Source organism: Erithacus rubecula (genome assembly GCF_903797595.1).
Source record: "Erithacus rubecula genome assembly, chromosome: 2".
In the NCBI taxonomy this organism is placed as follows: domain Eukaryota; kingdom Metazoa; phylum Chordata; class Aves; order Passeriformes; family Muscicapidae; genus Erithacus; species Erithacus rubecula.
The window spans coordinates 83,388,782-83,456,556 of NC_136685.1; the positions used below are offsets into that span (position 1 = coordinate 83,388,782).

The 67,775-nt window shown below is 39.2% G+C and overlaps 1 protein-coding gene across 4 annotated transcripts; it reads right to left on the bottom strand.

Moving 5' to 3' along the window:
• Window positions 1–3,069: 3,069 nt before the first annotated feature.
• SOCS5 (suppressor of cytokine signaling 5) lies at window positions 3,070–56,090 on the bottom strand. Of its 4 annotated transcripts, none has more exons than XM_079298006.1 (3): window positions 55,926–56,090; window positions 13,188–13,275; window positions 3,070–10,760 (listed from the first exon to the last, which is right to left on the bottom strand). In XM_079298006.1, the coding sequence occupies exon 3, from the start codon at window positions 10,746–10,748 to the stop codon at window positions 9,138–9,140; it is 1,611 nt and encodes a 536-aa protein (XP_079154132.1). In that variant the 5' UTR covers window positions 10,749–10,760; window positions 13,188–13,275; window positions 55,926–56,090; the 3' UTR covers window positions 3,070–9,137. The 4 variants fall into 4 exon arrangements, with proteins under 4 accessions (XP_079154132.1, XP_079154133.1, XP_079154134.1 ...); XM_079298007.1 differs by lacking the exon at window positions 55,926–56,090 and adding an exon at window positions 36,471–36,689; XM_079298008.1 differs by lacking the exon at window positions 55,926–56,090 and adding an exon at window positions 36,174–36,336.
• Between the last annotated feature and the right edge of the window lie 11,685 nt (window positions 56,091–67,775).

Here is a 67,775-nt window from a genome sequence, read left to right on the forward strand (position 1 = left end):
CTGGAAAGTGACTTCCAAGGCATCCACCAAGGGCTGCAGCCAAGTAGTGCTTCAGGGCAGTGCTCAACCTCTCTGGGCAACTGTATCTCTGGAGCTGGTGCCAGTCCTAAATTCCAGCCAGGGATACCAGACACCTGAGAATTTAAGGAGGTCTTAAAGTGACACAGATACCAGTCTTGGAAATAGCTCTTTCGAAGTTTGTGCTGGAACTATTTACAAGCCCTTTCCCCCTTCTTTTTCTTTAGCCTCCAACATAACAAGACAAACAAACAAGCAAACAAAAAATGTAGTCGAGGTGACCCAGAATATAGATTAAGGCTCCTTGAAGTATGGAGTCAAATTGGAGCTAAAAAAAAAAAAAAAAAAAAAAGAAAAAAAAAGAAAAAAAAAAAGCTGTTGCTGTTTCTTGGAAACACTCGAGTTAAAACCCTCCTCTCAGAATGTCTCCTGCTGGCTTTCTCCTGAACAGCACAAACACTGGCAGCACTTATCTGATGGTCAGCATTGACTCCACCACATCTGGAACAGTTTAAGCCACGGCCATTATGCAAAGCCATGCCCACAAAGTCAGGAGAGCAAACCTGCAGTTTAAAAGTCAGATAGCTCAGGCTCAAATGGACATTTAGAAGAACAAGGTTGAAAGCACCCTCCAACCCTGAGTACACAACATGCATGCCAGGCTGGGGGTGGAGGGAAGGAGAATATCGTCACGAGCACAGCTAGGGCAGAAAAATATTTGGCTGAAGTATCAAGGCATCCACACACCCATAGTATGAATGGTTATACAAGCAACCACTTGAAGGGAAAGTCTGTCTTTATTCCTCTTGGCACATAATGAAACTGAAGACAAATGGTGTATAAATAAAACAGGGTGCTTCTTTAGTACAGAATGATAACAATCTCAGCAATTCCTCTGCTCATGCCAGGAAATTCTCCTCGCACAATGCTTGCAGGTTTATCAGCCTTATCAGATTGGACACAAAAAATAAAATTACAAGAGCAAGGAAGCAAAAGCCAGTGTCTCCACAATGGAGCTCCTAAGCAGCAAACACCACTTTATGTGGAAAAACCCAAACTATGGCTTAATAAAGGCTGGGTTAGGCCATAAAGGGCATATGGCACTCAGTGCCACACCAGTGCATACCTGTGTATTGTGTACATCGTGTCACTCATCCCTGAGCAAAACCACCAAAGTGCAAATACACACACCTACCTCAGGTCTACTGCTCACTGAAGGGACAGTGTCACAGACGATGCTCCTCACTAGAGTACAAAGTGTTTCACAGATTAATCAAGTATCATTGTTCTTCCACAAAAGGGAAACCTAAGAAGCAACACATCCCACTTACCCCACGTCCAAGCAGCCTGATTCCAAGAAGTTCTTTGTGGCCTTGTCCCACTCTTGAAATCAAGATGAATTTACATATTCCTACTAAAGTAACAGGTGAGAGCTACAACTAATGCTATTCTGAAAATCAGAAATCCTATAAATTTTTATTGATTCGGTAACTTTTTAGGAGAAGCTGTGAAACCCCTACTGAAGGTTTACAACCTCGACTTCCCAGATAACCCACAACACCTGATGGGAGAGTGAAGTGAACACAGTCTCACAAGCAGGTCATGCCAACATTATTTCATCCACACCCAAGCTATCAGATGTTGGGAAGCTCAGATGTGAAAACACAATGCTCCACCACCAGCTTCTACAGAGGTGAAATGACACAAACCTTTCTTATGGATTAATTTCTCCAGGTCCTCTGTGTTTGGTGGCAGCAATGTCACTTCAGCAGTCTCTAGTGCTTAGACCTCTTGCATTCAATCTAGGTAACCAAATAAATGTTTACTGAACAATTAGAAGCCCAAGAAAAACCCTACAGGAATGTATTCTCCTCTGCACAACTTCTGCTACTGTAACAGACACGTTCTTTGCAGGGCCCCTCCTACATTTATTCTACATACTGACATGCTCTCTTTCTAGATACCTGCCAAGTCACAGCACAACAGCTTTCTAAGAGACTGCTAAAATTCCCTTCCCTGGGAAAGCACTGCAGAAGATACTGATTTTAGGAACTTTAGCTTCAGAACACCTGGTGTTTTGCAATCCTTTTGAAATATTATTGTGTCTGAATTTTCTTCAGCTAAATACATCAAATACTTAATATAATATTAGAGTATCTTGTCATAAGTTTTACAGAATTAGAGCTTAATATTTCAAACCTACCACTACAACAGGTGAATCAATTTCCCTAACCTTCATTTCTTAATCAATTACAGATTTATTTCAGGTGAGTTTAAGACATGTAGGCTTCTCCATGTACCAATGAAGCTAAAATTACAAAGGCAATCTCTATATAAAACAGCCAAAACTACATGGTTTGTTTTGAGGGTCTCATTTTTCTATTAGTTCACCAGTGATGAGATATAAATACTCCAATGGAGCCTAGACTAAATGTATTTTTAGGAACAGTGGTCTAGAAAATATATAATTAACAAATTAGGAAGCCCAAAATAGCTCCACAGAGCAGCCCACACTTCTTCAGCTTGTCACATGGTTGTTGCTGTGCCCAGCTATAACTGCTCACCAGCAGCATTTTGCTCAGTTTTCATAATTAGATATAGGGTTTGCACTAATTGGCTTTCAGAGCAGTTCCTATCAGGCACAGAGGAGAAACACTCTCAGTTTACAGGATGACATCTACATCTGCTCCTTAGTCTGTGCTCGTGGGGGCTGTGCTCTAAAAGACATGTTTATTTCACAAAAACATGTCCTTAGTCCACAGCTGGAGAGAAAAACACTATGTGATTTAAGTGAAAACTTGCTAAAATAACTGATGAATTTTAGAGTGTGATAAAACTTCTGAAGACAAAAAATATCACTCTTTAGACCTCCTAAGTATTTTAGATAAACAGAAAAGGACTCAAATGAGAGTTACTGATTACTTTGAATACTTACATTCTTGACATGTGCAACTAAATATTTTAAAACTATGCATTTACAGCATGGACTTAACACAAACTCATTAAACCCACAACTTTTTGCTCCCAAACAAATATAAAAAGAAAACAATATGGCAGTTTATACCCCGTTTATTAAGACAGAGCCATCTATTACTTAATACACTGGTTGGGTAGCCATAAATCACATTATTTTCTTACTCTATTAAGATGCAAGACAGTTTGGCAACCAAAATAACAGAGACAAATTAGGCAGGGTGGAGAAACGTTTAAGCTGTAGTGAGTTAAAACCCATCTAAGCTGGGGAGACCTAAACCAGCACAGTTATCCTAGGTGCTGGCATGGGGTGACACTCAGCATGGCGTGCTTGCCAGTCAACTCCTCGAGTGCCCAGCGGGCCTGCCAGCCCTCAACTGGAATGTCAGAAAAGGTCCAGGGACCGTCTGGGTGCCGCTTTTTTGGACACCTACCAAAGAGCGCACTAGCAAAGCTACAGTTTCCGTGTAGGGATCGCATAGTTCTCGGTAAGAATGAAGGCTTCTGGTAACAAAGTTTATAGTGCAATCTGAATTAATTTGTGCCCACAGTGTCATTATTCATTTTCCCAAAACAGTTTAAATATAATTGTGTAGGAATTTGATATCTCTGTAAAGATATTACAAAGCAGTGCTTACACAGTTGGTGACTACATAGATTCAATTTAATAAATATATCTCTTCAAGCTTTTGCAAAACCACAAGTATGAAAGCAAGAAGTGACAAAGCAGCCGAGTGCTTCTGTATCTGCTGAACACTATTAAAATTCTCAGGACTCTAAGGAGTTCAGATACCCTATTGCACAGGAAACACCCCCTGTTCAGTTAACAGCTGCTCAGGGAAGAGCAAAACCTATTTCTGCTTCCTCTTTGCCAACGTGCCACCAAGATACAGCTCCTGCTGAGAAGTCACAGAGGTTGCTTTACTCCAGACAAGCAAGTTCAGATATGTTTCTGCTTGTCAGCGTAGCTGTGTGCTTAACATGGAAATTTGTAACACGAGCTGTATCGTGCAGAGTTAGACACTTTTTTTCCTACTGAAGACAAAAAAGGGTCAAGCACCAGGAGCTTCAGCTCATAAATTCATTGTGTTGGCCCTAGGGAACCCCGCTGGTAACAGCTGTAGCCTTAATGCAAATTTGCAAAGTGAACACTTACTCAGCTCAAAAAGCATACACACAATAGTTACCCTGGTAACAACAAATACAGTATCAGGTTAACATCCTGGTGGCAGACAATTTTTGTAACTGGAATATTTTATAAAATCATAAATGGCAATGCTTCATTGAAATAACAGATTTAATTTGCTTCTTGAAACAACTATTCTTAAATCAGTCTGGCAACATGCAAGCAAATTAAGCAAAAGCACCAGATTTCTTTTCAGTTTTTAAATGATTGTAAGGTTTAAGTCATCAAGAGATTGTTTGGGTTTTATTTTTTCTTTTTTAAAGAGTCTCAATTTAAGACAGTGAAAGGGAAAACTTCTATAAAGCATCTTCAAGAGATCCTTATCTCACTGCAAAATATTCACTTTATGTATCTTGACATAGAAACATCAAACCTTTTTCTTTTCAAAGCCTTCATCAAGAGCATTTCCAATTAAAAAAAAAATTCAGACATTGAAAGTCAACTACATTCAGAAGATACAACTCATGGCCAAGCTAAATGATTCTCTGTACATCAATACTGCAAAAAGGGAGAGCAATTAGCAGTGTTACACTGTGCTCCATAGGAATTAATACTTTAAAAACCAACTGATTTGATTTCTACTTAAAAATAAACAGAGTGAAATATCTCCTTTGGTCACAATCCATAGACAACTGTTTAAGTAAGTGTGACAACAGCAGGAAAAAACACACCAATCTACTGGTCATAAATATAAGTGCAAGTGAAGATACAAATAAATTAGTCCTTTAATTGCAAAGCATGCCATACACAGACAGAGATAATTTTTAGAATTCCAATATCTTAATGCTCACCATATTGGTGCACTTCAGAAGCTTTAAAAAAGACCATGAATGTAAACATGCTTGGAGGCATCTTTTAAACATATAAAGATAACATGTGCCAAACACTTGCGGACTAAGGTTTGGCACATACGTGCTTACTTCACAACAAAACTTACAGAAAATAAGGCTCAAAAAGCACTTTCATAATTTTAAATATGAGTTTTAAATGTCTTAAATGGAGAAATGCTATTTTAGAAAGAATCAGCTACGATTCAGTTCATATTTTTCCTTTAAATACTGCCTGCCAAGATAACTTTGAAAAAAAAAATAACCATGATGCTTGCAGATACATCTCTCTAGTACTCAGCAACTTCTGACAATGACAACTTCAGTCTTACATGCAATTCTGCAGCAGAGAAAAGCTTTAAAGCATTCTGCAAATATTTTGGCTTGCACATGGAGACAGGAGCAAACAGGTTTTTTATCATAGAAATTCAGTGTCTTTTCTTGTTGCTAACCTTGAAGTTAAATATGGACTTAAGGATTTGAGTGACATCTGTAAGGCTTGACTTCATATTGTCAAAGACTGCAGATAAACAGACATCTTTTCACAACTCTATGCTTCTGATTTAAGGACTATCATTTTGTAAGCACCAAGTCTTCTAATTTAAAAGTACATAAATGCAAAACATTAATTTGTAACTTATTTTCTTCAGAAGTTCCATTCTGACAAATAAATTATCTGGACAAGTGTTTACTTGCCTTATAAGTATTTTCAAAAGTTATGCATTTAAAACTGATAAACACCATAGACATGATAAAACTGGTAAAAGATTCTGAAGTCATAGTCCCTCTGTATACTCAAAATACAGTATATTTTCATTTCTCCAATTCCACAGGCATATAAAATACCTTTGTAAGATTCCTCCAAAACCCTCCTATGGAGTGAGCCCTTTCTATACCTCTTTCTGCAGAAATGAGAATCACCTCAAAAACAACACTTGACAAGACTGAGGCTCAAAAACTCATCTGTCATGTAACCAAATTAGATTGGAATAATACAGGTGTGCCTTTTTACACTGCATCCTACTGTTAAATTAAAAAAAAAAAAAAGCTGTGGTTTATGCACATGTTGAAGATTTTAAGACATGTTGAAGATTTTCTAAATTAAACCAGAATGAAAAACACAAATGAGGAATCAACTATTTGCATTCTCCACCTACTAGAATTTTAATGCTTTTAGAACTGAAAATGTATTAATTAAGAAATACACTGCAACTGGAATAGTCAACACTCAAGTCCATCAAAATTTAAACATTGATTCCTTTTAACATAACCACAACTAGCAAATTATTCTGCATATTTCAGTGAAGCAGAGCTTTTAAAAAGTTGTAGAGAAATATATCATTCCTTTTTTGTGTGTTTTAGGGGAGCAAATCTCTCCATAAAAGTTATTTATACAAATGCAAGAGCAAACTTTCTGAGATAAGGGTTTGGGGTTTTTATTTTTTTTTTTTTCCCAAAGATTCCACCACATGATTAAAAATTAGATTACTGTGTATTCCTGACCACATTGACAATGTCACAGCTAGTTCATGACAAGCAACTGCAACAGGTGTAAATGAAAAACAGGTCCCTATACTGGGACAAAGCTTGGTTGCAGGCTGACTGTATGACACTAATATTGAAAGCAAGAATTTAAGTAAACTCATCTGGCATTCAGATTTGACTGAGGGAACAGTGAGAACGACACAGTGAAGGTACACTTAGGTGCAATTTCATGCTGGTGAATTTTTCCTCTTTTTATGCTTAGAACAGATTTTAAACCAAGAGTTGCATATCCAATGACACACACACAATTCAAAACTTAAGAGACCATTAGCACAGTTGTACACATAATTACATAAACTTAGTATTTACATATTCTAAACAAAGTTCCATTTTAACAGTTGAAGTCCTTTAACACATGAAAGAAGATAATCTACTACAAAGAATGCATAACGGGATCACAAAGTTTCCACAAGCATATAAACACATGTTTTAAAGTGCTTTCTGGGTGCTTCAGATTAACCCCTTGCAGTATGAGCTTTTATGTAGTGCTGTTCCAGTCATTACAAAATTATTGAAATCATTCCTCTTCAGGTGCATTGTGAGTTCAGGAATAATGACGACACCATTGATGTAAAAGCTTTAGGCTCTACCAACATAAATGTATACATTACTTATGTTCAGTTGAAGTTGTCAAATACTTTGGTTTATCATAGCTTGGGATAAATATTTGATAGAACAAAAATTGCACCTCTCCACTCTTGAGTTCGTTTTTTTTTTTTTTTTTTTTAACTAAAAAAATATCCCAACATAAATTGACAGTATTCTTTGGTAAAAACAGGACATTTGGCCAGCTTGTGTGTACATCTATTTATTAAAACAGCCTAAAAGTGAACAAATGCCGCTGCTGTACTGTCAATTTACAGGAATAAGCATTCCTCAGTGGGGAGTATCAAAATATTAGCCTTAGCAGTTGTCTATACAACAAGCTGAAACACCTTCAGCAGCTATTACAGGGGATCAATAATGTTTTAGAACACTTTTTGCTTAACATATTTCCTTTGCATTACAAAAACCTGTAAAATGTTCTATGCCTGCAGACAAGTCCATTACCTTGCAGTGACTACAGAAATGTTTATTCAATGGCATACACTGTCAAGTTGCTGGAAGAAAAAACAGGGATATGGTGTGCTGACCAACTAATACTCAACTGCACAGTACTTGTGCATTACCTATCCTAAATACTAAGAAAAGCCTATTTTTAAAAAATTCATTTAACTGCTACAAGTTACGTGAATATATAAAAACAGAGCAGATATACAAGTATAACACTGAACATACTTTATTAGCACAAAAAGCCAGAACAAGGCACAGCAAGCAGAAAAATACATCAATAGAAGGGTTAGTGTAGCATACAAGAATAACGTTTATTGTACTTGCAGCCAAAATGTTTCCTACCTCACACAGGTCACTGCTGTAGAGAAGTAAGAAATAAAATACTGTAGCAGCTGGTAAAGAAACTAGGGAGCACTCAGAATTGGTACAAAACATTAAACAGGTGTCAGGGCATTCCAACAAAATTTTAGTGCAAAATATCTAAGACAGAACTACTTTAAGTTCCATCTCCAATTAAATAAGCAAACAGAAGTCAGAATCTTGATTCTGTTGAAACTATCATCAGTGCATATTACTTTAAAAGATTTTTCAAAAGCGCAAATGGAAAAATATTTACAAATAAAGTGTACCAGTACCTTTGAAACCTGACATTTGTTTCAGATATGTCAGATTTTGTACTCTGATTATAATAATTCTACCACTTGTCATGTTCCACATAAAAATATCAAATGACTTTAAATAATTAAACATTTTTTTTCTTGTCATGATTACCTTCCATTGTACATTGCTAGCAGTCAGGCCATTAAAATCTGTTTTGGAAAAAAACCCAAAACCTTGTGTTTCACACTAATAATCTAATTCAGTGTCCTGCCATAAAAGCAGCAATTCACACTGGAAGGTATTTTTAACTGTCTGAGACAGTATTACTTTTGCTAAAATACCACTTAAATCTCCAAGTGTTTGTAACAGAATTACAGTACAGAGCAGGCATATTCAAGTCTTAATGATTAGGAAACCTTATACACTGTGAAAAGCATGATTCATCTGTTAGCATCAAAGCACCATTAACTCTTAATGGACTGCTTCTTGTTTGTGAGCTAAATTATTACTTCGAGTAGAGGAAAGTTTTCAAAAAGAGAATTTTAAGAAAATACTTCAAATATTAGCAAAAATGCCCCTCCGATAAAGCCTTTCTTTAACAGCATTACATGAATGCCCCATGGGAAATGCCTCATAGTTTCTTCATCCAATTACTACAGCTATAAAAGGGAAACAAAATATTTAGAAATTAGCAAAAATATTTTCATTAGGCCTTAATGAAAAACGTGCAGAATTGTGTCTGCTTATTGTTTCCAAGAGGCATCACAACTTAGTTTGATTAACAGCAGGCAGCATCTGACAGGATACTAACACTCAGCTTAAATAGGATATTGCAGAAAAGCTAGACGTCGTTGGTGCGCTTGCTGCAGTTAAACTGTAATACACAAAAAAAAAAAAAAAAAAAGCATGTTCCAGAAGCTTATTTTGATTTCCATTTACTTTGTTTTTATAGGTTCCCGCTCCAGCCATCGCACCCTGACTTTTTGTTTATAGTGATACTCCTTTAGAAAGTCTTGCAACATTGAGGGTAGAGGAAGGTCATCAATTCCATCGTACGTAGTGCACCTGCAGATTACTGCCCGGCAGATATACTGCAGACTAAAGGGGAAGGTCCTGTTCAGAGATACAGTAAGCAACGGTTCAAAGAACATGCAAGAGCTGGGGTCTTTGTAGTGCTCCAGAAGCCCCGTGACGGTGGAGGAGTGGAACACGCAGGGGTCATGGGCATCGAAGCTGAAGTTGTGGTTCCACTGCTCGATGCGCGCGTGCAGCGAGCGGTTGTAGCGGCGGAAGCTCACCGAGAAGAGGTAGTCCTCCTGCGCAGAATCCCTGAGCAAAAACGTGCCTTCGGGCTTGCCCTCCAGAAGCGCTTCTGCTTCGTAGCGGTCCATGACGCCCCAGTAGCACGGGTTACCCGTGATCTGGAGCAAGTCTGGCACGAGGCAGTGGATGTAATCGATCTGAGTATGCACTTTCCAAGCCCCCTGCCTGCTGATATGGCCGTGGCTCTCTCCCGACATCTGACGCTGCTTCTGCCGGCGCGACTGCAGGCAAAGCGTTGTTGTGTCCTCTTCGGAGTCACAGTTCCCTGGAGGTGTTATGGTTTTGTCCCCGGTCAGCTCAGTCATACCGGGGGCTAACTTTGGTCCCAGTTTATACAATGGATTTACCTGTGCTGTAGCTTCAAAAGTGTGTATTTGGGCATTGGGAGGGGGATCAACCCCTTCTTCAATACTAAGTCTACGTCTCTCTCTGAGCCTGTCTTCTTCATCTTCCGTGGAAACCAAGGAGGGATCAAATGTGTCAAAGAAAGTTGAATGAGGGCTCACAGGCGCCGTGTGTTGTTTAATCAGATGCCATTTCTGGGCCAGATCAGAGCCTGCAGGAAAAGGGCATTTCTCAAGCATTAGTTCAGAGAGGTGGATCTTTCTTTTGTTAGAAAACAGAGGTTTGGACTGTTTGCTGTAAGTTCTCATGGGAAAACACAGCCCGACAGTATCCTGGAGACGCTGGCGCAGGGAACGGCTACCCACTGTCCTGCTGGACACTGCATCCATGTCATGGACTGAGCTCACCCCGTACCTTCTCTCCCTCCTCTGCAAACCACTGCGGGTTCTACCAAACCTTTTTTCAGTATCCAAGGAGCTCTGTGTTTTGGTAGAGCAGGAATGCTTCTTCTTCCCACCCCAAGGAGCGTGCCGAGAATAAGAGTCCCTTCGAGCAAGCCTGGCTCCCGTGGTGACACACGAGTCATTCTCTTTCTCAATGCTTATTTCAACAATCTGAGGAATTTCTGTGACACAGTTTTGGTTTCGCCTTGCTGAATTCTTTGAAGGACTTAAGCCTAATTGAAGACCAAGGTTTTCTCTCAAAGGGCTGCTGGGTTGTTGTTGAGTCAAGTCAGTTATCTGGATGGCTTTCTCTTTACCAGATGAGCAATTATTGGAGTTCACAACAACACTCTCATTTTGGCTTCCACCCTCATGACTAAAGAGATTCTGGCACCTGTATTTGAAATTGTTCCACATCTTTCCCACTTTATCCATGGATTATGTTATCTAAATTCAAGAGGAGAACAAATATTAAAATAAAAATATCATTTTAAAACATGAGTTTACATCTTCAGTTAACAAGTTACAGACCCAAGATGACTATTATTAACTGAATGCAATACATTTTTTAAAGTTCCCTAGTATTTGCAGGGTTATGTGAAAGGAATATGCATCACACCATTTTGATGTTTAGAAAAATATCCATATTTTTGAATATTTTCACAAACACTTTCACAAAGAAAGTGTTTAGGAAATTAAAAACACTTCACATACAAGTAGGCCCTCCTATTTTTCTATAGGCATGTAAGTTGGTTTGTATAATTGTATTTGATGAACTGAAATATACAGCCTAAAATTCTTCATTTTAGGAAGAATTTTTAAGTTATACGTTAGGTATGATAAGCTTCCAATAAGCAGCAGTAAAACAAATCCTGAATAAGAACTGTTCAAGCCACTCCAAACTAGGAGAGCAGTTAGTAAAATCCTTCAAATGCACTGCAAATGTCCAGATACACCATGTAAAAGCAAAAGCCCCAGCTGCAGACCACATAAATTCCAAGATACAGCTTTGCAAGATTAATAGAATTAGCACAAAAATAGAAATTTTGGGGGGAAAAAAGCATTCATGATTATTAGATGAGACAATCACCAAAAGACAATTTCAGAATTATAAAGTCTCTGATACATTAATATAAGCCATATGAAGCAGCTGAAAAAAAACCCCACCAACCAATGGTCTGACTTTATTACTTAAGATATAAAAGAATGAAAGAGCCCAAGGAGCTTTTCTATCTTTAGTAAGAACACTTAAAAAGAAAGCAGCTCCACAGCAGAAACACGATGACAGTGAATCATGAAGACACAGTAAAAAGATAAAAACATTAGCAGCGTGTATTCTGAAACTACATCTTTAGAAACTCAGTTTGATAATTGGAACAAGACTGCCAAAATTACAGGACTGCCCTAGGACAGAGAGAAACAGGCTAATTTTGTACTAAAAAAAAAAAAAAAAAAAATCAGGCAATGCCAAGCTAAATTAGATCTAATTAAGTTCTGAGAGAAGTGCTAAACTTAAAAGACTAAAATACGTCATCTTATCTAATTTAACTCTTTATGGAAACTGCTCTGTTCATTGGAAACATTATTTTGCAACAACACTCCTCTGTCGCTGCAATCCTTTTCTGTTCATAACTGGAGAGGAATCTGAAGTAGTGAATGAATGCCTTGGGGCTTATGACAAAGTGGATGATAAACAAGTAGGCAATGCTCCGGTGATCCATCCTAAAAGTCCTTGTAATAAGAGCACAAGTGTAAACCTGTGACATCACAGCAGAATCCACTGAGACTGGGGAAGAGTCAGAGGCATAGCTTACATGAGAAACATGGAAGAGAAAGAATGTGTGACACCTGACTGTGATAGATACAAAAATGAAAAGCTTTCTTTCTCATTCTGTCATCAGATTACCCAGCAAGCCCAGCAATTCAACTGCACTAAGACCTCAAGAACTGAGTGTGGATGAGGGAGCTGGGGAGAAGGGGGAAATGAGGCCTTCAGTCTCTGAAGGCTACTGGTACAACACAGTGCTAAGGACAATCTGCACAGCACCCACTTGTTTGTTAAGGGGGAGACACCTGCAGAGCAATGTTATACATAGAAGGTGCTACACAGTTCCACATATACATAAAGACTGTAAGCAAATGAGCAAAGAATGTCTTCCTGATTAAAATAAAAAATTCTAAAATTGCTTTTCTTTCTGGAGTTGTCTGCATCAAGCTGGGAAAATTCTAGGAGCAGCAGAACTACTGAAGTCAGACCACATACAGATTTGCAGGAAGCATCCAACATGTATCATGTCATTGCAATGATCATAGCTGTTTGTGGTGTCTCAGAATATCCATGCTGACCATGAGGGAGCACGTTTGCTGGCTGCCAGCCTGTCAACACAATACTTATAAGGTTGACTTCTACACTTTTGTCTCAAGTTGTAAGTTTTTTATTTTGACCATCTTCCTAGTCAGATTGGTGTTTAAAATTTTTGGGAAGAAAAAAAGAATGAGATCTTATATAAATGCCATTCCTTTGGAAAGTCAGGCTAGAAAATGTACAGATTTTTGTGACCATGAACTGGAATTACTTTTCCAACCAAAGAATCATATGCTAGTCAGTGGTGTCTTTTATTCTGAAATTGCTCTTTATTGCTCTTCCTTTGCACTACTAGTCTAAAACATCTTAAGACTGTTAGACGAATGGAAAGTTCTCTACACGTGCCCAGAATGCCTCAAGAACAAACAAAAGAAAACAAAAACCTAACAAAACACTCTACCCACAACACCCCCAGCATACTGGCTTGACAGACTGTACTTTTCAAAAGTTAAATTTAAAAGGTTAAGTATTTTTTGTCACACTCAAGAGAATAAAGATACCTTTCTTACCCAGAAAAGTGAGTCACTGTGTCTTGTCTTGAGAATAGACCTCAACATGAACTTGCTAGATTCCTTCTTTGACTTGTGGACATGATTACTACAAAGGGAGAAGCAGAAATTTTGTTAATAGTTAGAATATCTTTTCATTTAGACATTTATCATTAGTCACTGACATCAAAGGGATATTTTACTATTTATTGCTGAAATGTGTGCATGGAACTGCCTGCTCTTTGCATATTTTTTTAATGCATACTAACATAGCCAAAAGCTTCACAGAACTTGCTTTTTTTATACATTAACAACATTTGACAGGTACAGTCATGGGGAGGACTCTGACAAACAAAAGCAAAGCCACGTTATCTGGATCACTGAAGTACCAAGCAGAATGAACATAATTGGGCCCATGAAATGGTTTCCCCCACATTTTACTCTCAAGTCCAAAACAGTGGTTCCCAAGTTGTGGTTGGCAGTGCTGTCAGATCCCCACATACTGTCTCTCCTCCTTGTTTCCAGCTGCTACATCACATCAAAAGGCAGCTAAAAATACACACTTTTCTAATATTACTTTTCCAGGTAAGCAACTGCTGTACTCTCCACAAGGATGTTATATGATTGTGAAGCAAGAGCAATATGAACCATGATTCTAAAAATGGGAAAGTGGAATACAAGACAAGTTCTTTATTAAAAGAGTAGGTCAGCACTTCCCTAAAATAATCATCATTGTTTTTCAGAAGTCCAAGAGGAGTTGAGGGATTTAATATGCTCACACCACTGTCAGAAATCTAGCAGTAACAGAACAGAGGAGAATAATTTGCTTCTCCAGGCTAGGTCCAAGCCCAGGAAAGCAGTAAGAGTTAACAGAAAACAATGAGAATTATATTAAATCTTTATACACAGAACAGGAAGAAAAATATTGAAATGTGATGCACATGTACTTCAATGAAAAGCTACAGGGTTGAGAATCACTTGGTGAGTATTAAAAGTTAATATTCCTAGGTACAAAACTCTACAGCAATGGCAGAAAAGTCCAAGTATTACTAGCTTCCATTCATCTCCAGAAGCACTAAAATTGTTGAAACATTATTAAAGTTAGGCCACATACTGCTATTGAGATTCCATAAAAGTAACCTTTTCAGAGAGCAACAGTGACAAGTACAAAACACTTATACCAACTGAAGATCAAAGCACAAGTACAGTTCTTTTGCAACTGTAATATTTACTCTCATTTCTTTTGCTCTGCATTACGTTCCTAGCAGTCCTACACACACAAGACAGTCAAACCTATCATAACTGGTTCAGTGCAAGGCCTTAACAGAGCAAATGCAAGGTAAAGTTGCTAGAATAAGGGCTACCTATCATCTTTAGACAAAACCTTACTTGAAACACTAGCTCATTTGGCCCTCTGAAGATCATCTTCATTCCAAATAAAACCAACAATGCTGTTTTACTGGGAACAGGTGGCAAAGGGGCTGCATGCTGACCATTTAAACTCATCAAAAATACAAAAAATCCACATGGATACTTATCCTGAAGTATCATGCTTAATGGTACTAACTTTATATATCCCTATTCTTCTCAGTTCTGCTCAGAAACACGAGCAGTCAACACACCACCTTATCACATCACCATTGCCAGCCAGCTGACACAGCCTGTTGGACAAACTGCCAGGTGGCTCCAGGAGGGAGTGGTTTCTTTGGAAACCAGCCTTCCCTAATGGAAAACAGTTCCTTGAATATGGGCAAATTGTCTCAGTTAAACATCTCAGACTTGTGTTAGAATAAAACTTGAGTCATTGGTAAAGTATTTAAAATCCAACATAGTGATTTTAAATTAGTTTAAATCAATGTGCAACAGATGTGTGGTTTCACAGATTTCTTGTGGCAGCACTAAGCTTGACAAAATAAAAATTGTTTCTGAACTGGTTCTAAAGCCATCCCAGTTTTACAAAGCAGCAGTGCCAGTGGTTATTCTAGCCTAAACAGGAAATCAATTTCATTCCATCAAAATCCACAAAATGAATTCAACCATTTGTAGATTTTCTAAGAAAAAACCCCAATTATTTTTCTAAGAAAAATAAAAGTTCTATTGATGTTCTTAATCTCTTTTCAACTAAAAATTATTTCTACCTATTTTGAACTGGCATAAATTATCTTAAAAATAACAGATAATAAGCACTCTACAGGGATTACAGAAGCAATGAGCAGTAATGCCTCAGTGCTACATGCCCATTTGCAGTAAATTTAGAGACATTCAAAGGCATGAAGTTTGCATGAGTGCAGTCTTCAAGTATTCTGAGTGCACAAATGCTGAGACAACAAAGATTTTAAGCAATATGATAAAGCTACAGTTATAACTTGTTTATAATTCTAAAGTACCACATATTAACAGATTACTGTGAAAACTCAGACCACTCTTTCCAGAAATGCCACAAGATCTAGCCAGAGCTTTCTGCCTGTGACTTTGTAGGAACACTATTCAAAGTCAAGGCTGTGCTCTGTCTGAAAGATAATATACTTGTTTCACTCTCACAGTTCACCCAATTTAAAAATTACTCAGTATGGTTTATTATATTCAAAGTATTAACTCCTAACAATGTAGCATCTTCACAAAAGATGATACACTGCACTAAGTATGATGCCTTACAGAACAGGCTCAAAAAAAGAATCTAAAAGATTGTTTTGGTGTTTTTGTAAGATGATAGCTTCAAAACACTGAAAGATAAAAAAGTCAAAACATTGAAGGAATACAAATCCAGACAATTCTTACAAGTCAAAAACCCAGTAACCTGACAGAAGGAAAAGAGGGGAGGGAGAGAAATCAGTTTCCCTGCTCCTTGCATACTGTTTAGTACAATGTTAGCTGGAGCACACACAGACAAACTGGCTACCAAATTCCATGACCCTGGTGCATGCCCCCACGGACCATGGAGGTACAAGCAAAAGACTGAAGGGAAACGCTGCTGCTATTTGTGTCATTCCTCCAAATGATTTGCTTAGCAGTGACAAGAGACTCTTATTAAAGACATTTGCTTCCATTAAGGGATGCTTGCTGAAGAGGCCACTGCTATCTGCACGCTGCCAAATGCCTGCTGCAGGCTCCTGCTGCAGGCAAGCACTGAGGGAGCTGCTCCCGTCAGCTCCTCAACCTTACCCAGTCAAAGTGAATAAGGCTGGCACCCCCTACATCTGAACTAACCCACTTCAGGAAGGAAGGGCACTACTAAGGATTACAAAGCAATTTCCTCCCTTCCAAAGCACATTCCAGAAGTAATGAATTGCTACTGTAATACTAGAGATAACGTTCCTTAAAAAACAAGGAATTTGTTGGCTCAAGAGGAACCATGCATTTTTCTACACACACAAAAATGTGCTCACTGCAGACAGCTCAAAGAGCTGATTTAGAGGCCTGGAAGGAAAAGGTAGCTGCTATTTTTTTAACTAAACAAGGTAAAGGGGCCAAGTGTCTCAAGTGCTCATGAAAGCCTTATTAGGCTACAGTACTACTGGTTTTTAACTACTAGGCTTTAAGAAATTGGAAGTGCAGCTGCGTAGGAAGATGAATACGAAGGTTTGAATCCCCAAACCAAAACTCAAACCTGCCAGAAAAGAGGTAAAGGATAGAGAGCTACAATTCCAACACCACACAGAATTGGCCTAAGTCAGCACTGCAACCAAAAGATATGGCATCAGCCTCTTCCTGGCCACCTGTGCTGGTGCAGGAGGTGGTCTGCACACCATATGGCTGCTCAGTCAACCAGCCCGAGGAACCGATCCAGACTAAAATGAATTCTCAGAAAAAGTCTCAATCATTTACTCCATCTGCTTTATGACTTCTGTACAAACATTCAAGTTAACACATGGGAGGAGCAGATGAGGAGGGAGGAATCAGCAGCCAGGGCAAGACTGCTTCCTTCCACAGCAGCACTGGTTAGTTCTGCTGAAGTTATTAAGTTCTTAGATGGCTACTTTGGAGAGAAATCTCCATTTTCAGCTGTGGGGCTCTGGCTGCAAGGAGAGAGAACTCTATTTAAGATGCTGCTTTGAACATTTGCATTGAAAGTAGCCACTGAAAACCTTTATTTCAAAAACAAAATGCTGAGTTGGCTTGATGCATTCTGCTAAAACACAAGGAAAGCTGCAAGTTTCAAGGACTTAAGCTGTCAAGTCAAAGTAAAATGATGATATTTTGCCATTGTTCCAACCTTGAATAAGAAGTAAACTCCTCTCCCCCTTTGGTGCAGGTTTGCAATGAGCAAAAAGCAGTCTTAGCTTGGACACCAGATGTTCTGCCAGTTTCTCCCCAAGCAGATGCACATTGGTAACATCAGTTCAAACATACCACTCCAAGACTTTGAACAGTGGGAACATTCTTGCAAGCCCCTTACTAGGTTGTGGGTTTCCAAAAGGACAATTTTGAGACTATGTATGTTCACCCTGGATTGAAAATATGGTTGCTATCCATTTCTTTGCTGTTCAGACAATCTGAAATCTCTGAAGCAGACAAATCATCAATAGATGAACAGAAAGCTATGGCACTGAACCAAAACTAGAGACAACTGTTCTTTAAATACTCCTTTCACTCTACTCACATAAGTCCAGTAGGAATAACACAACCATCATGAAGAAAGCTAGTAGTTTTAATTATGTAAAAATCACAGAGCAAACATGAGTTTCAGACATTAAAACAGAAATAATACTACACAGATTTACCAAGAACTCCACAGTGATAGATCTCTATGCTAGAAACTGCAAACTCAAGACAATGGCACACATTAATTGCAAGTCAAGAACCCTTCAAATAATTTAAGCAGTATCCTGATGGTGGCCACTTATTTTAACATGTAAATCCACAAAAGCAACGTTAAATGGAAGCAGTTTCCTTTAAACTACCTCCATACACCCTAAGCAGGCAATTCAATTTCACCTGAACATTTGAAACAACAAAAGAACATTAAGTAAGCAAGGTAAAGTACCTGCCATGGAAGAGAGCTCTAGGAGGCTTAGTGTAGTAATGGTTTCCATACTGCTATGTTTAACTCTTCTCACACAAAAGCTGCCACTATACTATTTTAAAATTCATGTGGACAGAATAAATGGTTCCAGTCACTGCTCAAGTTAAGTACAGCAGCCCTCTTGATGACCTCTGCAAAGCCATAAGTACTCTCATGAAAAGTTACAGAGCTTGCCCCAGTAGAAATAAATTTGTTTCTACTTCTAAGAATACTAATGAAGCATATCCTCCTCTACAAAGTTTTAAAATATAAATAGGTCTCACATTGATACAAAGAGTGATCTATTGGTTATTTTTATGTAATTCTTGAAAGTTCTGAGTTAAGAAAATAATACCTTAATAGCTGTGCCTCACTAAAAGCAAAGGAAATTGGAAGCAAGGTTGAAAAGATGAGTCAAATCACATCCCACATCTTTGACTAGCTCAGTAAAAACATCCAATTTAATATATTTTGTAAACAGAGCATTTCATTCAATTGCAAATGGCCTATTTTCCAAACACAGTCCTTCTGTTCTGGGATCAATTTATACTGGTTTAACAGTCCTATTTCTTCTCACTACATTTTTCAAAACCTCAACAGCCTGTCTAATGCCTCTCCCTCACCACTCTACCCTTGCCCCCCATCAGCTCACAGGCACCTTCTGGACACAGAGCTTCTCTCACACACCCAGGCACTTCCCCTGTGTCCTTTTAACCTGATCAAGCAAAAAAAAGATCATGTTCTCCAACACAAACTAACTACCTGCCACCTCTTATCAACTGATCAAACCAAAGTTGTACTTGTCCTTCTCTAGCAATGTATTGACAATGGCAACCACATAGGGAAAAGCATTCTTGCCATTTATGCAATTTGGCAGAAAAATAAAATAAAACAGCCCTTCACTCAAATTTAACTGAAATGGACCCAAAAGTTCAAGTTTCTAAAACAATAACAACTAAGAAGAGTAACAGCCAAAGCTGTTATCCAGCTACAGCTATGCTGTACAGCAAAGTAGAAGGTGGCCTGAGACAGACAGTTCTAATAACAAACTTATAAAGTGACCTTCATAATGACTTAACTCCCAACTCACATTCTTTCCTGCCATAAGTTTGGCAAGTAAACTCTGCCCCTACAGCACCACTGAAAATCTTACATCAGTTTCTGTATAGAATATACTTTCATAAAATAGAAGCCTATTTGAATAACTGCAGAATGAGACATGGGGATTTAACCTGCAAAGCATTTGGCAAGCAAAGAGTTAAAATCCTGCCTAAGACTAGCCCACAGCTGCTGTCAGCAGTCAGGCTTGTCAAGAGAAACTCTGGGCTGTCTTGACAAGACTAATTGGCAGCATGCACCTGGTTCCCCAGGCTGGGCCTGGGGAAGGTAAAAGAACATAAACCCTGCAAAGAAGGAGGAGAAGCAGCTGGAAAGCTGCCAGTAGGTCTAGCCTGTTTCATGTTTTCACTTTAATCCACAGGCAACTTTATCCTAGACTATACCCAGCTAGAGCTATCAGAAACATTTCTCTGCAACTTCCCAGCTGCTTTGTGGTTCTGTACCTGCAAGTTCTGCCACTGAACACTCACCAAGCCTTGGTATGCAGGGTCCTGCTAGAGCACAGCAACATCAACACTATCACTAAATTGCAGTGGAACTGAAATTTTGGTTTTCCAATGACATCAAAAATTGGTTTAAATGTGTTACCATAAATTTAAAATTTTGGACTGATTTGCCAGAAAAACAAAACTAAGACTCTTCAGGATATTCTGTATATTGAACACATAAAGCACGTGTGATGAAACTTATGAACATAGCAAATTACTGTGTATCTTTAAAGAAAGTAAAAAAAAAAAAAACAGAAGTTTAAAAAATCCCCAACATTCTGGAAATTAGCTAGAAATAGGATGCATGAGGAATTTTAAGTGGGACTTCCAGAAAAGTTAAGGAACTTCAAACATATTTTGACCTCTGCTAAGAATCATGATTTCAGTGAACGTGAAGCTTTCTGAAATTCTGCCCTTGGTTTTTTCACATTATTAAAACCCAAGTAAAACAACCTTAAAGCATCAGCCTTGCAGGTTCAGCGCCAAAGGCAGGAAGATGTTTCTTAGGAGTAAGGGAGAAAAAAAAAAAGAAAAAAATCCCTTAGTTAGTTTAGCTGAGTCTGTATAACTGAACCAACAAGTGTCTAATCATATATAAACATACAAAAAAAGATATATATAAAATATGTATAACATCAATATACATCAGATTTTTTTTGTGCAAGATAGTGTAAGTATAAACATTAAAAAGTCAGAACTAAATTTCTTCAAAGCAAATTGCTCAGCAAACACACTGACTAGGTCTTGGCCACATTTCACGTTTTAGGCATTTTAGCTTGCTAGTCAAAAATTCTAACAATGTAGAGCAGCACAAAGTTTCCATATCTTAAAACCCTGGAAATTTGGAAGTGTACTTGTACATAGCCTCAGTATGAGACACACCAATCAATAAGCATTAATGCCAAAAGATGGTGCTTGGGAGAACAAAAGATTGCAATGGAACAGCTTGCTAGTCAAACCACTGTTAGCAGCAGAACAAACTCGCCCAAAGAGCCACAGTGTGTCCCTGTGCTCTTGCCTGGGCACACCACATGAACTGCAACATTCCTTTAACTGTTAATGATATGAAACAGTAGCAATACAATGACCCATTAGCAATATCTAAAAAGAAAAATTTCACAGTAACGAAATTACAAGTTACTGTGTTTAGAGTTACTGCTCTAGCAATAACTAAAAATGTTTCTCTGCCTGGCAGCAAAGGGTCCAGCCCTTTGCAACACCTGCTCTCCATTTGTATTCAAAGACTACTAATGAGTAAATCTAGAGCCTCTCTTGGTCTCTACTCACGCACTTCATGACTCAGTGTTTTTAAGAAAAAAACAAACAAAACCAAACAAAAACACCCAACCAAAAAAAACCCACCCCAAAACCAAACCAAGACAAACAAATAAAAAAAAACCCCACCCACACCACACTTTCCTTGTGCTGTGCAAAACAGGAATGCCCATGATTCAAAACATAGGATCAAGACATACCATGAAAGTAACAGCATCTAACCCTTCACACAGTCAGAAATGTAAGACTATGACTATATGCACAGGACATGCATTGCAGAGACTGAACAATCACTGACAAGAAAGTCAGCTATTTCCTCTTAAGAGCATCAATTGCCTCAGTACATTACAACTCAAGTGCTAACTAGATTATTACACTACTACCTTATCTTCAAGGGGCAAGATTCCATTGCACAGTAGGATGAAATAGGACAGCAAGATGGTCAATGTGTTGCATATTTCTTCTTGGTTTCACATAAAGCAATTAATTAAATAAAAACTATTTGAATGAAATGCTTATTCTAGCAAAGAAGCACCTGTGCATGTTATGTAAATGAGCCCTCACAGGATGAGAATTTTCTAAGAAAAATATATGTATTTGGTTAGCTCCTAATTTTTTTCAGAAAAATAAAATATATAAATGCTTTTTATTTTGAAATCATCTATCCAATTCAAAAGATTACTCCAGTTATCACTAAAGGACAGTTGCAACAAGACCCTAGCATGAATCACTAGCCCACTGGTTAGCTAATGAGAATTCCTATTAAAAAATTGGCAAATGGCCTATCAAAAAAGACAACTCACTAATCTGTGATACCACTTGAATACCTACACACTTGCTCATTCAGTACTGGAAAGCTGCTTAGTATCCAAGGGCTCCTATCTGACATGGATCAATATAAGTTATAGGCTGCAGGAACTCCAAGAAGATGCAGCAAAGGAACAGACAAGAAAAATGAATCTTTACAACACAACTGTCAGCTGCATGAGACTAATAAAACTGGTAATGCTCTTTTGCCCCATGAAAGCAGAGACACAGTTGTATGAATGGCTTACCCTGCTTGAGCAGAGAGGCTGGACCAGATCATCCACAGCAGATCCTTCCTTCTAACCTTACCTATTTTTCTCTTTATTTTTCAAAGAGAGGGTTCAACTGCTACTTGAAAGACCAGACATTTTCTGGTATTTTTTATAAAGCACAGGAAGAAACTGTTCAATAAATGACTTCAGGAAGTTATGATCCTTAAGTATCCTCCGTGATGAAAAATAACTTGATTCTTGATGTTAAAAAAAAAAAAAAAATAAAGTCATTATGAGACATGGCAGTTTTCACATCTAGCTACTGTCACAGTGGCCAGGAATTCCTGAAGAAAAACATGCATGGTAATCACAAGAATCATAAGAATTCCAAATTTAGATTCAAAAATAGAAGAAAACTGAGAAATTTTCTTAAGATACTCATGATCAGTCACAGCTTGAGCACCCTTTGAACCATTATATAAAGTTGAAGGGTCAAAATAACTGAAACCAGTTGTGCAAGTTCAGAGATCTCAACCTCTTCTCCTACAGACTGACAGGAGTCTGCCACTTAAGTGGGAGGAGGGAGGGAAAACCCCAGAACACTGCCTAATGTTTGATTGTACACAAGGCTACAAAATTCTGATTGTACTGGCACCAGTGGCACACAGACATATAAAATTAACTTGTAGATAGCTTAAAATCTGTCATGATATGAAGAAAAATAATTTATCTTCTTAAGGGTTTTGATATGCAGCCAGACTGGAATATGCTTTCAGAATAATCTGTCTGCTCCTATACTGAATGAACACAGAAAAGAAACATCTAATGCAGCAGGTACCAACTTCCCAAGAAGTTCCCACTGCCACAGTGGACTTTGCTGCTGGTTCAGAGAAAGCACAGCAATGAAACTCAGGGAAAGGTCTCTCACACAGCTGCAGGCATCTACATCATTGACACCTATTTTGCTACAGGGAAAATGCATTTTAAAAAAGTGTCAACAGGCAATGCAATCTTTCTTAAAGTTTAAACTAGCCACCATAAAATCAGCAAAGAAAGTCAGTCTGCTTGATGGCCCCTCTTTTCCCAACTGGAGGGACATGCTTCTGAATTTTTGTTTTCTTTTTCCTTTTTTTAAAAATTATTTCCTTACTACCATCACCTAATGCTTCCCATCATCACACACGTTCAATCACTTCCTGTAGCTTTCTGATTTGGTCAGAATTTCATAGGCTGGATAGCTACCTAAAATAGTTCTTCAAAGTCTAAATTGTTGTAGGAAAAATGTCAAAAAAGTGACATTTTGGCCACCTTTAAAAAGCTACCTCCTCATTTTATAAATTCAGAAGTGCAAACTTTGTGTGGAGTATCTTCTACTATCCTTACAAAAGTTTAGACAAACCTGGTCCATTTTGAAGATCCTAAAGAAAAATAGCTTTAGGTTCATTGGCCCAGTAGTCTTTTGAGATTTATCTGTGAAGGTCTTTGAAGCATCATATTGAACTTTTTTTTGGCTGTCACAGCAATCAGTCCTGACCAAAGGCATACCCTGCTTGTGGGAAGTGGCTGAGCACCTCCCCACAAGCACAGTTACACCAGTGTGATGAGTGACATCCTTGTTACACTCAGACAAAGGTAACAAAGGTATTCAGATACAGAAGAAGCCAAGATTTAGCCCCCTATGGATACCTCAACTTCTCTTAACACAAAGGCACCCTCAAAATACTGTTGTTGGTAGGAGCCTGGAGATACTGCAGAGCTGATGGGACAGGAAAGGAGGAACAGTGCACGATTCTGGAGCTGACAAGTGTCAGGGCTGTCTCAGAGATTCCCCAGCTAGCTTTGTGCCACAGCACCCTCCTCAATCCCCTAATTAACTTGGGACAATTCTGGCTCCCATGCTCTGTGTACAGCTTATTGCAGCCCAGAAATGTACTTGAAGGAAAAATCCTGCTGAGCATACAGAATGCACACAGTCTCCAGGGTATCCCACAAAAAATAAAACAAAACAAAAAACTGACATGTCCAGATCAGAAATTTTCAAGAAGAGAATTGGCTCAATTTTGACAGATTTTCATGTAAAATTAAACAATACTGCTCAGTCAGAGGCTGGCCACAGACAAATTTCACTTAGATGTTCCAGTTCAGAGGTGAACTACAATATTTCAAAGCAGAGGCTGACATTTAAAAAAAAAAGGCATAATTATTCTAGTTCTGTTTCCGAAAACAGATGAACAACTTTGGCAAAAAGCTTTAAACAAAATTAAACTCCAGGCGAAGCCAAGGCCTAAGTATTTCAGCCCAGGAGATCGGAGTTCAGAAAAGTTATAAATGACTGAATATACCACCTCCTAAAATTTTTCCAACACTTCCTATTATCTATGGAAGAAACAAATGAAGAAAGAACATCAATGTGAACAACTGTGTGAACTCCCATTTTCACTTAAGCAGCAATGCTCTTTGTTACAGAAGCTTACAGCTGCATAACAAAATAGGATGCTTTGTCATTGACACAAAATCAAAACACTCAAATGGTCCATTCTGACTTTGCAAACTGCTGGGTGAACAGCTAGACACCCTCAGAGTTTTCTGTGTGATGACCAGTGTCAGGTTCAGTGAAATGACAGCATAGGATGGAGTCAGCAAACGCAACTAAAACCTAATACTATCTTCCTTCCTAAAAATTCCAACTGCTTGTTTAGTCAGTGAGATCAGGTAACATTAACTTTATGCCACCTTGTTTTCCCCAGAAAAAATCTGAAGGTAAATCAGAGAAGACCTTTGCAAGCCTCAGAGACAGATTTAACAAGACGACTTCACAGCCTTGGATCACGTACAATGGCATACTCCATCCTAAGAGAGCAAAGCAGAAAGTGAAGCAATGTGGGCATATACAAAGACAATATTTTATTAATACTTAATATTACAAAATAATATTAAGAAAATAGAGTACTTTTAGGCCTACAGTAAGCAGAAACTTACTTGGACTCCATATGGACAAGATAAGACTCCTCAAAGTGTCTGAGGAAGGGAAAACCCCCATCTCAATTGTAAGAAAATACGGGAGAGTTTTTTCTTCCCCCTTCTGATTCTCTTACAAGCAGTCCTGGACATGCTATTTGAATACAAATCATATATAAATAAAACCAGAAACAGGTATAGCCATTAACTCTTTACATCCAATTACTATTGTTCAACTCCCAGTAGGGGCAATTGTAAGCTATTTGAAATATCATGACCTGAGGACTACATGCACTCAGCCTAAAACTGAAATACCTTCAACATAGCTATGCTTGGTACAAAGTAACCTGTCTGATTACTGGGGTTTTTTTGTTGCTGGGTTTTTTTTTTTTTAGCTTGTCTGTCCTATAGAATAGACGACTTCAGTTGAGAGGGTCCCACAGTAATCACCTGGTCTGACTGTCTGACCAATTCCAGGCTAATCAAGTTAAAGCACGTTTTAAGGGCAATGTCCAAATACATCTGAAACACTGACAGGCTCGGCATCGACCACCTCCCTAGGGTGCCTGTTCCAGAGTTTGAAGAAATGTTTCAAAATGTTCAATCTGAACCTGCCCTGGAGCAGCTTTGAACCATTCCCACACATCCCATCTCTGGATTCCAGGGAGAAAAAGCTCAGCACCTCCCTCTTCACTTGCCTTCCTCAGGGAGCTGTAGAGAGCAATGAGGTCATGCTCAGCCTCCTTTTCTCCAAACCAGACAAGCCCAAAGCCCTTGGCTGCTCCTCACAGGACATTGCTTCCAGGTCTTGCACCAGCTTTGTTGCTCACCTCTGGATGCAAGGAATTAACACATTCCCACAACAGATTTCCATGGTTATATGTCCTTTCTACCTGATGAGAAGGGAGGAAGATGCAAAAGCAGAAATGATTCTTTCACCAGGCTGGCACAGTGTTACAGCCCAGGGATCACTCACAAGTGACACACACAGCACCTGTGGCTGTGCTACTGCCAACACACTGCCAGCTTCAGCTCGGCAGCGACGACACAGAACTCCACTTCCCTCACTTCATGATACATTCCTCTGCTGCTGCTCCTCACCAAGGAGGCTCAAGTCTTTTCTTTCTGTCTACTCCCACACAAGTAGAGTGCATGAATACACAGTCTACCCCTTTCTACTTGGTTCCTGCACACATAGGACAGGCATGTTTGTGCAAAGCCTTACACATATTTATTTAAGTCCCAGGGTCAGCTCCTGCATAGTGGCATCACCTCCCTTTAGAGCTTCCCTTGACATGGTTCAACTCCAAAATTAGTAAAAAGACAAAATACACATGCAAAGCTAAATGAGTAGGAAATAAAGATTAGGAGCACTGGATTCAGCTATACTTACAGGATTTGCAAACAGTGCTATACTGGTAGACCCATCTAGTGAAATTTTGTAATAGAGAGTTACCTTTGTACATGGATATTTTCTTACAGATTTGGCTTTCATCACTGTCCCAAATAAAAAACCAGAGTATTTTCATACGTAGCTGTAACACCACAATTCCTATATACAAATCTCAAGGGTTTCCAACAGCAGAGACCAAGACTATTTTTCCACGCTAACAACAAACTCCTCTACGTTTGCAAAATACTTCCCTTTGGATCATTCCTTATGGCAATACTATGATGTTTTTATAAAAGAAAAGTGCATCCTGGGCATTAGGAAAACTTAGAGTGATTGATGAAACCACAGAACTAAACATCCTTCAGAAGAGAGGCATCTGCTGAGTACTCTCACACACAACTGAATGACTAAAGTACGTCATCCTGCTGCCTCTGAGCACCACTGTTGCTCTCCAGCCCCTCCAGACACTGAAGGAAGGCACATAAACAAGCAAGGCAGAAGAGAAGAAGTTCTGTTAGGTATGTCATCCATGATGTCAGCATATTCTTAAATCAACAACTGCTAACTGACTGTCCTCTCTGAACTCAGAATAACTTGAAAAAAGACAGGGTACCATGCTTTAGAGATGACGACCTTACTGTTGACAGGAAGCCTGGAAGCAGTAGGTTTTAAAAATATCTCAACATCAACTCGCTTGTAAGAGGGAAAACTATAAAACTTGCAGAGAATTGCTATCTATTTTACAGTAAGTAACTTTCTCACTAAATTAAATCAGTTTTATACTTCTTTGGGCAACAGCTCACACTACATCTGCAAATTACCTAGGTAACAGTTTTGAAAACCTTACTAGCACCTACTCTTATATTTGCCTTTGGCAGAAAAAAGTTTTTGACTCATTTTTATGTTCAATTAATCCACAGTCACATTCTTCATAAAAAGACTTCTGGAAAAACTCAACTTGCTGGAAACAGTAACTATAATTACTGACCCTCTTCAAGTCAGCCAAAATTAAATTGCAAAGTAGATTTTCTGGCATTCAAGCTATAACTTAATAGTATGAAGAAAAGCAAGTCTAAGAGTAAAAGAAGAAACCAAGCCCAGCATTTGTGAGAACACAGAAAATGAGATACAAGTGGTGAGTTTCCAGGGAAAAACTGAGAATGGACCCTGAACATTCTCCTTCCAGATTTATACTGCATTACAAAAAGGGCAAAATTTCTGCTTTACTCATCTTTGCAGTATCAAACTTCTGTCAAAAAAGTATTATTAAGGAGAAATATCACTTTATGAAATTTCATAGTAAAGAACTAATCATAAAGTCTAACTGTATGGCATTTTATCTCCTTACATACCAACATTCTCTTTTCTCCAAAGTTTTCAGGTTTGTTTTACTTACTGCTCTCTGCAATTATGAGCAAAGTAAAATCAAAAATCATAGTGTCTCTGCATTTCTAAGGAAAACAGAAAACATGACTGCAGGTATCCCATTAGGAAACTTCTGTAAAATTGCACATGCCACTGTCAATGAAACTGTCAAACCAAGATTATTTTCACTTATCACAGGCTTTAAAACAAGTACAAGGATCACACATTCCTCAACCATGCTCAGATACACTACTAGTATGCCACCTCAACTTCACTAGATTGAGACAATTGGCTTATCATGGTGCAAAACTGATGAACATTTCATATTCGACTAACTTCTAAAAAATATAGAATTCATAGGCTATGTAGACATTCTGCAGTTTTTGCTTCTACTGAATTATTTGCATAACAGGAAAAAAAAGTGGTTTCATAACATGATAATTTTTGAGCCTATAAGTGAGAACTTCCAGGACTAAAACCAAAATAATTTCTATCTTATTTTGTAAATGGTTTTTAAGATTTGCATTTACTGCTATGTATTGTCATCTATGATATTCTAGAAGAATATTTCCTACCCATATGAACTCTTTTGCTCAAAAAGGGCTGTAAAGTTCCTATAGAGCACACTAGCAACAAGGATTTCCATATGTACTTAAATATAGGTACCATCAAAGAGACAATCAATTGCTATCGTTTTTAATTCTTAAAATTCTGACCAAAACTAGTTGTGAAAAAAGCTAAACATCAGTCACCAAAAAATACAATAGTGATCATCAAATGTAGGGAAGGAACAAACCAAACAACACTCAAAAAGCAAGGATATTTCAAACTTTCAGGCTGCTTAAGATTTCGCCCCTAGAAATCAGCTTCAGATCTGAAAGCAAGTCTAAGTTCAATCAACAAAAAGTCCATTTTTCCTGAATTATACAGAACTATAGAACACAATGCTTTTCCAAAACTAGTCCCATACTGAATCTAAGTACAAACTTTGATCTAAGATACAAGAAGCCTACTACTATTTCAGAGACCAGTAGCTCTACTAGTCTGGGTCTAGACCTTAAGGCACCAAATCCTGTTTATTCTGTTTACAAAGGTTGGACAAATATCAAAATAGAAAATGTGTTCAATGCAGTGGTCATCAGTCACCCACATAAGCAAGTCTGAGCTATAGATGAGTGCAATTACTTGATAGTTTTGAGTGTTAGTCACAATCATTGTGACAAAACCACTGAAATTCCTTTAACAGACACTTCACTCCTTAAGGAATTTGAGAGAACAGAACCATATTGTATGCACATGGGCACTAACAATTCTACCAACAAAAATCTTAAATCCTCTAACAAATGCTTCAGACCCCAAGGAATTTGAGAAAACAAAACCATATCATCTGCACATGACAACTGATACTGGGCAACACAGACTCTTGAGGCACAACAGCTTTCTTGCTTCTCACAGGACAAATATTTCAGTATTACAAAAATTTAAAACTTCTGACTGATTCCCAGGTTTTATGTTTTTAGTTCCAGTAAAGGGAAACAGGAGATCATCAGGTCAATCTGAAGGAGTCTGTGTGTTTACTAAAATAAATTTTGCTAGAATACAATTCAATAAAAATACCTCTGTAATATAGACTACTGTATAGATTAACTGAACTTGGAAATAATTTAACTGAAACATGAAAGAACCAGAGAAGACCTAAGAGAATTTATTTTGGAATTGTCATACTGGAAGACTAATTACTGATTTATCTTTCTCATAAAGAACAAGAAATGAGTTTTCTTTCTTGAACAGATTAAGTTAATACAGGTTAAAAAAAGAATAAAAGAATCAGTATTTCTACAACTTTACCGGTGCACATTATGCTAAGTGTCAAGGATAAAGCCAGATTTTCTGAAAAAGACCATTTCAAACATTCTCAACTAAAGAGAAATAAGTTATGGAAAGAAACCAACAATTACAATGTCATAATCCAGATGGGACAGAATTTGTTAATTGCCAGACCAGGCTATATGTTAATCATGTCAGCAAATACTAACAGGCAGACGACACACTCCTGAAATACAGTAATGGGATGTAACATAAGAATAGCCCTGACCATCCTAATAAAAAACCTGTCTGGCCAATACATGCTGCTCAGCAGAGAATACAAGAACAGGTGAACTATTTTTTAACACAGTCCTGATATCCTCTCCCAGAGTCAGTACTCTGCAGTTCAGTGTTTTTAAACCAGAAGCAGTACTTTCACATTATCCAGAATATACTATACAATCAGTAATTTCAATCTCACCATTTAAAATTAAACTATGACACATAATCTGTTTTACATCTGTAAGAACCAGAGCTACTGTTGTCAAAGTTCTCACTTCCATAAATAAGTTGATCAGATCTCAAGAACAATATGAGAAATTGCTTCAGTAGATAAACCACAAACATTTTTGAAGATAAAGCTGGTTTGATATTGAAACTTTAAATCTGATTTATATTCCAATCTACCATCATTGTGACAATCTGCATTAAGGTCACAATGTACTATGGACAAATAAAATTAAAGCAAAAATCAAAGAAGATCAGGTTTGCTGCCAAAGTTTTCAATAATGTCAAATGTCCAAATGAGTTAAACTGCTGGCAAGAACCTGCTGAAATACCCAGTGAGATCTTGGCAGCAGAAACTTCACTCACTGGATTCAAGAGAGTTTTCCTACATTAAGAGTGTGGCTGGACAAGCCAGACTTAAGAGAGAACAAGTCACTGCAGTCTGAAGGGACAACATAACACCATCACCCCTCTGTACCCCCACGTTCTGTCACACACCCCACTGGCAGTAGCAACTCACTACCAACTAACCCAGAAGAAAAAAAGAAATCAGAGCAGTGCGGATTAAATGAACCAGTTGAATAAAAATGGAGAAACCGTGTCAGAGAATCTAGGGACTACAAATGTGCAATAACATAGGCACAATTTAAGAGAGGTCAAACAAAAGGTTTATTAACTATGATTACAGTGAGAGAACATTGAAAGCATCTTTCCAGGTTCTCTGCCAAGCAATTGCAGAAACACAAACTGTACACTGTTTCAGAAAAAAGGCAAGGAAAAGCAATCATATCAATGTCAACAAAGCCAGGTGCCCTCCCCTGGGAGGGATGGACTCCTTAAGTCTGCTGCTAAACAGCCAAATTCTAATGAGGATTCAGGCAGTAAATAATGTGACAGTATGCAGATAGCTTTTGGTGGAGCATAAGGGATGGTCTGGTATTATCCTATCTGAGGTGCAAAGCTGGAAACAATCTGACTGCTAGCTTTTGGTTGAAAGGAATGTTCTTGAGGACAGATAACCTCTTGGCCAGACCTCTCAATCTTAACTATTAATAATTTTGCCACCACAACTCTTTGACAGCTTAAAAATAATTATTTTCCTCTTCCAAGCTATAAGACTAATGAATGAGAAATCATATCTATCAAGTCCAAAACACTACAAGACACAAATGAATAGAACTTTTAACTTACTGAACAAATTTTAAATTGAAAAAAAAAAAATTGATAAAACTGATGAGTTAACTATGCATCCTGCACTTCTGAACTTACCAAATGGTTTAAAAATGCTTTTTGTATATTTGACTTCTTTTTTCCAAGTGTGATTTAACATGTTTTTTAAAAAATAGTTAATTCACTACTCTCCAACAGAAATGTGAAAATTAAAGACTTAAGAAAACAAAGCATCAACTAAGCATCGTGCTTCTCAAAATTCATCACACAAAGATACAAGTCAATTGAAGATTAAAGATAATTTGCAGTCTAAGATTAATTCACTTTATCCATGTGCTACTTCAGAAGAATAAAAAATCTTAGTGCACTAGTAGAATGATTAAATATCTCCTTCTTCACAAATGCCAAATGTAAAAGCTCCCCAAAACCAAAGTTTAGTAATAGGTACTTTTTCCACAAGAAAATCAGTCAGTAAATCACAGTGCTGCACACTTCTTACTGCAAAAACCAAGGTACAGTGGCAGAGTATATAGTTTGTTATAAAAGCAGATGTACCTAAGCAGATGAAATTCTAAATATCAAAAATCAGAGATATCTTAGAGATGGAAGTTTCCTGTTCAAGCTCTTTTCAAGAAACAGGGTCTCCCCATTAAACACATTCATCCTTAGCTAGACAAGCTCCATGCAGAAAATTGAGTCAAACTGGCATAAGCAACCACTACAAGCTAAATTTTTGATATTAGAGGCCAAAAAGGCTAAGAGATTATCTTGATCAGTTTTTATCACATTCTTGATCAAGCCTAATTCGTTCAACTGCAGTCCTTGAGTCTCTTCTAGCCTAACGGGAATATTAGGTAGTAAGTGCCAGGTATTTTTTATCCCAGAATTACAATTCTTAATCCTATGATTGACATTTGAGTCTTGAGCAATGAGGCCCAAATTATTTCATTTGGGAGCCAGGCTGACTGTTGAATTACTATTAGAATTCATTCTAGTGAGGAAGGAACAAAAATGTTATCAGATTTAGTACTGCAGAAAAACTATTTTTGATTATTCCTACTCTACTTCAATTTTTAAGCAATACTTCAAATTTCACGTCTGTAAATGTGTTTCAGTCAGAAATCACTGAAGCACTTATAAAGCTTCTGCCTCTAACAAACTGCTGCTCACCATAGGTATTGTAATATGTATTGCAATACAATAGTATTTAAGGAATGTTCCATGCACCTTCAATAGCAGTGAAAACATTTGTTATAAAAACCTTGAGTTTACACAGAGTAGTTATGTACTGCGCTGAAATTGGTCTTATTCTGCTGCAGCAAAAAGAAAACCAAATTCCTGACCTCTTTGGTTATTCAACTACTGTAAAGACTCAAACTTTCACAAGAAAGGAGTACTGGTTTAAATACCTCAGTTGATAATGCAAATAATCAAGTAGTCTCCAGCTAGCCCTGAACACACTTTATAGGGCTACATAAAGAAAATACTTCAGAGTCCTCAAGAAGTATTACTTATCTGGGCTAGCCTCCATCTCCCCCTCCTTCTTATCCCAATCTTTCAAAGATAGGCTTTAAATGTTTTGCAGCTGTCCAACATTAAGGCTGAAGAATTCAACAACCACAGCACTGTAAAAACAGAGGGTAAAAAGCAACTATGTTTAGGACTCGTTACAGAGCCAGAAGAGGTTCCTGACTGCACACTTCTTCAGCAAATTCTGGATAAGGTCCCAAGAGCAGATAAACCTGTAAAATTATTCTTTCTTCCTTCCAGATAATTCTTCAAGTGAGTTCCTACCATATAAACTAGTGCAGACTATGCAGAACAGCATTGAGTTTTAGCCAACCTCTCTCGCAGCCAAAAATATCAACCACCACCACTGCACACATTTTCTTACTGAAATTTTCAGAAGGTCTGCATAATCTTGTAACTACAAAGTTAGTGAGCCATTTCATATTTCCTGAAACTAAACTGCACATTAGATGATTCACCAATTAGTGTATTCATGAAGCTTTAAGAACCAATCAAAATTTCATTTTTGTTGAAAAATTTAACAGAAATGTCCAGCTGTATGCATGGAGAGAGCATGTGGGCTCTTCTCCTTTATTTAACTTAACTAACAGCTACGTTAGCTGGTGAAAAATATTCAGTGTGTCAAAGTTAATTTATCAAGCTGACAAAGTATAAGGGCTCCAGAAGGTATAGCATACATTTACTAAATTTTAAATACAACATTTTAACTAGATATAGCTCAAAGATTAAAATAAGCTGTCCAACAATCAAACCACGCAAATACATATCACTCCAGGGCACTTCTTATTTAATGGAGCAATTGCATGCTTGTTTCTAACTAATGCATAGGTCAACATAACAGAAAAGCTGATCATCCTTCAGACCTCAAACCCCACAAATCAAAACGTGTTTTTTAAACTAGGTGGATATCTTTGGAAGACAGAGGGCTTGTCAGTACAGTGCAGGCCATGGTTAGATGGAGGGGAGGCACTGCATGCTGCTCCACACAATGAAACCTTGTGCCTCCCCAAAGCCTCTACCAGGTAAAACTAATTTCCCCCTAAAGGCTGAAATTACAAAGCCCAGCTCTTGGGGAAATAAGGCAAGGAAATCAGCCTAATGGAGGGAGTTATTAAAGAATTACTTAGCTAGCCAACCTATTCCAATACTTTGGGATAAAAACCAGTATTTTAGGAGTTTATAATGGAACCTTTACATCAAAAGTTCTTTCACCTACAAAGTCAGGAATGTACAGTTTAGTAAACAAAGATGTATCTCATTTAGATTTTACGTATGTTTCAACTGTTTGCAGCAATAAATAAAATATCACCACTTAAACTAAATTTTAAGAATAGATAAAACTGCTGTACAGAAGTTACATGGAATAACCTGAATCCATGAAGTATCTATCAAAAAAATTGAGCTACTTTGCAGGAAGCTATCACAGGATAAGGTGCTTTACAACCCATCACTATTGTTTGATTAGACAAAAAAATCCATCTCTAAACATAATGAACGAGCTCCAAAAATGCATTTTATGCCATCTCGGGTTATAAGTTCATCACAGAAATATCTAATTTGAAGAACAGTCAGTCATCTCTCTAGAACCTTGCTGCAAAGTGACAGGTTTCACATGTTTCAAAGAAGATTAAGAAAAAAAACAAACAACCCCTTTCTGCTAGAACACAGTTGATTTCTACTTCCTTCCATTTGCTCCCTCTTTCTTGGATGCACCTGCCATCATTACAAGAGCAATATAAGTGAAATCGTAGATTTTCCTCCAAGGACTAACCCAGCCATTCCTCCAATGCTCTCATACACATGAAGTCATGTCAAGCTACTGCTATCCAACTATCTGAATTCACCACCTGATTTATATTGATAATGCAATCCTGAAAACCAGAGTAGAGGCAGAACATTCAGACCAACTGGAAAATCAGAACAGATTTCATCAGCTCAGTCCACCAGGCCACAAAATTGGTTTGTTTTTTCCCTTTCTGTAGTTTGGACTGACAAATAATTCACCTAAGAAGTATAGCTAATTCACTCTGCCATACTTGGTCACGTACAAAAGTGCAAAGAATTGAATCTGTTCTGACAGAAACTCTATTGCTAAGGCTATCGCTTTGATATGAGGTCCATTTGATTATCTTGGTTTGCAGACTGACAACTGAATGAAGTAGGAGGTTGCTAACTTGGAAACTTGCCTCCTTTCAAATGTCTCACTGCAGCAAACTCATCAGCTGGGGATATTCAAGGTAACAGGGGTTATGCTCAGGCTCTGAGCTGCATGAAATCCTCAGGAGGAAGACTTCAATGGCACAAACTTGCATGACAAAGTCTTGAGGTGCATGGATCACACCTCAAGATTTCTATGGATGTAACATTCCTAAACCATACTTGAGTTAGCTCCAGTGAAAAAGCATCATTGGTTAGTGTGGTATGGCAAGGGATCACACCTCCCAGAATGGGATATGGTGCCATATGATGAACAGCATAAAATTTATCGCTTACAATCAGAAACAGTGCAGAAAACTTCAACAAGCTTTACCAGGAGAGGGGAAAAATAAAAGAGGGGAGCATTCTGTGAGTACTCAAGGAATGGAAAAATTCTATTGTACATGCTAGGCTCATAAGACCACATCACCACATGACACACAACCCTGATGAAAAAAATATTCAGAGACAGAAATGTATTCCATGGGATTAAGCTACTGTGATTCAGTGCAAGTACTGAAGTACAACGTTAACAACAACAGCAGAAATAACTCGATTTACTGCTCCTACAATTCCAAGAAACCATTCATAACTTCGAGTCAGATGGTTATAAAGACCACTTGCAAACTTTTATGAGCGCCCACGAGGGAAGCCGGCCCGATGCTTAACCCCTCGGCAGAAGGGGTTAACAGGAGCCTGGGCGCCCCGAGGGCTCTTCAGTGGTAATTCTGCCAGGCTGATTTCCATACGGACAAACCGTGCGTGCGAACTCGGGCACAGGAGAGCGCCGACCGCCCGCTGCTCCCGCAGCGGCCCCACTGCACGCCGGGTGCCGCACCGGTCACCCCGGCCGGCCGGGGCAGCCCCGAGCCCCGCACCCGGGGCTCCGCCGCCAACCCTCAGCGGGGCGGCCGGGACCGAACGGGGCCGCCCCCCCACACCGCTCCACGCCTCCCCCGCCCCCGGCGCCCTTCTCCCGGCCGCGGGTACCGCCGAGCCCCCGCCGTCCCTTCCCCCGGCTCCCTCGAGCCGGGACGGGGCGCCAGCTCCCGCCTCCCCTCCCGCACGGAGCCGCGGCCTCGGCGGGCGGCAGCGGAGCCGCGGCCGCCGGGGGGCGAGCGGCGCAGGCGGGTCCCGCCCGCCCGCCGCGCCCGCGCCCCGACCGGAGGCAGCACCTACCGCTGCGCCGTCCCGGCGGGGGCAGCGGCGCCTCAGCGCCGTCCCGGCGGGGGCAGCGCCCGCAGCATCCCCGGCCCGGGCCCGCCGCCGGTGCCGCTCCCGGAGCGACCGGACCGAGCCCCCTCCCTCCCTCCGCCCAATGTAAAATAGTTCCCCGGGCCCCGGAGCGGAGACACCGGGAGCGACACCTCGCCGGCCAATGAGAGCCGGCCTGGCCCCCCGCGGCGCCAATGGGAGCGGCGGGCTGGCGGGGGCGGGGCGTCGCCCAGCCAACCGGACCGCGGCGCTCGCACTGACCCGCTAGGCTGTCTCCGGTGGCCTCCATTGACCACCATCTTGGAGTCGGGCGCGACGCCCGCGCCGGGAAGGGGCCGCCCGCCCGGCGGCCATCTTAGGTGCGGGCGGAGTGACGTGCGGGGCGGGCGGCAGGAGCGGCGGGGAAGGGGCGGCCGAGCGGAGCCCCCGCCCCGCCGGCAGCCGGAATTCCCCGTGACACCCGGCGGCAGGGGCGGAACGGCTGCAGGAAGCTGGCTGCTCCCAGTACCGCTCCCGAGGCGGCCGGATGCTGCGCAGGCAGGGACCGCCCCGGCACTGCGCCTGCAGGAACCAGGCGGCTCCTTGCAAGCTGAAGGGAGCAGCAAAAGCTTACGCTTGGAGACACGACGGTATTGTTGGGGGTAATACCCCACTCAATGCAGTTTCCTTACTCCGTGTAATGGAGAACAAATCCGTGGCTTGGCCTAAGTGCGTGTGAAGTAACATCCGATCACGGCGGGCAGAGGAATCGCTCGCTGCTGCCCGCTGGAATTCCAAGTAACAGAACGCATCGCATCTTTCCGTGTCTGGCAGACACCCTGGGACACTGCAGTGCACAGAGTGGGCTCTTAGATGAGCAAAGATGTCAGGCTCGGAGGGAAGGGTCCGTGGGTTAATGTGCTGGAAGGCAGCAGCCAGCAGAGAATGGCAGGAGCCGGCTCTCTGACATCTTCCCCGGAGACTTCTGAGGGGAGACGGGCTGTGTGCCTGAGAGGAATGACGGATTTGTCTTTACAAACACGCTGTGGTCTGCTGGTAGATAATAACACTGAGAGAAAAGAAACAGTGCGAACGATTCCACTGATTGATGAATGGAAAAAAAAGATAATTGCCTTTAAGTGTAGGTTTGCTGATAAATTAAATTGGACATTGAAAGATGAATGAAACAATGGGGGTAAACATAAATTCCATAAGAAATAAAAATTAAAAGGGAGGCTTATACATTAGAGGGGAATCTCAGGTATCAGGCATTTGTTCCTCTCAAGTACCTCAGCCAAGGGGGAAAGAGAGAAGGAAAATGGTTGGGAAAATAGGATAAAAAGGAGACTGCATCCTCTAATAGTTTGAGACATCCCATGGGAATGCCCCATAGCCTCTCCCTTTATTCGAATAAAGTAAAAGGACTTCTCTGTCTCTTTTTTGGATATAAACCTCTGGTGTTTGTGGCTTAATTTTCCTGACATGCTCAACAAGTTTGCAGGTGGTGCTGAAGCAGGAACAGCGAGTGCCAAAGGACAGAGCTGCCATTTAAATGGATCTAGACCAGTTGGGGGAATGACCTGACAGGAAGTCTGTAAAACTCAGGGATACAAGGAAATTTGACAAGTCCAGCACTTGGGAAGGAACAGGCCTCTGCAGCACTACAGGCTGGGGACTGATGGGCTGTGGAACAGCTTTGCAGGAAAGGATGTGGGGTCTCGTTGGACAGCATCTTGGCCATGAGCCAGTAGTGTATCCTGGCAGCAAAGGTGGCCAAGAATATCCCAGGTCATACCACTGGAACCATAGCCAGTAGGCCAAAGAAAATTATTATTTATTTCTGCTCAGCTGCATGTAGAATAGTGTGTCCAATTTGGGGTCCCCAAAATGCGAGGAAAATCTCAACAAGCTATAACAAGTTCAGTGGAAGCCACCAAGTGGTCCAGGGGAAGGTGCAGCACTTGCCCTGTGAGGACAGTCTGGATGAGCTTGAAGAAGAGACACCTTAAAATATTTCAGCATACAGAACACAGCCTAGCGTATACATTACCAGAAAAAAACCATTTTTTTAAATACGAAAACATTTTTTTTTTATTCAAAGCCAGCGATTAAAGCACAACAGTCTTTTCTGCAGTTATCCAACACTGACTCCACTCGTATAAAAGTTCCATAAGTTAGTTTTAACTTCAATTTACGGGCTGTTTCACTTTTTAATTAATTCTGTAGCAAACTGTAGCATTTTCATTTCAAGTATGAAGCAAATATTTTTATGCTAAATACATAAAACTTAGCAGATCTATAAAGTTTTAGTAACATAAACCCTCCGATTTTCTAAATCTCTTTATATTGGTAGAGTGGGTTCTCTCAATGTTAACATTTTTGTCATGATTAAGAGTTTTCATCTAAGCAAAGCACTTGCCATTCTACCTGGCCTGCTACTAATGCAAAGAACTTGTCACTGGGTGGAGGGACATAAACAACTGTTTTGTTTCTAATTGAAGATCTGGTGATAAGATGGAGGAAAAGAAGGAAATAGGCTGCCATTTGCTATAAACAAGAAGAAAACATCCTAATACCAGCAGAGCTAGACTGTGACCATAACCCAGCAGGATAAAACTCTGCAGCTGCTGGTTATCATGTGCTTCACCAATTTGACCTACACAGCTGAAGGATATACTTTGATTTTGTGAGGAAGCATTGATGGAATTTGCTGTGGTTTTTCTGTACTAATGTGTTGGGTATCTGAAGAGCTCTTGTCAGTAAGGGTGGGAACGATATGAGAAAGCCATGGACTGCTGTGGGTGCTCCAAACTATGAGGCTGCAATTGGAAGAAATCAGATCACCTCCTTTCTCAGGGTGTGCACACACCCTTGAATGAAAAGCAGTTCCCTAGGGAAACTTTTGGGCAACCCCTTCTTTCATAAGGCAATTAATTTTCCTGATGGAGGGCAATGATCTGTGCATTGTAGGAGGACAAGGGGATGGTGTGAGGAAACACCACTTGGAAGAAGGTGATCAGAGGCTGGAAACTGAGCCGGCTGCTACCTCCCACATTGGCTTGCTCTCATCCCTCAGTGTTTATTTCCCAGGCACGCCGCCAGCCTGGGCTGTGTGCTGCCAACAGTGCAGTGCTGCAGGGCATGCTGTGCACAGTGCCCTCAGTCTGCCACTCCTGGGTGACACTGCCCACTTTCTGTGCTATGGGCCACCGTGGTTGCTTCACCAGCCCCGAGCTGCCACATCAACCATGTTTCCCTAGCCCAGATCTGCTGGATCCTTGCTTCTCCATGTGTCCCTGGCTGATCCTGCTTCTTGTGTTGCAAATTAGCTGACCCTGGCAACCTCTGCAGCTCTGGCCCCGAGCACTCTCCCACCTCCTTCTCCAGAGTTTATCTTCTCTGCAGCCTAGAGCAATTCTGAGAGAGCAAATACAGGCATAGACCTTAATTCCAGATGGGACTTAATAAGTTTGATGAAGTTAATCAAGGTACATGTTCTCCCCCCACTTCTAACAGCATCAGCCACATGCCAAACTTCAGTGTCAGGGGTTGTAAAACTGAATTGGAGTTCAGCAAGGCAAAAGTTGTGGCTGATGTGGCAAGCAGCCTTCTCTACAGACCTAGCATCTGTGCCCAGAAATGTGTGTGTCTGTGGAACTGAGGTGCAGCTACAGTGGTAGGAATTTCCTGTGCTAGGGTGCTTTTTCTAGGCCATGGTGACACAGCCAGAGGACTGTCCATGGGAAACAGAGCAGTCATCAGAAGTGTGAGTACTTGATGCTGCCTCCTTACTTCCAGGCTTTTTCCATTCAGAGTGGGATGAACACTCTCCTTCAGCCAGGCAGAGAAGAATAATTAATAAGGGAAAATCTAATATAATAGCAAGGAAAGAGAGCAGGAGTAAAACTATAAGCACTTTAATTATCCTGCTGAGGAAATCTTGGTGTCTGTGAGTAAATCCTGTCAGCAAATAATACCTTGAAGCAAAAGCCTGATGAGCATGTACTAGATAAAGATTTGGCAAGAGGGACTTGCAATAGGGACAGAAACCTCTGCAAAGCAAAAGTGATTCCTGAGAACAGCAGAGCAAATGCAGGGTCTTGTCTGGTGTCTGATCTAACAAAAATAATCCCAACATGGCACAGCTTCAGGACTAAGAGTGGAGGAAGCCTCATCAGCAGGCCAGCCTGCTGGACATGTTCACCTCCTGAGTGCTGCCCTGCTTTGCCTTTGCTGACCTCTGGCAGCTTTGCTTGCATGTAAAATCACTCACAGCATGGTCATCTGCTTGTTTGCAAGCAGACTCAACATTAATTTTACAGGACCAAAAGTTCCATCTTGCCTAAATAAATAGAAGGCAAGTTTGCACTTAAAAATGCAAGAACATCAGGTATCAGAAGTAAAACATATTTTTGAAATGTTGACCTGAACATCCAGCATACTTGCCCTTGCCAGGGACTGCCCTTCAAAGAAAAGGCAGGGCTGGTAAAGTGACTGGACCAAGCTGGATGATACAGGTCCAAGTATTTTTAATCTGGGCTAACTGAACATGACTAGAAATAGAGGGGCGTGAAATAAAGATAGCCCAGTGTTATCACTGTGGTGGAGGAAGAGCTCAGAAAGGGTTGGTTACTTGCTTTCTCCTTCAGTCCTTTGCTTTCATCTGCCTGCTCCACTGAGCTGGGGAAAAGACCTAAAAGCCTTTCTGATTGTTTTGGAAGCTGAGTCATTTGGGTGGATGAAATAAAAACATCTGTGATGCTCTTTTCTCCATTGTTCTATACTTTGAATAAGCAACAACATCAAGGCTGAAACATCAACTTTCTGATTTGGTTGCAGGTTCCCCACTTCGCATAGGTGTTAATAGTGACTCCTCCTGCCAGAAAAAGGACAGCCAGGCTCCAGCACAGCTTCAGGCAGGCACAACACATGCAGTGACATTCAAAAGTACTCTGACATGTCCAAGCACCACCCAAGACTGTAGCATGCATTCTTGATCTTTCTTTTACTGAGTAATACAACTATACTTTACTGAGTAAAGCAACTGCTAGAACCGGTCCCTAGCCTACCCTCTTTTGCTTATTTGTTTGTTCATTAAGTAACTTCCAATCATCCCAAGAGTCAAGGAGTCTGTTCTTGCAGGTGCAAGGAAGGTGTAATTTTAAAATATTTTTCTTTGAAATGGTTTTATTTGTGATCTCATCTGGTGCTGTTGCTAATTTATGAATTGCCATACTTTTACCATCCATAAACAGTATCTACCATGGTCTTAAAATGACTGGGTCTGAAGGTTTTGAGAGGAAGCTCGATCATTTGCAGAAAATCAGTGCTTAGCATTTTCTGAAACCTAGGTCCCTCTTCAAGGTATTTCAGACTGAATACATAAAAGCTAAGAAACCTCTAATCATTAGTTACTTTTGAAAATTTTAGCTAGGGATTTTTTATTTTTTAGTGCTGGTTGTGGAATCATTAATTATTATTGCACAGAATGTAATAGTAAAGCAGAGCTCCCCAATGGATGAAAGCCAAGCACTTCTAGCTTTTCTTTTTTTTTTTTTCCTTTTTTTTACAGCAATAATAAAACATATTATTATGCGCTTCCAACCATGAATGTTCTCCAAAGCAATTTGATATTAAACTCCAAATCATCTGACTGGATGAGTTTTTACAGATTGTTGCAGCAGAGCAAGCCAGGAATGTTATTAGAGTGGCTTGAGGCACAGTGCTGTTTCATGAAAACAAGGAACAGTTAAAATTTTTAAAAGTCCCAAAATTCCTTTTCTCAAAGGGGATTTGTGGCACTGCTGAGATTAGAGCCATTCCTATTCAAGCAGCTATATTCCCAAGGAGACTTGCTAGTCTCCTAGTTTGTGCTATCTAGTGTGAAAGATCTGGTTTATTTCACCAGGGCAGAATACTAATGTGAGCTGGTGGTTATGCTCTCTAGACTTACTTTGTTTTCCTTCCTTTCTTCAGCAGCAATACATTTGCACAATTTTTCAGGCTACAGCAACAGTAGGAAGAGATTGGGTTGAAGCCCAGTTAACACCACCCAGATGCACACCAGGTTTGTATTTTCAGTGCTTTGTCCCTCTGACTGTCCACTGGATTGCAGGATTGGCAGATTATGCCTTCAGTGATTCAACGTGGAAGACTGGTTTTCAGCACTTGTAAGAGCACTTTTAATCTGCAGAAATCACCGTTAGTTAGAGAGGTGAAGCAAAATTGTAAGTGACACCTGACACCAGCATGAACAGGGTTGCATTACACTGACCAAGGATTTTTACTGAACAAACTACAAAATTGCTTTAAAAAATTTCTTTGTTCTTCAGGTAACTTGATTGTCAGCATAATTTGAGTATAAACCAAAGCAGCTGGACAGTGCCCAAGAATATCTGTGCAGGCTATATTCTTCTGTGGCAGTGCCTACCACACGGTGTTTTGGAAGACATTCTGGTTGGTGGCTTCACTCCACTTGGAGATTTCCACACTTGCAGCAAAGACATTTTGAACTTGTTCCATGTTTTCAAAGCACTGGAGATCAGCAATAAAGGATTTAGGATTTAGATATTTATTTTCATAAAAATCTGGTGATAATAAGTAATGGTTGGTATTAGTGGCTACTAATGTGATTTCTGAAGGCAGCTAAAAACTCCCAAGCACCTCAATAAGGCCAGAAGCACTATGGTGATCCCCTGGGAGCCCAGGCTGTCTGAGGAGGAGTGAAACAGGCCAGGTTGGAAATGAAGAGGGACAAATACAGCACAATAGAAAAATTGAAGAAGTTGGGAAAGTTTTCGATGTGAATTTTAAACCTAGAAGGGAATTAGATTGTCTTAAATGTGCTGTATTTTGAAAATATTTCACAATTGTTTGACTTATTTTTTAAATGAGGAGAAACTTCTATCACATGTTCAGCTAACTAAATAGTAGCTAATAACCTTCTAAATTAGTTTTCTAAGCTTTATCTCCTAGGTTAGAACATAATATATTTATTAGCCATTGACACTAAGAGAGCATAGGTTTAGTTCAGGTGAGTTACCTGGTAATAGAGCCAGGTAAGGCAACCCCTGGATCTCCTGCCTCACACACCCATACACAGACCCAGAGTGGTTTGCCAGTGTCATTAGCAATGCACTGAGCACATCTCTCAAGCACAGTCCTCTTCCCAAGCCTGCACAGCTGGGCAGTGTTACAGCTCCACTAACCTCTGTGTCACCCTTTCTGGTGAGGTGACAAAGAAAACAGTGAGCTTTGGGCACTGTTGTTGTTTCCCACTGTTGGGGATCTTTTCCAGATGCCAGTTTGGTCTTCAAGCAGGTTGTTGGGATTGACTTTGGTTAAGTCACCCAGGTTGCAAAATGGGAACAACAAACTACATGTCTCATCAGACCTTCACCAAGTAATTGGTGAATTCCAAGTGTGCCATGCTTCATTGCCAGCTACACAGACCATCTTTGCATCTAGGATGGAGTCTGCAATGTCTATCAGCACCAACATGGACTCCAGAAATATAGTCACAGACATGTCTGAGAAAGCAAGCAGCAAGTTATGGTTGTTTTCAAGCCTCTTCTGAAGTGAGAGGAGGCCTCAGGGGAACATCTCAAAGTGTGAAACCGTGACCAGATTAAAGGAGATTTAAAGCACAGATTAAAAGGAGTCCTTATTAGAGAACACATTAGAAGAAGTAGGACAACCAGAACATTTTCTCAGGATATACTCAGAACCACACAGGAATTGTTTCAAAGAGCAGTGGCTCATGACTGAAAGAGATTAAAGTATTTTTGTGCATGATATGTCTCTCATCTTTACCACAGGTTTAGCCTTGCATGGGCAAACAGTCCAATCCCAGTACAAGGGGGTTCTCATTTATTACTAAATGATGCTATTTAAATGTTGGCAGTTTGAAGCAAGGGTGCAATGCTCGATCTTTATGCTCTTAACCCTCTTTACCATTTTTGGGATGAAAGCCCATCGAGTTAACCTCCACACAGTGGCTGGGCACAGCTTATGGCCAAATATTACTGGTTCCAGTGCTTATTTACCTAAATGATTGTATTGTCTCCAGTCAGGTTATTTCCATTGATAAAGACCATTCTTGTTGTAAAGGAATGTACTAGTAGTTTTTTTTTCATTTGTGACAAGCAAGTAGATGGACTTTTAGCTGGCAATATCCCTAAAGTATATGTAGCTGTATGACTAGAACAAGATTTATTTGAAGAAACTCAAACATTCATGTTGAACTTGCCTTCAAATTTAAATGTCAGAGTTTCCTATCTTTGAAATATCTAACTCCCACTGGAGTGGGAATAGATAATAATTACCCTTGAGGATTTGAACCTGGAGCATAACAGAAGGCAAAATATAACTCACAGAAATGCATAATAGAAAAATAATTATATTTTAAGAATAACTTGTAGTGCTGTGGCAGTGAATATTCTGCACTTGGATATTTGTTTTAAAGGAATTTCAAGATTTATAAATCTAGTTCTACAATGTTTTAGAATTCAAATCTGAAATAGACCATGGTTTAGTCAATGCCACAAACACCTGAATTTAGTTTAAAGTGCTTCAGCCTAAAAGAATGAATACGATTTTCTTCACAGGCTCTATTTTCTCCTATATGTATTTGATAATGTGAGCTACAGAATTGTTCCTGTGCAAAGACTGTATTTCTGCAAAATTCTAAAAGTAAACTCTCAAATCAGTGTGTTAGAGATAACAAGCTCTATTGTCTGTTATAAGAACAAGATATGTATTAAGCTTTCATGTCAGCTATCACTTGTGGGAAAAATTAAAAGAAATTGGCAACAGCCAGCATTTAACTTGGTGTGACAGGAAATGTAAGTTATGAGTTTAGTCCCAAAATCCAGATTATTATGGTCCAGGAAGTCAAATTTTCACTTTTAAGCACAAACCACTATAATTATAAACAGGCAGTCTATACCTGCAGATAGGCAATGAACTATCTAATTGCCCAAACAACACTTAACACTTCTGGTGTGCTTTTGAGTGAGATGCTTTTTGATGTACTGAATCTGGGTATGCTTAACTTGGATTCAGTAGAACATAACAGGTTTCAGGTACCTTGTGGTCTCACTTAAATTAAAACATTCAGGTAGCTTTCCACTCTTCATCATCTGCATTATATCACTTATCAACCAAATGAAGGCTCTGTATTTTAATACCTGGAAAGACTGCTAAATCTATTCCTCAGAATCTCCCCAGACCACACAAGTAACATTTGGATGGTAAATCTGAGCTTCCCATTCAGAGCTGGACCTGAGTCCATCATTCCCTGGGCTTGGCCCATGCTTTTTGAGTGAAAATTACTGTAGTGCCATCTAGTGCTACTCTGCTGATCCTAGTATTTGATGAATAGTTTCCAAGGATATTGCTCTGGATTCAATATTTCTACCTCTAAACACATTGAAACCTTGAAAATGCAATTACCTTCCTAGGCAACATTCCCCATTTTTTATCAGGCGAGTCATCATATAGATTGTATACATTTCTATAAAAGACTTTGCAGCAATGCATTAAAATTGGCTTTGAGCAGTGTGACAGTATGGAGAGGGGAAGGAGCTGGAGATTATCTTGCAAAGAGCATGTGTTCCCATATCTTCAAAATGTGCAACTTTTAAAAATAGTAATGCAGAAATTGCTCTGGAAAGCATGCCTATAAGAGGGAAGATATCCTTGTTTCAAAGACGATTTTGAAGCATCAAGCCCTGCCCAGTATTCTTTTCCCTATATATATGGGGTGCTATATCTGTTGAAAAACTCACAGAAATTGTCACACCCTAGGAGATGAAGAAGACTTCCAAGACATTCTGTGCAATTCTGTTCACTAAAAGGTACCTGGTTCATGCAGCAATTCTCCCTATTTAACCCATCCAGGCCTCCTACATTCCCAGACCGGGAGGACTAGAGGATTTTGGTATGGATATGGGACAGCTGCCCTAACTGTAGTTGAAAGCCAACTACCCTAAAGGCAGCATCTGGCTGTCTGCTGCCTGAAGCAGTGTGCCTTAAAACACCTAATGCCATATTTTTGAAATGTTTTTAAAGTATTCCTACAAAGACAGTCCTTGTGAGAAACCAGATGCAAACAAGCACTTGGGGGATTGTGAAGATCCTGATGGGCTCCTGTCTACATCTGCAGAAGTTTTTGAATCTGACCTCAAGACACCTTGAGGTCAAGTAAATGTGCTTTGCTAAATGTGACAGTGATTTTGTGAGCTGTGGTACAATGTGACCTGTGGCCTATGTGATTAAAAAAAAGTAGCTGCTGTTGCCAGATGTTCCACGTGTCTCCCCAGGTCTCTTATTTAAAGTGCTGGCAGCAGCTACCCACCAGCAGTCCAGCACCCAGTGGGCCAAATTACTATTTCTGTACTCTTGAAGAGCTGTAATGTTGCTGCATTTATCTGAAGTAGTTTGAGGCCATGCCCATGATAGCAACTAGGGGGTGAATAGTTCCAGGTATGTAACAGGTTCCACTCAAATCAGTAAAGCCTGTTCTGTGATTTTTTTCATCTCACAATCATTATATAGTTCAAGAACTATATTGGGCTTGCTCTTGAAAAGTCCTACTGGCACTCCCAGCATCCGTCTTTTCATCACACCTTCAATGTAGATCTAAAATTAGACTCTGTTCCTGAAATGAATGTATTGCTCTTCAATACACAAGATGCAAATTGAACAATAAATTCTTGTCTCAGCATGGAATGAACTTGAGGTAGGATAGGAAGTTTTATGTTTTGCCACATCTAAAATAATAAAGAAAATAATAGAAATTATTTTCCATGCTATCAGCTTGAAACTTATAGCAATTTACTGGCTCACAGAGTAAACTTAGCCTGATAGGAGAACTATAGGTAAGATACTAAAATAGGTAAGAGAGGGATAAAACTCTAAATAAATATTTACAATAATTTAACCCAAAGTACAAATCTAGAAGCATTATCACTTTTTTAAAAAGACTTATGAATAGGCACAAACTTCCACATACTTGATATAAATGTCTAGACCTTATTTTATTTGAGTGAATTCATGTCTATTTAATAAGCAGAATGGTGCCAACAATTTTATAGAGAGCTCCACATGTTTTTTTTTTTTTCCCTCTGGAATGTCTCCAAGCAAGTCACACTCTTAAAAAAAATATTTGGCCCTCATCCTGCAAAGCCTTGTGTATGTGTCAAGTTTTACATGCTGTGAAGAGCCTCATTGATTTAAATAGCATTAGTCACTAAGTAAAATGTTAAGCATCTGCACAAATTTCACCAGGTTCAGAACTTTTGTTTTAAATTTATTTATTTATGTGTTCTCCATCTTCCTTTTGGAAGAGCCCCTACTGTCCATTGCTCTGTTTTTTGTGTATCCAACACTTTCTACAGCAGTTCTAGTATTACCCCAGCCCAGATTTGCTGGAACATTTCACAAGATCCTGTGAGCTGTGGAAGAGGAAACTGCAAGTAGGAAACTTACCCAATCTATAATTTTCATGGATCAAGAGTGCAATACTCGACCCTTTGAGCACTATTAATATATTCCTGCAAGTTACTGACAGATAAAATTTGATCAAAAAAATTGTCTAAAATCCACTCAGAAGGATGTTCCTCACCATGAATGCCATTAACTTTCATTTTTAAAAAGAGTTTCTAGTGCTGTTCCCCAAAAAAAATTCAAGTGTGACTTGAGAATGATACAATAGAGTACCATCTTCCTGAGTTCACAGAAGATTATTCCAGAGTCTCTGCTGCTGCCCAACATCTTCTCAAATTGCAAAGGGGTGAAAAAACCTGATGTGAGGAGACACTTTTCAGATTTTGCCATGTAAGTCCTACAGAATGACAGCAAACCTAACATCTTCCTGAAGTCCTTGAGGTGACAGTATAAGCTATTTCAGAGGTCTCCACTGTCTATCTTGGATCATGCTCAAGTTAGAAATCTGAAAGCAGTGATTTATAATTACCATCTGACTGCCATCCATTTGGAACATATTACAGGAACTGTGGGAAAGACTGATACAGTTTAATTTAGGGACATTCTTACTGACTTTTACTTTCCATTCTATGTTAGCTCTGATTAAGAGTTTCAATTTCAAGACTGTGCTAAACATGTCTTAGCAGTAAAATATGCCAAGAGTGAGAATGAATTATCTAAATTTTATCCTTTTTTAAAGGTCAGGATTACACTCCTATTTTATCTAGAAAACATTTCACACATTTTATGAGCACAGTGTATTGAACAGAATTAAGCTGATTGACAGTGGCACATCTAAAGACATTACACACCTGTCTAATTAATTTAACATGTCAGATAGATGTTCTACTCTGGTATACTTCAAACAGGGTAAGAGATTTAGATATATCAGGTGTAGATCATTTTCCACTGTCAAACAATAGGTATAACTTAAGAAACAATATAGAAACAGAAGGCTTTACATGCAAGTACTTCCCCTAGGAGTTGTATAGGGGAGCCAACATGTGATTTCTGAAGATTCAGTGACATCTGGCTCCACATTTTTCCTGTACGTGATATTTGTCATATAAAGTTCTCCTTTCTGATATTTTTTGACTGCTAAACCTAATACCAGGATTTCTGTCTGAAGGACTTTCTTTTTCATGTCTGTTTTCTTGTACATGGTTTGTTTTGTTGGTGGGTTGCTTGGTTTCTTTTTCTTTTTTTGTTTTTCTTTTTTAATTAACCTCTGCTGCAACAGAGTAGGGACCAACCACTGCTCCAATACAAGTCCTTTCCAGAGACCTGTGTGAATAAATGATCTTTTCACTCAACCTGATGAAGGAAGATAAGTAACCATCTGCTGCTATATTAAGCATGTATTTCATAAATAAGAGTCACATAAATGGGCGTATGCACATGAGCATGAAGGGAGAGGTCAAAACACTGTTCTAGAAGATAGTGGTGTTGGGTGTTGGGTATTACAAGTTGATGCAGCAAGACATGGACTTCTACAAGGGTGAAGGAAGAAAGGAGCAACAGTGTAGGAAGAAAGCTGGAGAGAGGAGGGTGGGAGTAAAAACCAGGCTGCACAGGAAGAGTGAAAAGTGGGTGAATGAACTAAAAGAGAAGCAGCAAACAAGAGCAGTGGGGCAGCAAATGGAGGCTGATGCAGAAATAACAGAAGCTGAATTTTGGAGTTCAGGATTGTGAGTTATGTTCAGATGGACAAGGGCCCCTCTCAGTGCTAGGAATGCAACTCTAGACAGTGGGAGAAAATAAGGCATTTGAGGGCTTTCTGATCTCAACCTTAAATGGATGCTTCAAGGAGGAAAAAAATTTTAAAATGCTGAGGGAAACAGAAAGAAACAATAAGGCAAGGTGGAATAGGAGTCAAGCCTCAATGTGACTTGTGATTTTATTTCAGGCTGCTTGCCAACACATTTTATTTATTTTTCTGGTTACTACTGGATAATGTAAAAATGTGTGTCAAATTGTGACCAGTCAAAGGTGATCAGAAGGCTTTCAGTCCTTAGCAGGGAAAAGGTTCTGCCACACCCCAGGTTAAATATTTTATATGGCCAAGGGCTGTCTGTGAGTCCAAGGGAGAATTCAGCTAGAGCTATGTGAGGTGGAGGTGGTCTCTGATAAAGATACCAGATAAAAGTGAAGGGCAATCTGGAAACTGAGCCTGTAAGTGTCAATGTCATCTGTAGCCTAACATTATACTGAAATAAAATACATTTATAAATTACTCTTCCAGCCTTCAGAAAAACTCAGATACCTTGATGCCCTTGAGTATGGCAGGTCTTCCCAGCTGCTGCTGCTCTCCCAGGGGGAGGGAGGCTGTCTGATCTGAACTGAGACCCTGACTTGTAGTAATGGCAGCAGGGAGCCTATTTCAAGCTGTTTTACCCCAGATATTGTCTTTATTCCTTAACTCAGCACCTTTAGGAGTGAAAAGGAAATTGGTGAATGCACTTTGGGTCCTGTCACTGAGCTTCATGGCTTAGGGCTCAGGCACAAAGGTGCTGCAGCATCCATCTCCCTGAGGCATGGGCTCATCTAGCAGCCTCTGCTGCTAGAGCAGGAGACTTCCAGAGTCAGTACTGCAAAGCCAGCCTGTGGAGCAAAGGAGAGATGGAGAGAGTAATTTCACCCCCTCTCTCTTCCCTGTTGTAAAATTATAGTGCATGGGCAAGTCATTTTCATAACTCACTACAGATTATCTGGTATTTAATAAGAGTTGCTGGTTTTGCTTTCCAAAGAATTGACATGTTGCAGGATTGTCAACTGGAGCCAATCTATTGCAAAGATATCCCATTTCACATTGCTGACTAACACACCCGTCTCTCAGTGGCACTGTTTCTGATCCCTTCTGTTTAACAGTCAGATTGATTTTCATTCTTTATTACTATTTCTTAAGTTTTATGCAGTTCACTGCTGTAAATCCAAATAATCTCCATCTGGAATATCACTTTGGCTCTCTTTTTTCATATTACTGGGAACTCAGTTTCAGTTTTGTTAGTGTTTCAGTTTAACTCTGCCTTTTCCCCCCCCCCCCCCCCCCCACCAAATTTTGGTAGTGTGTTGCTGGAGGGTTGTTAGCTGAGTTTCTTGGTGGGTTGCATTAGCTTCTCATTCTGATTTAAAGGTACCAAAAGCTAAAAGTTAACAGATTATGTCACAGCAGAGATAATTTTTTTCGAAAAACAGGAATTATGCTTGTAATGGATTCCTTTTTTGTCCTCCTAATACTTGCTGTGTATTTGTGAGGGACAGTATCAAGATAACAAGTTTAGATATGAACTTTCACAACTGTGCAGTTGTTTTCTCAAATCTCTGTAACTCCTTCGTGGAAGTGGAATGCCTTTTACCCTGCTCCAGTATTTCTGCAGTTTCATGTCTCAAGAAGTTTAAAAATTATTTTCATTTAATAGTGATAATGTGGATTTCTATAGAACTTCACTTGTCTTTCCATAAGATGGTTTTCTTTCTATTATTCTTTTCCCTTGCAAATGTGAGTGGTATCTTAGAACAGACTTGCCTCTTTATCAAGTGTTCAATTAAAAACACCTAAAGACTCCTCTTTATGATTTCTGCACATGCAGAGCAGAAAGCAATGAACTGATTCAGGACCAGGTTCTGTCCTCTTTTTCACAGTAGATCCAGAGATCTCTGCTGACTGCTCTGGAGTTGTGGTGCCTTAGTTCACATGAGGACAGAATTTCTGCTTTAATGTGTAGCCAGCAGCACAGTTCTCTTATTGTCAGGAGGATGTTAATTCCTATTAGTGTTTAAACTTCGCTTTCAGAATGGTTACAACATTATCAGATTTTTTTTAAGTGTGGTCTGAATTTACTTAGATAAATTAAGGTGTTTCACAAAGTGTTGCAGAAATCCATTACACCATAAAATAAAGACAATTGATTTGTTTAAAATTTCCCTTCAAATTTGAATGCATTTGAAATCTCTTTGACTGTCTTGGCTGTCCTTTCCCACAGTATAGAATTAGGGTGCTATTGAAGCAAGTTGATACCTACTGGTGCAGCAATCAAAGTGTCTCTGATATGAGGGATTAGCTGTAGGTGTCTTAACCTTTTTCCCCTTCTTTGGGCCTAAAATACAGCAGATTCATAATCTGTTCAGGGAGCTTTCTGTAATATGGCTGAAATGTGTTTTACAATAAAGTGAGCCAAGAAAAGGACACAGAAATTATTCTTCTTATTTTCAATTCATTTAGCACTGCTGTGTGATTTGAGATTCTCTAGCAGAAAAAAGACTCGGTTTGCTGATGTGACTTCTGTGATCTGCAGTAAATATTGTCAAAATTGAAAAGGAATTTCCTTTCTCTTTGAATTTTCCATAGCCTACTCTTATTCAACACTGTAGATTTCATTCTAGGCTTCTGCATGTAAGTTAAAGAAATCCTGTCCCAATAAATGGAGCTTCTCTTCAGCAAGAGGGACAATGAGAGAATACTTCCCACCCACTCCCCAAAGTTACACTCCTTTCTTTTGTGGGGCCACAGCCCTTGGGTTTACCTTGAGGGTTTCAGGGAAACAGGAGAAGGCTGGCCTGGGGATCCTTGGCATGTGCCATTTCAAAGGCCAGGCTGGGTGTCTCTACTGGAAGTGGTGGGCTTGATGAAATCAAGGGAAATCCAGCTGCCTCTGCCATGCCAGAATAAGACAAGATGATCTGCAATGACTCTTTCTGGCTGCAGGACTTATGAATAAATGAAGTGATTAAGAGACAGAAAAAACCCCTTTTCTTAAGGAGTCCTCTTGCACAGGAGGAACAGTGATTATGTTCATGTGCAAGAAAAGCAGAGTTAGAGAGCTTAAAGGACCTTCACATTATTTCCCAAGATCTGCAAACTTTGCTTTCTGTTTTTTTTCAGGTAAAGGTTTTCCATTGAATTCATCTGTAATTTGAACACATCTGGCACCTTTTATTATTTTTGTCTAGTAATTACCTTCTGCTTCTGACAGAGCAGTACTGGCACAGCACTGACACTGTGGCTGCAGGATTCCCATGTGCCACTCATTCTGTCACAACACATTTTTCTACCTCTGGAATGTTTTTCAACTCTTATTGACTGCTCTCATTTACAGTGGAGAGACAATTAAAAAAAGTTGTGTGTTCTCCTATCATATGTTTGCTTGCTAGAAAGACTTATTCCTTATATTGTGATATTTATGAAAACGAATTAAATTTGCTTAAGGAAACATATGAGTTGCATTATTGTTTTTAAGAGTTGCAATGATTTAAAGAAAGTATCTTTTTATAGCTCTTAGGCTCTGAAGGAGCATAAGTTTTCCATAAAATAATGCTTTATTTTTCAAAAAGAGTTGGTTTTATTCCCCATGCCAAAAGCTAAGACATTTGAGAAAGTGAAAATCTTTTTCTATTTTCATTGGAAAAGAATTTCCATTTCTGATGATATATGATCTTACAGCTTTGTAAGGTGATATTAGCCTCTATTATTGCTAACATTTACTTTGGAGAAAAAGTCAGCAGGGAGGACTATGGGGCTTAGCAAGAGAGTAGAGACCATTGTAACTACATTAATTGTTCTGGCACTTCTAATATTTCTTCAAATAAATTCATCTTAGTGCTACAGATCCATTACAGTTAAATGTCAGTCAGCTTTACAGTGTAATGTGGCTTTAGGATTTAGAATGACACCACATGAAATTGTTTCTCAGACCACTGTATTTTTTTTTTAAATAAAACTCATTGTTTAGATAATTATTGACCTTGTCTCTCCATGGAGATTTGCCTTTTTTAATAACAATGCTGCCTCCACACTTTTCAGATTAGGGCCATGCATAGGGCTGGGCATCTCAGCCCCAGCCTTGTTTAGTGTGAAAAAAAGAAATTTCTGGGATGAAGTGGAAACAATTAAATGGGAGGAATTAACTGCAGTGAAATGAACAGAAATGAAATTATACTCATGGAAATCTCGAGATATTTACTTTCATACAAATAAAGAATTTTCATAAAAGGAAATGAAATGATAAATCAATAAATGAAATTAAATAAAAAGAGAGGAAAGGAAGTAGAATATAATTAAATGAAACTGAAAAAAAAGAACATTCTGAAATCAAAACAATTAAATGCAATAGAATGAATGGAATTACACTAGTGTAATGACCCAAACCTTTATGAAATTATACTCAGGGAAATCTCCAAGTTTCATGTCTTTTTTCATGAAAATTCTTCATTTTATGAAAGGAAATGAGATGGGAAAATAAGGAATGAAGTGAAATGAAAAGACAGGAGAGGAAAGATATGAAATAAAAGGAAATGAAATTAAATTAAACTAAATTAAATTAAATGAGAAACAAAGAAAATTCTTAGAAGTTATTTTTTTTATATTGAATGGAAGAAAGTGCAGTATAATGACCCTAACCTTAATGAAATGATACTCATGAAAATCATGAGATTTCATTTCATGAAAGGAAATGAAATTAAGAATTTTAATTTCATGAAAGGAAATTAAAGGAGAAATTAAGGAATAAAGTGGAATGAAAAGACAGGAAAGGAAAGGGAATTCAATTAAATGAAACTGAAAAAAAATATAATTCCTAGCAGAAGTTATATAAATGGAATGGAATGGAATGGAATGGAATGGAATGGAATGGAATGGAATGGAATGGAATGGAATGGAATGGAATGGAATGGAACTTAGTGAAAGGATACTCATGGAAATCTCAAGATTTCATTTCCTTTCATAATATGAAAATTCTTCATTAAATGAGAAAACAAGGAATGAAGTCAAATAAAATTAAATGAAATTAAATTGGAAAAAAAAAGAAAATTCTGAAATGATTTACAGGTGTTCTAAGCCCTTTTGTGACAGCAGCTGGAGTCTGCTTAGTAGATGAGAAGACAACAGATGCTTCTGATTAGGCAACTGAACCTCAGTGTTTCCACAGCATGTGCTTCAGGAAGGAGTTTCTCTTTCCTTGGAATATTTGATGGAATTTGCCAGAATCTGAACTATTACAGCTAGAAAGTTACTCACAAACTTTGAATACAACCCTCTTAGTCCTATTTTTTTGTCAGCTGTAATCCTGTTTAGTGGTCAACTTGAAATAAAGGACATAGAATGTAACATGCAGCTACAGTCAAGCTATGTAAGAATTCTGCATTATTTTTTTACACTCATAAACATTCAGGTTGCCTTTACAGTCCATATACCTATCCTAAAGTGTTAAATTCCCTGAATGCAAACACTAAGCAAACAATCTGGAGGTATGAAGGGTGTGGGGAATGCTACAGACATCTGTGGCAGTGATAAAAGGAGTTAAGTACTTTGCTCTGTCTTCAGTTTCCTGATGACAGGAGTGGAAAACAATTACCATTTTTCCAGTCAAATCCTAAGTTTGTTGTCTTGGGAACATTCCTTACAGATGACAGAACCAGAAGAAACTATCCTACCAGATGTTCTTCTAGCTATTCCATTACTTATCTCTCCTGCCACTTGGAAGACTGTCTATTTGGTTTATTAAATATTACAGCTTACTGCTTAAAATACCATTCAGCAGGAATGCTGTGTTCAGCAGAACTGCTATGTTATCCTTTGTTCAGCTCTGATCTGACAAGGTCATTGTTTAAGGAGTGTAGGCACATAAAACCTTCAAGACACAATAAGGCAATAAACTGTTCTCTTTTTCCTATCAGCTGCAAAATCTGCAGGATGATTGACAATTATAAACACCACAGGAGGTGAGCTATGAGATCCCTTTTAATACTGAATTCTGATGTATGCATTCTGTATTGGAGTCATGGTCTCTCTAGCAAAGAGCTGAGTTTAGCAAATAAATTGGAACATATCAAATGTTCCATTCTTAAGGCTCCATTGCATCTTGCTCTTGCTAATGGTCACTCAACATTAGTGACTTTCCCCCCTGCCTTTCTCTTCTGTTTCTGCATCAGACAGAAAAAGCTAATTTTTGTCTTTAAGATTTCTGGGCAGCTGGTGAACTTCTTAAGCACTTTATAATAAAGTATAAACTCCTGTCCCCGTGCTTCTTAATGACACACAGTTTGGTGAGAAATTTATCTTTCATAGGATCTCACATTCTATATTGGTCTGTACTTTAAAATACCTGTGATACAACATTTAAACAGGTTAACTGCATTTGGTTCTTACTGTTTCTTTACTGAGACAAAGCAATACAGTGATTAAACCCTATGCCATGATCTGTGTATGACAAAAAACAGAGTACAAGTGCACTCTTCTGAATTAGCTCAGATTACCTTTGTTCTGATGAGAATGAGTGCACTGATCCAGGACAGAAGTGAGAAATGGGTGGACAAAGGCAGCTGGTCATTGTCCAAGATAGGTACTCACAGGTTCATAGTCAGGCACAAGAGATTCCTGCCACCACTGCAATTTGCATATCCAGAGGCAACCAAGGCATGCCAGCTCTAGGGGAAAAAAAAGGATAGGCATATTTTTAAATTGATGGGAAAGGTCATGTATAGCTGTCACTCCATCTGAGCAAAGTAAATACAGGTTTTCCTGAAGTTTGACAGCATTAACAAGACTAGAGATCCATAGCTGGAAGGGATTTCCTGGTATCATTTACTCCATTCTCCAGCATCAGCACAGAATAATGTCTATCATGCTATTCCTGACATATGCTTATTTATTAACAGCTGCCAGTTGAGGTGATTCTGCAGTAATCACAAGCAGCATTCCCCCATGCTACTTCATTGCCCTTCTAATCTGACATTTTTTCTAACTGCTAATCCAAATCTTGTTACAAACTAAAGTAATTATTTCTTAACTTTGTACCTGCAGTAGTACAAAGCCAGTTGAACCATCTTATGAAAACTGAAAACATACTGAGCAGATTCCTATAATTTCTCTTTTCTCAGTTCTCTTTTTTTTTCAGCCTAAATTCTTTCTATCCTTTCTCACAGCTCAGAATTTCTGAACTGCCTGACAGCTTTTCTCTCAGCTCTCTAGTTTTTCATTATTTTAAAAAGAATGAAATGCCCAAAATGGGGTTCTCTATTCCAGATGTGGAAGAAAATCACAGTGCCAAACAGACCCCAAAAATTATCTTCTTTGGCTTTTGTGTGGTCCTGTTATTAAAACTTCCCAGAACATTGTTGGTTTTGCAATCCTGCCACGTCAGTGACTCGTGTTCAGCTTGTGACCCATGTAACCCAGGGTGCAGAGAGGGCTGTGGCAAGCCCTGCTTAAGGGTCCTGAGCTGACTCTGAGGGAGAGATGAAGACAGATCACAGGGTAGATCATGTCATGTTGTGACAGGGAAGAGGGCCTCAGGGCCTGTATCCACCAGCCAAAACCCAACCAGACACAGCTCAAGGATAATGCTGTCAAATAGTTTGCAGAGACTGGGTGCAATCAGTCCCAGAGGAAGACCTGCCCCTGGTGTTATGAGAGATCCTTGCATTCATCAGATCATTTAATACAATAAAAAGGGACTGAAACAAAAGTAAATGGAGTCCATGGTTAGAGGGCAGTGGGGAATAGAGATGTCAAGCACATGCAGGCCAGCTGACATACAGGTCATGGGTGTCAAGACTGTCATGCATATTCCTTTCACCCTCAGTGTGCTGAAGAAAGACCAGAGGAGGGAGTTCACACCACTAATGGTGTGCTTTTCTTCAGGGGGCTTCTTCTCACCTTGCTTCCACCTCCAAATTAGTAGAGGGTTCATCCCACCTAACATCTAAAACTGGTGTCATATATAAGCCCCTTTTGGATTCTTTTGTAGTCTGGGAATAAAAGAACTACCTTTCGAGCCCTGGATTCACCCCATTCTAAAAGAAATGTCTTAGAGACAAAGGATGAATCATCTCCCCCTCATCTGAATGTGCTGTCTCTCTCCATTGATCAGTCAGGGAGTGACTAGGTCAGCCTTAGGCCAGCTGTCAATTATTTGACAGCCATGGAAAGGCAATCACAATTATTTCCTTAATGAGTGGCCAGACTCTCTAGTCAAGCTGATTGCTTTTCCAGAAAAGCACTCATAATCTGTTCCATGCATAAAATGCACTATATCTATGAGAATTCATAAAATTTACTTTAAATGCTGAATATCCTCTCTGTTTTCTGTCTTCCACACATCCTCTGCCTCTAGCTCTAGTTATCTATAGCAGATTGTCTTTTCCCAGCCATTCCTGGCAATACCTCAATAACCAGCAGCTGGGTCACATTCATGGAGTCACAAGAACAAGACAAAACTATCAGTTAAAAATTGTATCTTCTCTCCCTGGCTTTCATTGGCCTGGCATAAACTGATAAAGGGATGTCATTTTTTTTTTTTTTTTGCCTGCCCACATTTCTCACAGCACGTAGAAGGAAGTGCAATTTGCTGTCACAGCAATTTTTCCCTTTCACACTTGGCTAGCCAGACTGTGCATTTCACACAGATCTCTTCACTCAGTTGCTGCAAGTAATGGCCCTGAGGTACCAGAAATCAGAGACTGCTTTGCTAGCAGCCATGGAATTCTATGCTAAAAAATACACACTTTACTCATCTTACTAAAACAAATACTTTGGTAGAAAACTCATGAAATGTAAACTGTTGACAGAAAGGTTTTGCTGGCAGGTTTTTGTAGAGTAGCCCAAGTACTAATACATACATTTATGTGTATCTTTGGTTCTGTTTCTGCCAAACTTCATGCAAGAAATGTAAGGTAAATATCAATCCCTAGAGAGAGGGATAATTAGCAGCTAAATGTGGAATGGAAAGGGCTGCTGTTATGGTTGGGTCAGAAGCTGGGGAACAGCTCTAATCTAGAGCAGAAGCAGAAGATCATTTTCTCCATCCAGGCTGTGCTTGAAGAATTATATAACATCCTACTTACCTTCATGGAGAGTACTGTTCATTTGCCACTAGTGGGCACACAGAGATCCTTTTCTGACACTGACTTGATCTACTAGCTCCAGTGTAACATCATGGGACAGACAGGGGACTGGAAATCACAAGCACAGAAAGTCTTCTCTATATACTGATCTGCTATATTTGTATTTAGTAACTGGAAAACCACAGTCATGTGAAATTACTTAAGTGATGGTTCAGAGCACCATTAGCTTTTACTTTGGCTGCAAGCTCTTGGTAGTGATGTTCTGTACTCAGTGGTTGAGGGTTGGTCTGCATTTTCAAACACTAGATGGTGCCAAGGGTTCACACATAAAGAAGAGCAACGAATATATTCCATTTACCGGCAATACTAGTGTAGTTTGGTTGTTCTGTAGCTCTGTGAATTAGTTCAAAATTTATTCTTAAACTGTCTAGTTACCAAGCAAGTGACAGTGAAAAAAATCTGTACAAGACGATACTAACTCAAGTAACCCAAGTAACAGTTAAATTATTGTTGGAGTCTCCAGAGAAAGAACAGCATTTCAGACATGAAGTTTCAATACAGGGATGTTATCAGCATTGACATAATGTTTCCTTGCATAGAAAATTTTATGTTTGCTCATTTTATAATTTTACTGGTCTCACTATACAACCAAACTCTTGGGAATGAGAAATTACCACAACTTTAAATCAGAAATGCAAAACATCCTCTGCATACTGCTTTACAGCAATATTTGGGGGAAATCTGTAGCTATTTTTCAAGACAGTATCACACTCTCTTGAGGCAGTTTGTGTGAAACTGTTATCTGTGAGACTATGATACTGATAGTTTGCAGGAAGACTGTTATTACACTAACAACAAGAAAGGTCAAAAAGAGAAGCCATATTTGATACCTCATTCGTATTTCTATTCTAATACTATATTGGTTCAAATTATTGATTTTCCCAAGTCCAAGTCCAGATTTTCCCATTTGTACTCAGTCAGAGGTCTGGGGAAGAGGGAATGTCTGTCTGCCAAGAATATGCAAGAAGTGTGGAATTATCTGAGCCTTGGGGAAAGTGCCCAGTTCATGCAGTTATCTGTCAGTACAGGTGCTAGATCCCAATCCTGCATCCAGAAGGATTCTCCTAAGGAAGCTCTCATAGGTACCAATGTAACTGGATAGTTTCAAAAGGCTAACTTCAATTTCTAGGTGTCCTTGCAAAACCACCTACACAGCATCAACTCAAGCCCAAAGCCAGAAGTCTTCAAATTAAATTATACTGTAGATAAATGAACTGCAATGCTCAATAAGTGAAACTTTCCCAGTAGCAAGCAAAACATCAAATTAATGAGTTTTATTTATCCTTTTTAATGAGAGGAGAGGAGAGGAGAGGAGAGGAGAGGAGAGGAGAGGAGAGGAGAGGAGAGGAGAGGAGAGGAGAGGAGAGGAGAGAGGAGAGGAGAGGAGAGGAGAGGAGAGGAGAGGAGAGGAGAGGAGAGGAGAGGAGAGGAGAGGAGAGGAGAGGAGAGGAGAGGAGAGGAGAGGAGAGGAGAGGAGAGGAGAGGAGAGGAGAGGAGAGGAGAGGAGAGGAGAGGAGAGGAGAGGAGAGGAGAGGAGAGGAGAGGAGAGGAGAGGAGAGGAGAGGAGAGGAGGAGGAGAGGAGAGGAGAGGAGAGGAGAGGAGAGGAGAGGAGAGGAGAGGAGAGGAGAGGAGAGGAGAGGAGAGGAGAGGAGAGGAGAGGAGAGGAGAGGAGAGGAGAGGAGAGGAGAGGAGAGGAGAGGAGAGGAGAGGAGAGGAGAGGAGAGGAAAATTAGCAACAGATCCACTATATATACCTGAACAGTATATCATTCATAGGTCAACTACATCACTCCCAGTATGAGATTAGAGATAGATCCATCATAATTGTTCAAAACTATCAGAAATGACTGAGATAACTACTGCTCTCAGATTGATGTTCAGGCTCAAGAGGGATGAACTGGTGAGTACATCTATGAGCAAGCTGTGAAAAGAATGTTCATTGTCTAGAGCTGGCAAGCAGCTTACAGAAATAAAGTCAGTTTGTGATACAGACCACATCAGTGTTCCCAGCCTACAATACAGCACTATTATAGATCATTAGAATGGCCCTGGGTGTCAGAACTGTGTTTCCTAACTTTGAAAGAAACTCTATTTATGCACCAAATAAGTAAGAGTTAAGCTCAGGCTAAGGAGCTAAGGAATAAAGAAATACTTAACCAGATCACTGTCCATTTACCAGTTTGTAACCATTAAAAAAATTTATAAGTTATCCATATCTGAACTTTTCAACTGAAAAAGAAAAATCTTAGTATTTCCATGATTAATTTCCATGATTAGACCACAAGGTCTAATCCATGAAACTGCAAAGTGTGATGAGGTCCTCAGCTAGAAGATAGCTAGAAGAACAGTAATATTTATTTGAAAGTACAGAAAATTATCTGAACAATTAATAAGAGAGAAATACACTCTCCCTCTGTTAGGATGAATGGCATTTTGCCTGGAATATGAGTCATGAACAATATTATATTCTGAGTGTAAGACATGGCTAGGCAAAAAGAAAGGGGGAACAGTAATCTGGAGGATAAATTTCAGGAAGAAATAACTAACATTACACTGAGGTGTATATTAATGCAGGAATAACTACTGTAAGATTAAAAGCTCAGTTGCATCTTATCACTTTGAAAGTCATTCCAGAATTCTGCTGAGAGAATTAATCACATCTCAAAGCCTGTCAATACAGTGCATGAGAGCATAGGACAATGCATTCTCAGTCTGGGACACCTGCCTCTGGCAATAACTTTCAGTACAGGTTTGATGAATCACAGTCAGAGATTTCCTGAGTCATTGCAAAACTTTCATTAACAGTTTCAGAGCCAAATAAACATTTGCAATACAAATTGAAACTCACAGCTCTCCCACAGAATAATGAAGATTTAGCAGACATAGTCTGCTCCAATACAAAGCTTTGAAGAAAGTGAAATGTGAGAAAAGCCAGACTCAAAACTGAAACATTATTTATTGCTTTGCCCCAGAATGCCCCAGAATCATTGATGGCATATTCATCTCCTCTGATCACATGTAGACACAAAGTACTCAGACAAGTACTTTGGCAAAATGATAATAAGCAATGCTGGCCCCTATCACCACACACAGTAGTCTCAGATTGTCGTGGCAGCAGTTTCTGTTTTCTCTTTTTTTTTTTTTTTTGTGGACTAGTGTCACTCGACCTCCTCTGGTCTATAGGGTATTGCTGTTGTCATGTTGACTGTTAAAAGGAATGATACCAGAAACACAAAAGCATGTCAGGACTGAGATGGGGAAAGCTGTGGGCATGTCTTAGTGACCATAGGAAAAAGCAGACAAACTTCCAGTGCACAATGACTACATTTTACCTGAACTGCTTGCCAAATGCAGTCCTATGCACTGTCATTAACAGAACCCAGTCTTAATAAATGTAATTTGTGTAGAGTTTTTCCAGGCCCTGATTTGACACATCTATCACTGACATCACCCAAGTGTTGCTTTGAGGAATTTTTTGATTTAATGTGCTGATACAGACTGCATCCAAAGCTATTTCCTGAGGACTTTTGGAAAAATACTGTTTGCAGCAATAACCTGGACAAAAGATGCATCTAGTATGTTTTACACACAGTAAACACAGTATGTTTTATATAGTTAAAAAATACATTGGATAATTAGATTTGCTGCTATAGTTGAATCTACTCATGCTATCAGCATATAAGCAACTCACACACACACTTGCTTTGATGCACACTGCCTAGTTTTTTGTATTACTGTGTACATGGCCTCTGAATTTTGGCTTGGCAATGTATGAAGCTTATTACCTAGAACTTCTTTTGAAGGCTATCAGTTTTATTTAATTATATTCAGATTTTAAATTTATGGCTTTGATTTTTCTGTCTTGACTCAGTGCCCAGTGAAGTCAGTGGAAAGTTCTTATTGTTTGAGGCATTTTTGTCTGCCTGGTTTGATTTGACATTAAAGTTCTTCTTTAAACGTGTTCCCCATATTTAAAATGGGTTTGGAACTGTCTCAAAGTACTGAATTGTTTTATGAATGCAGAGAACTGAGTAAAGGGCATTGCTTGTGAGAGCCTGCCCCAGCTCTCACTGAAATCAGCAGGAGCTGTTTCATTTACTGCAGGGGAAGCTGAGCTGAAGCTGAAGATCAGAATGACATTTATTCCAGGATTTATTCCAGCAAGTTTAAAACCTCATATAAAAACCAGATGTTTTTGCCCATTCTGTGTCTTTATTGAGTTGGAGAGAAGGTAGGATCCCAGTGCTGGCCACAAATTGAATGAATTTAAATAAATGAAATGCATGGATTTAAATTTCCAGAGTTCTGTGAAACTCTCCATTTTCATCTCAAAAAAAGAACAAAAGGAAAAAAGTAAACTAACTGCTTTTAAAACTACAGAGAAAAGTGGAAAACCTAAATCCTAAGAGCTCAGAAATAAGAAGACCAAGTCCCTCCTCACAGAATCTGTGGTAAAATGCTATGATTTTGAAATTAGCTTCATAGTTTGGAAGACTGATTCATTCACTTTGAAAGGCTTAGTGTCATTAATGCCTTTGTCTCACTATGCTGGATAGTTATTCTCTGAGCCACGACATTTCTCTCAATAGAATCAGCACTCCAATAATGCCCAAGGCTGTCCAAAAAGTCAAATTTCAAAAGAGAAAAATCATGCAAGCATGTCATCAGCATTAGTTTTATCATGAACTCATATGCAAATGTATTAAATATGGTGTTATAGCTACAACATGATAGTCTGCCTTGTTCCTTGTATAAAATCGAAGTAGAAGAGAGGTTAGAAGACCTTCTGCAAAACTATACAAGAATGCACCATGTTTTTTTTTTCTGGAGGGAAGATACCATATATCTTTGGCAAACAGATGCTGTTTGGAATTCCAATACTCTATTCTTGATACAAGAATGACTACTGAAAACCCTAATTCTATATGTGGTCTGCTGCTCATCTGCTGTACCCAGATTTCTTCAACACAGAAAGTTTTGGGAGAGCAGCTCTACCACCCACTGCTCATAAAATGTCTGAGTACTTTATCAGCTCTGCACACCTCGTTATCTTATGCTACTCTGCTGTTCTTAAGGGAAATGCTAGTTGTTTTCTCAGCTGTGAACATCTTCAGGACCTTCTCCCCCCACTGTCTCCTTCAGCAGTGAAATATGCCCTACAGACCTGAGCTGGAAGATTTTAACATGTGCCTACTAAGGCAAGGAAAATCAGACATTCCTAATACAAAGGAAGCCAGTGCCTGGCTGCTTTCCTCTTTTCTTAAAGCACCATATTACCACTTACTGAAAAATCATTTTTTACTAGTGAGATATCCTCTTGCTAAAATGGCCTACTAGACCTCATATGTTTGCCACACCAGATGCACAAGGAATTTTCTTAATAAAAACAAGTTTCTTTATTAAAAGGCCCTACCTCCAAAAACCAGAGGGATTTATAATTTTCTGAATCCCCAAGCTTTTATTTTCTTTTCTCCAGTTTTAATAACATGGATGATAAACAATTTAAACTTTAATCCCCCAGATTATATTTTTAGATTTAAAATCTTAATTTTTCTTTGGAAACCCATTGCATACATTACATGCCACTGCTGGGTATTTTTAATTCTGGATATTCTGGTTAAAAAATTCTCCTATTATTTCTTTTGTTGGAAGTATGTCAAGGGTAAACCTTTTAATAGGGACCTTTATGAGTCAGTATTTAAAGACCAATTAAAAAAGCTATCACCCTGCAAAGCAAAAAACAGCAAATAGCTACAAACATATTGGTCATTAATGAAATGAAAATAAGAACAAACAACAATGCATCCAATTTTGTTTATCATCTGAGAATCTGTTCCAGAGCCAGTTGCTTTTAAGATGCTTCCCTTACAATTACATATAACAATTTGATACCATAACCAAAGGCCAGATCCTGAAAGTGTTCCCATGGAGGTATTGTCTCTGTTCACATGGAATTTGCTTGATTTAACATGATTACAGTAGTGGTGGTGGTCCCAAGGTATTCACCAAACCAGGTCGCACATCAGGTCAGAAAGAACTCACAGACAGTGATCTTAAGTCCAAAGAAACATCTAGGAGCAGTTCAAAAGAAATTAACATTTAGAGTTGATGAGAAGAGAGATTTGCAGAGCTCATCCTTCATACTTAGTCTGGCTGTGCTTTCCCTTTCTTTTGCTAAGGCCATATGAGATTCACCTATGTTTTTACCTTGGCAACCTGATAAATTCTTTGGCCAGTTTAAGGCTATGATAATGCTGTAACTTCATTAATAATTGGTAAAAGCATTTTTAGGGAGTACTGCAGTGATGACTTAGGGACTCGAATGAAGAGAATGGAAGACAGTGCAGGAAAGAAGTATGCACAAAAGAAAGGTACTTTATGGAAAGTGTGAAAAATGCTTTACTCAAAAAAATCTCCTTCAATAAATCTTCTGCTCACTTCTTCTAATACTGGAAAATTTCTTTCTTTTTTATCACTGCTTTCTGGGCTGAACCCTTTTATTTGTGAAAGGAAACAATGATTTTTCCAGTGCTTTTGCTATGACTCACATTTCATTTGGAGATCACTGCTTCTATGTGTCAACTTGATTTTGATCTCATTGTAATTCAAATGTTTGTGAAGAGGTTCCTCTACTGCTGCAGCGCAGTATGGGAGACTTATTTTCTCATGCCCTCAGCACAATCACTACTTGTAAACTTGGGGTTCTAGTTCGATTTTTCAAAGTTTATTTGATTATTTTCTGTATAATAAATCCATGTATTTTTTTCCTGTATTTTAGAAATATAAGTATTCTAAGACTTCACATTTAGTAGGGCCTCTCACTGTGCCTTGATTTGCAATCAGTAAAACAGTTAAATAACGTTTAATGCTAGAAATTTGTCACATTGTGACTGGACAGAAATTGGCCAGAATTCAAATTTTGTGATATTCTGATCCAGGTGAAAAGTTGAAGACTGTAAATGTACCCAAGTCACAGATTTGCACCCAGAGGAGAATTCTCACTTTCTTGAACAGAGGGAAAAAGGAAAGAGCAAGTCTGAATGCAAACCCCCCCTTCCTCGTAGCACAGCTCTGTTCTCAGAGTAACTCCACAGGTAAACTGCAGGTTTCTTCATTAAAGCTGTTTTCAAGGGCTGGGATGGACACCTGCATTTTCCCATTTGGCAATTTTCTCTTTGGCTCTTTGGGCTGTATGGGTCATTTTCTGCATTACAACTGTAAATGCCTTTGGAGCAGAGTTTTCTGCTCTGAAGTCAGATATTTCCTTTCCCATTAAAGCTCATCTGTGCTTTCATGCACACTTAGTGATGCTGTCTTGATAAAGCTCTCAATGAGATGGTGACTATTAGGGACACTGACAGGCTGTCCCTATATAAGTACCACTTACTACCCTTCCTTACTTACTGCCCAGTTCTTTATGGAAAAATCTGTTTTTCAGAGTCTTGGATGCTGTGTTGAATAAAAGGAAATTAAAAGGCAGATAATAGTAAAGATAATAAAGGACGAAAAAATTGCTGTGGAAAAAATTCCTTTTTACTTCCCAGGGAGGTAAAGCAGAAAAGAAAACACTCATCCTTAAAGGGATATGTTAAACTGCTGCTTCTTAAGAAGACAGTTTGGGGAGCATGAAATGTGAAAGCTGTTATATCTGTGGTATAAAGCAGTCAAGGGCTAGTCAGTATAGATGTCCTCCAAGAAAGAATTACATTTATTTCTGTGTCTAAATAGCTGAAAGCTGATGGCCTAGGAAGGGGTAAAGCTGCTGCTCTCCTTGAGGCATTCATAATCCCCACAGAACTTAATGACTACAGGGCAAGTATTGCTCATGCAAACACTATGCAAACTACACCAAGGGTCTCTACCCAAACTGAGAAAAGCTTAATCCAAATTTTACATTCACTGGTTTGATCTTCAGATGCTTCCACAACTGAAACTCCTGCTACACTGATTTGCTAGAATGCCATTTAAACAATTTTCTTTTTCTGACCAGTATATCTTTCTCTTTTTTCACCTTCAGCCATATACTTTTTATATGTACATACTGCTTAACTACAGCATGGCCCCAGTACTTATTCCATATAACTATCTGGCAGCTTGAATGACTTGGAGTATGTGAAAATATACCTACCTGCCTTAGCAAAAATCCTACTTCTAATCCAGACTCACATAGACTGTGCCTCAAAATAGACTGATTAATAATTTGAATCAGTGTTTTAATTGTGATTTAATACAGCAAATGGAAATTCTTGACTTGGATCATTTATGGTTTTCCACTTCCATGTTTTTTTTTACCTCACTAAAAGGTTGGATTCTCATTGATTAGTAATGTAGTGTTCATTTGCAGCAGAACAGAACCTTTATATTACACTGGGGCTCTTTGCTAATCAGTAAGACACTTCTTTTCATACACAACCACTTAGCATGGCATGTATTTATTCAGATTTCTAATATCTATATTTCATGCTAGAAAAAAGTAAGTGCTATTAAGAGTCAATTTATTTTGGATTCCTGATTAGTGTTAGCTACACTTACACAAAAATTGCAATTCAAATATATTAAAAACATTCAGAATATTAAAGTACTGCTTTACTAGCTGAATAAAATCGGCTTGAATACCTAGATATAGTAACAAAAAGGCTTTTCAAAATAAAATTTCCATTTAAAATGTCACCTTGTCTTTGTAAACTGGGTGATTGTTCCTGGGCATTCCAAGCTTCACAATGTTATGAAGGTAATGTCATTCTGAAACTGGAGGGAATTAAGTTTCTCAGCTCTTTAGTATCTCAGCTGTAAAATACTTCTATTTGTGCCCTGTTTAGAGCTACTAGGCTCTCAGATGCAGCAGTGAATCTCCTACTGGTATTGCTGGGAAGACATGCAAGATTCAAGATCACACTTTAGGAGCTCAGTGTTTGCAGTTTTTGATTTGCACCTATACTGCTGTGATCAGAGGCTGCCCCACAGATTTAGGTGGCACAAAAATCCTCTTTGCTCATTACTTTGTTTAAACTTCAGCTTTCCTCCTAGGATCTCTCCTAGTAGTTTTTCAGCACTTAGACCCTTTCTTTTTGCAGGTACCTCCTTTGAGTCATGACAAAATTGGCAGATAAAAAGTTCTGCACTGCCTCCCACCCTGACAAAGAAAGATGACCTTCAGCTGCAAGCTGCAAGGCACACAGGTGAAACTCCACCTCAAGTTC

What these genes read in the sequence shown, in the direction of transcription:
- SOCS5 (XM_079298006.1), bottom strand. Translation starts at nt 10,748, where the DNA reads ATGGATAAAGTGGGAAAGATGTGGAACAATTTCAAATACAGGTGCCAG.